This window comes from Emys orbicularis, chromosome 1 (genome assembly GCF_028017835.1).
Source record: "Emys orbicularis isolate rEmyOrb1 chromosome 1, rEmyOrb1.hap1, whole genome shotgun sequence".
Classification (NCBI taxonomy): Eukaryota; Metazoa; Chordata; order Testudines; family Emydidae; genus Emys; species Emys orbicularis.
The window spans coordinates 348,566,866-348,638,954 of NC_088683.1; positions in this window are offsets into that span (position 1 = coordinate 348,566,866).

The following is a 72,089-nucleotide window of genomic DNA, read 5'->3' on the forward strand; positions in this document are numbered from 1 at the left end:
AAACTGGTTGCATGGATTGCTTAGATATAAATCTTTTCTTAACTATGTTCCCAGTGTAGTTTCTCCATTTTTCAGATTAGAACATAAAATGCCCAGAACCCAGACCTGAAGAAGAGCTCTGTGTAGCTCAAAAGCTGGTCTCTTTTTTACCAACAAAAGTTGGTCCAATAAAAGATATTACCTCACCTTCCTTCTCTCTCTCTAATATCCTGGGACCAGCATGGCTACAACAACACTGCAGAATGCAAATAATCATTTAGGTGTTTAAGTGCCCGTTTTGCATGCTTCACCGGTGCTTTGAGCAACCACATGTGGAATTTAGACATTCAGTTAAGGCACCCTTGTATATGAACTTAGCTCTGACACTCCAAATACAATTTACCATGTACACTCTTGGATAATAGGCTTACTTGTGTATAAGCCCACTCTCTGATTTACCAACTAAACAATGCGAAAAATGAGGGACCTTCATATTGCAGATGACCCACATTTCGTGACTCTCCGACTCAGTGTTTAAAAAGGGGACTTTATGAATGTGCATGTATGGGAGCGTGCTCAGGAGGCGGAGCTGCTGAGGGCAGGTTTGGCCTCTGTCACACTCACAGGCTGGCTTAAATTGCATCCCGTTTCAGTAACCCCTAGGGGCCCCTGCATGGGGCACAGCCCTGCTTTGGCCATCACTCCACCCCCTTCTTTCCTTGACCTGGAATGTCCCCTGCACCTGGAGAGACTCTTGCGGAGGCCTTTGCCTGCGATACATGGGATGGAAGATATTCCCCAGGATGGCAGCTTCTTGTCCACACTGGTGCATGGTACTCTGCAACTGAGTACACCAGAGCCAAGGCCGATGGTCATAGCACCATGGCAGTTGCTTCCCTAGCTTGTTCCTGCTAACTTTTGAATATCTCAGTCTGTATGCAAATATGTGTGATGTTGCACTCAATAATGCTTTATAGAAATATGCTTATGAGTGTGAATATAATGTAACTGGAATATGCTTCAAGCAAAAGGTCTCTTGTAAGGTATCATTACAAAGCTTATAATCTACTGAGTGTGTTCATCCTATTTGTATGAACGTATCATTCTTGTATCTGAAACTAGAAATATGAAATATAACTCTGAGGTCCTACTGTAATTATGCAAAGTGTGGGCTTTGGTGGTGGCTTGGAATCTTGATGGCTCCCATTAACTAGGACAATTGGTTGTAAATGGCTCTGTTTACTTGTAAGTCTTCCTGTATACCTGTGTGCTGGCAAGTGGGCAATGAAGTCTTACAGTGACATGTGATCATTTCACCTGAACTGGAATCCATCTTTAACCTGGTGCTTTTCCATTTAGAAGCAGGGTGGGAACCCAGAGAGGGACAAGGGATTCCTGCCTTGTGCAAAAGATATATAAGGGGGTGAAACAGAACAAAGGGGGTTGCAGTCATGAGAAATCCCCTAGCTACCACCTGAGCTGGAACAAGGACTGTACCAGGGGAAAGGATTGGGCCCAGACTAGAAAGGAGGCTAGTCTGTGAAAGAAGCTTATTGGAACATCTCTGAGGGTGAGGTTTCATCTGTAATCAGTTTCTTAGAGTATTAGGCTTAGACTTGCGTGTTTTTGTTTTATTTTGCTTGGTAATTTACTTTGGTCTGTCTGTTATTACTTGGAACCAATTAAATCCTACTTTTTATACTTAATAAAATCACTTTTTGCTTATTAATTAAACCAGAGCAAGTAATTAATACTTGGGGGAGCAAACAGCTGTGCAGATCTCTCTATCAGTGTTATAGAGGGTGAACAATTTATGAGTTTACCCTGTATAAGCTTTATACAGAGTAAAACGGATTGATTTGGGGTTTGGACCCCCATTGGAAACTGGGGGTCTGGGTGCTGGAGACAGGAGCACCTCTTAAGCCATTTTCAGTTAAGCCTACAGCTTTTGGGGGATGTGGTTCAGACCTGGGTCTGTGTTTGCAGCAGGCTAGCGTGTCTGGCTCAACAAGACAGGGTACTGAAGTCCCAAGCTACCAGGGAAAATGGGCTCGGGGTAGTCTCAGCACATCAGGTGGCAGTCCCAAGGGGGTTTCTGTGACCCAACCCATGACAATATATATTCTATGTACTCTTCTTAACATGTTTATAGTCTGCCTTTCCCTCTACATCCTATTGCAGCAGATAGATTTGGCTGTGGTGATTTTGTTGATGGTTCCTGCGATAAAACTTTCCAGGATCAGCAGAATGACATCCTCATATGAGAGCTCTCACCTACAAAAGGTTAATGTCCTGACAAAGGAAGAAATTTTATTTGGGTGAACTTTATGGCCAAGTGTTAAATTTACCTGTTCCTTCAGCCCTTTGCTCACTAGCACTGCGCTACGGTACATCTCAGGTTATTGGGACAGTTCTTAAATTATATCTTCATAATTTTGTTCTTAATTTACTGTAGGACCCCCTAAATGCAGCAGCTATTAAAATCAGTCAATGAAATATTAGCATAAAAAGTGGGTTTAGGTTGGTTCTTATTTTGTCTTATTAATTTAGTAGTATTTTACTACTTATCTTTCTAGAAAAAAATACTGCATTTGTTTGTGCAGATTACATTTTAAAAGAAGGAGAGAGGCCCAGCCAGATCACCTGGAATTCTCCACTTCAGGGCTAATTTCATTGTGGGCAAGAGAACTTTGTAACATTTACAGATTTTTTGAAACATTTCAAGTAGTGTGGAAATATATTTGGGTATAATTTTGTGCAGGTACCCAAGGTATTTATTCCAGAGGCCATGAATCATTGGTTGTGAAGTAAATATTAAGCTGTAAGTTCACTTTGATAGACAGTTCGTGTCAAATGAAATTGACTAGCTTTGCATGTTACCATGATACTTGGAAATGGAAAACTAGTGTACAAAGCGCAGCCATGGACTCTGCATGTGCCTGTTTTTTCCAGTTGAGTTAATGAATATCTGTGACAGCATACCACTGTCTTAGGTCGATTAAAAGTATTCTGAAGCTGTCATTCACATTTCTCTGTTTCCTTGTCTCCGGATAATTCTTTTGTGAACTAGCAGTAAGCTTTTGTGGGGTACTTTTATCTGTAATTTCCTGTGGCCTTTAACTGTTATAAGTAGTACATGGGAATTAAAGTGATAGACACTTTGAAAAATACATTAAGAAGTCCATTTATTCTGTCACTGAAGTCAGTGGAAGTTTTGCCATTCTTTTCAACAGAAGCAGGATCTGGCCCAAAAGCACATATCATAACCTTCCATGTGTAGCCTTTTATTCTATTTAATGTTAATTATACTACAGTGGGTTCAGCTCTGGCAGTTACAGTCTTAAGTTCAACAGAGTTATCTCTGTTTGTTCTGGATCTAGAGCCCATAGGAACACATGAAACCTTAGGCAAGTAACACATACAATCACAAGAACAAGGTCCACTATCTTTTAGTAGTTTTATTAAAGTTACCAACAAAGTTATAAATGTCACAGCATATACAATTCCTAAAGATAAGTACCATGTACCAGTTATAACTACAGACATACTCACATCCTCCTAGATGGTCTTAGAGTCTATTGGCCCTCTCATGGATTGATCATCAATATGGGAGTGGTTCCTGCTGGGGTTTTCCATAGGAAGCTCAACATTCCTGTTCTGAGCACCCTTTTTTATACTATGATTTTGTCTATACCTACATTCTGCTCATGTACATGTACATCTCTTTCTTATTGGTCTGTGTCCCCTAGAAATAGGAGGGTTGTCAACTTTGATTGGATGTACAGTAACTCCTCACTTAACATTGTAGTTTGGTTCCTGAAAAATGCTACTTTAAGTGAAACGATGTTAAGCGAATCCAAGTGGTTTGGAAATGGTTTGAGCATTGGCCTGCTAAACCCAGGATTATGAGTTCAATTCGTGAGGGGGCCATTTAGGGATCTGGGGTAAAGATCTGTGTGGGGATTGGTCCTGCTTTGAGCAGGGGGTTGGACTAGATGACCTCCTGAGGTCCCTTCCAACCCTGATATTCTATGATTCAATTTCCCCATAAGAATTAATGTAAATTGGGGGGGGGGGGGGGGTAGGTTCCAGGGAAATTTTTTTTGCCAGACAAAAGACATTATGTACATATACAGTATAAGTTTTAAATAATTTTAAACAAATGAGTTAATACTGGACTCCCCAGTGATGGTTGTGAAGCTTGATTGAGACAGGGGTGTAGTGGGGTCAGGACGCGGGGGCTTGCCCTGCTCCACCTGCCTGGTGTTCCAGCTGGGGAACAGGGTCGGGGTGTGGGAGTTTGCCCCATTTCACCCACCTGGCGCTCCTGCTGGGGAGTGGGGTCGGGGGCTTGCCACTCCCTGGTTGGAATGCCGTGCGGGTGGAGTGGGGTAAGCCAAACAACCTTATAACGGAACATTGCACGACTTTAAAGGAGTATTTTCTCTAATATATCAGCAACCTAATAACGAAACAATGTTAACTGGAATGACTTTAAGTGAGGAGTTACTGTATTCTTGGAGATTTCATCACATGACATAAACTTTAATTAAAGATTAATCTTTAATTTCTGGGGACTCCAGGCCAATCCCGGCAACGCTACCTAGAAACACAAGGGACCCTGAATTCTACAGGCTGTATAGGTTCTCATTAACATTGATGTACCACCTTTATCTTGTGGTTCCTCTAAATACTGATCAATCTAATCCTTCTATAATCCTACAAATTAACTCTAATTAACATACAATGAATATATATGATATAACATGTTGATTAATCATAACATCACACAATAAATGGATAATAAACTAAAATCATTGTCTACACATGTTAAAATCTGCTGGAAGATGGACAGAGATCAAAGGGAATACTGTGAGGTTCACTTATTATCACTTTAGTATTGGCTGGTTTAGGAAAACTTGCTTAGAAAAATTAGAAACAGGAACTCAAAGATTCATCAAATTTTCCAGCAAACACCATTGCACTTTCTCCCATAAGAGGAACTCCTGTAAAATATCTGCAAGGCTGCTACACTGTCTTCCTTCGAATTCCTCCTTTTAAACTCTCCCCTGCTGTGATGACTACAAAAAAATTGACAATGTTTAGGCAGCTGATGTTCTGTGACCACTACTTATCACATTGATCACAATTGTCTCACTGCTACCTTGTGCTCTCCCCATCTCTTTGTTGTATCTAACTGTCGTCTCTTGTTTTATACTTAGATTAGATGCTGTTTGGGGCAAAGAATGTCTTTTTGTTGTATTTATACAGTGCCTTACACAATGGAGCCCTGGACACTAGGTGCTACTACAATTCATATAATTGTTAATATAATCGTCTGAGCTCCGCATACAGCTCCCTGCTGACAGCCTGACTGTCTCTCCCCCCCCCCCAGCTCTGGGCTCCCTGTCCTCCGCCCCCCTGGATCTTTGCATCCCATCAGGAGCATGGTTGCCTCCCCCCCCCCCCCCCCCCGGCTCTTGGCTCCTCACTTCCTCAGGCTCTCGGCTCCCCACCGGGAGCCCAGCTGCACGGAGGTGCCCAGTTTCACAGAAGCTCCTGGCTCCCCACTGGGAGCACAGCAGTCGCCCGGGCTCCTGGCTCCTCTCTCCCAGCTGGGTTGCCGCCAGGGCCCCTGGCTCCCAGCAGCAACCTGGTTGGGAGCAGGGAGCCAGGGGCCCCAGCAGCAGCCCCTCTGGGAGCAGGAAGCCAGGAGCCCTGGCGGTAGTGCGGCAGGGAGCCAATGGCCGGGGTCGGGTGGGCACAGCCTGGCTCGGTACGGGGAGCCTGGGGACAGCTGGGCTCTAGCTGGAGCCCCCCACCTGCCCCAAGGTGACAGCCTGGCTGTCTTGTCAATTTCATGACCCCAGCATGGAGCCCTGAAATTGACAAGAATGATGGCCAACAGCCCATGTAGGTAAACCTGCGGTGTCTACATGGACAGCATCACCCTAACTACACCTACGCCTCTCGTGGAGGTGGAGTTATGATGTTGGTGTAGTAGGGCACTTGTATCGGTGGGAGTAAGGCTGTAGTGTGTAATCTGACATAATTAGATTGATTAAACTGGTTTACATCAACATAACTCTATAATGTAGACCAAGCCTCAGTACTTCAATTTTTCTTTGCTCATAAAACATTGTTGCAGGACATCTGCTATTAATTATGCAATGACCAAATGTTAAGCTTACGCATATTAAGTTTGAAATGTAAATAGATTTGCAAACAAATAAGATACCGAAGCTACAGCTCCACAATAGATAATTCTTTACCTTTTTAAAGAGGTCACAGACTCAAGACAACCCTATAGTTTTAAAGGTGGACTAATAAAAGTACTTTTTCTGCATAGCTACAGAACAATTTCTGATTTTATTTAGTTATTAAGGCAGACTCAGTATGTTACATGGTTCTAAACCTAGACTTCGAATGAAAAATTCAACAACACACACGGTTAATATTAATAAGTACATTATAAAACAATATCACACATTCAGATTGTATCCATCAGGCTTTACATCATTTCTGTTTTTACAGCACTTCAGTTTTCCTGATCAGGCTCACTTTTCTGATGGACACTGGTAAGCTATTATACCAATGTTCTGAGGAAAGGGCTATCTGAAATGTACAGATCAACAGTAGTAAAGAGCTTGAATGGAATCCTGTTTTGTGGGGTGTTTTAAGTTGTTTTCATCATAGGGCTGACGATAGCAAACATTTCTAAAATACTTTCTTTATAGTATTAAAAACATGAGACTCAGTAGTAGTAGTGAGTTTATGGTGTAGGCTTGTAGATATTCGTTAACTGGTGAGTAGGCAGTATGGGGAAGGGCTTTAATGGCTTTGCTACATTGTAAGTTATGTTTCTTTCCATAGTTTTGCATTCAGGGTGCCTTTGATTATTGTTTTTTCCATCACAATTATGGAAAACAAGTCACAATGCTTGAAATATAAATTGGATCATTTTGCTCATAAGCGCCCACTAGTCTGTTAATAGGTCTGTCTGCCATCATTAGAGGTTGCAGTGTGTATTTTAGTTACCCCATGCTGTCAGACTTACATACTGGTGGTAAGAACTTGGAAGACACTTTGAAACCTGTGACTATAATATGGGTTATAATGTTTGGCAGCGAATGAAAAGTTTGAAAGCTTAATTTCCATTTTGTAGGAGGCTGAAAGGAAGATTTAAATACATGAAAATAATAGCTGTGAAACACTGAGAATATAAAATAATGCAAAACTTTAAAGATGATGATGATTTATTTCTACTGTTTCGTTGTCCCCCCCATTTCTCTCCCTCTTGGTCTGTTTATTCGCCAAATGCCTGTTGTCCAGATGTTAGATTGTGTGCTCATTGGGACAGCGACTGTTTTTTTTTTGGTACCAGTGGGCTTCCTATCCTGGTTTTAAGTCCTTAGGTGCTACCACAATAGAGATAATAAAGTAAGCAATAAACAGGACATCATAAATGACAGCCTATAGAATTTACAATCTAACTGGGACAAATGTGGTACAGTATATTGAAATCTAGTTCGAGTATAAAAAGACAGAGACTCTGCTAGTGAAGCGATCAACGTAGGAGGGCTCAGTGAAGGTAGTAGGTTTCAAGATAAATATTGATGATGCCAGTGTTGATTAATGTACTGAGTATGGCACTGTACTTTAAATAAAGTTATGATCAGAAAACAAATGGGTTTTTTTTATTTTAAATATATAACATTTGTAAAATGGAGCAAGTTAAAAATAGTGAAAATAACTGGTTTATTGTCAGCCTCACAGAAGAAAGGAGTTTTCCAGAGAGACAAAAATAGAGAGGCAATCAGAATAGGGAAATTAGGAATGGCAATATACAAAAACCTGTAGGAGAACACTTCAACCTCCCTGGACACACAATAGCAGATTTAAAGGTAGCCATCCTGCAGCAGAAAAACTCCAGGACCAGACTCCAAAGAGAAACTGCTGAACTTCAGTTCATTTGCAAATTTGACACCATCAGCTCAGGATTAAACAAAGACTGTGAATGGCTAGCCAACTACAAAAGCAGTTTCTCCTCCCTTGGTTTTCACACCTCAACTGCTAGAAGAGGGCCTCATCCTCCCTGATTGAACTGACCTCGTTATCTCCAGACTGATTCAGACCTGCATATTTATACCTGCCTCTGGAAATTTCCACCACATGCGTCTGACGAAGTAGGTATTCACCCACGAAAGCTTATGCTCCAATACGTCTGTTAGTCTATAAGGTGCCACAGGACTCTTTGTTGCTTTTTACAGATCCAGACTAACACGGCTACCCCTCTGATACTTGAGAATAGGGAAAGGAATTCCATGCATAGCAGGGGGAAAAAATGGATGAAAGTGTTCTGGGAGAAACAAACCAACAAGATATTAAATCTGAAATGGGGATTGGGCATTTGGGCAAAAGAACAAAAATGGGTTTGAATTTTTGTGGTTTCAGTAAAATAGCATGTTTTAGCTGCTATGGACTTTTTGCCAAGTTCTGCTCTTGAGTAATGTTGAGCATCAGTTATTGTTCATTCTTTCTCCCATTAGCTCCAAGTGATACTGTACTCGAAAAGTGAAATAAATATTTTAAGAAAAGCAAGGCACAAACTGGAGCCATAATCAAAGGGGCTTTATCCTTTCCATTTTTTTCTTAGGTGAACTTTGATTAACTTTTAAAACAAAACAGAAAAGAGCAAATGAGTTTGTCTACTGGATTTTATTAAGTTTTATTGTTGGATTTATTGCTTGGAATGTTAATTATTATCCCGCTCTTGCTTAAAAAGTTGTTACACCAGGCTATGTCTTTAAGCCTTTGTGTTCATTCATGTGTAATTTAATTTGACAAGAACTCCAGTTGTGCAAAATAGAATGAAGAGCCTGGTCTCAAGTTCTATTTTGCTGGGTATATTTTTTTCTGTGGCAGATTGAGGATTGATTGGATGTGCTTTGATGGAGACATTAAATCTCACCACTCACTGAGTGAGAGTTGAGGTAATTAGCAAAGCGTAGTGCTGGAGGTTACAGGCACTCACCATGGGTATACCTAATTCAGGGTTTATGGAGTGAGAACTTCAGTTATTTCTGCTTTCTTTACTTTGGAGGCATCCTGGTAATCTGTTTATCTTGTTATATATGTTCTGCATAATCTATACAACTGGCTTTTTGGGGTTATTAATTGGGATTCCCGCAGTCACCTTGTAAAACTGAGTTTGTACAGAGAAAGTAAAAGTTCAAGTGCTCATCACTGGGAATGTCGTGTTGCTTTCAAGAGGATCAGGAATGGTCAGAACTTTTAAAATGATGCTGTGATTGCAGTTCTGTGGTGCAAGGGTTAGAGGGAAGACAGGGCAGAAGAATCTCACTCACAGCTTCCACTTTCCCTAGTTACCAAAGTACAGACTATTTCTATACACTACTGCAGAGGAGGCTGTAGGTGCAGTAAGAGGGGACAGGCTGGAGGTGAGGCCTGCAATCTGCAACAGCTGAATGGATAGCTCAGCCACTGCTTCAGCCTACTTACTGGGGCTGCACGATGGGATAAGGATATTCCCATTATTGCTCATGGTGACCTAAAAATAGCTGCTATTGCTCACAGAGCCAGATGAAACAGGCTGCTACTATGACAGGTTTCAGAGTAGCAGCCGTGTTAGTCTGTATCCGCAAAAAGAACAGGAGTACTTGTGGCACCTTAGAGACTAACAAATAGTTCCCAAGGCCTTTGGTTTGGAATGGGGGGGCGTTAAGTGGATGCACCCTAAGCAGTTGGCCCAGTCATTCCATCAGCTGTAGTGTGTTGACTTTGCTCTGTTGAAGGGAGTGGACACCCCATTCCAATTCAGGCTGGTCACGACTCAGAATTTCCATTCTGCAGAGGATTCCAACATTTTGAAATTGCCGTTCATCGCACAACGGAATAAAAAGCTGAAATTTTGTAATTTCCAATGACTCAGAATTTACCAAAATATTTCATTTTGGAAATATTGAAATGACCTTAGAACTTCATTTTGGTGTTCACAATATAGTAATATATATGACTATTCTATTCCGCTATATTTGATTAGGTTATAGATTGACCTAAAAGTTGTAATGATAAAGTCGAAATAAGGCACTGTTGAAACGAAGCACTTCAATATTTTTTTGTCAAAAATGTTGATGAAATGCTGTTCCCACTAAATGTTTTGATGTCAAATCAACATTTTCTGATGGAAAACTGTGGTATTGGAATTTTTTTGTCCAGTTGTAGCAGCTGCACTCTTCTCAACCTTGCTTGAATGTTTCCATGACTTAGATGTTGGTTAACAGAACAGTACTTAAGGAGGTGTTTTTGATTTTACATGGTCTATTTGTGAAGTTACCTTACAGTATGTGGTAATGACTCCCCCCAACTTCCACATACTATAAAGGTAATTGTCAAAATTTACCAGCTAAAAGCAACGATCAGATATCAACATGTATGCGAAGCTGTTTCCGTGAGCTACAGATCTGAGACTAGCGTTGTGTTGAACGTGTGCATCTCTGGTGAGCTTCCTAATAGTCAGATGTTCATGTGCTTACCTGGGCAGTTTGCAGGTGAGGAATGAGCAGTAGAGCTCCTGTTTGCTCTATTCTATAGGATTTTTCCTACATGCCTGAGTAAGTCCTAGCATTGATGAAGAGCATAGGATTGGGTCCCACATGGTGGCCCATCTTGAAAATTAATTTGAGAAGTCAGTGGGTGTATGTTTATATAAACGTAATAACTGAGTGAGGAAAGATGTTTCATACTAGTACAGGTACATCTTTGTGTGACGTGCCAAAGCACTTGTTTATTTAGGGCTAGATTGTGCTAATAGAAATTAACTCAAAGTAAGTGGTGGTGTGGAGTTGTAGTGCTCCAAGGGGAGCACAGAAGCTGCAATCTTCCACACCCCTTTAAAGGGGTGCAGAATATACCCCACTGCTTGGCTGGCCAGATTTATTGGCCAGCATGGGGATGGGGAGCGAGATGAAGCCATTATTGCATCTGCTCTGAGCCCCTTTTTCTAGCCAAGTTGAGGACCATCTCAGCAGCAGAGTCTGTGCTCCCTTCAGTACAAGGCTGCAGTTTGGCCAGCCCTGACACAGGAGTGGAGCGGAAGAGTGTCCTTCCTCCCTCTCCCCATCCCACAGATGAGAAGTCACCTTGGGTACATGTAAACAGGCCATAGCAGTGAGTCCCCCAGCCCGGATCAACAGACTCAGGCTTGCAGGGCTTGCACTAGCACTCTAGAAATAGCTGTATAGACAGCACTTTGAAGTGGCGGCTCTGGCTAGAGCTCAGACTCTCCCTAGGCTTCAGAGCCAAGCTGCACCCTGAGGCACAACTTCAAAGCGCTGTCTACCCAGCTATTTTTAGAGCTCTAGTGTGAGCCTCACTACCCCAAGTCTGTCAACCCAGGTTGGGAGACGCAATGCCGTGGGCTGTGTAGACATTCTCTTAATGGCTAGCCATTACCTAGCCCTCTGACCGAACATTTCATCTTTTAAGAGCTGTAAAGCAGTTACAGGCATTTTTGAGGAGTGAAATAGTAGATTGAGAGGTGATTTGATTACCAGGCCTAAGTACCTTCATGGGGAGAAAATATCAGATACTAATGGGTTCTTTAAACTAATGCAGAATGGCACAGTAAAAACCAAGAGCTGGCCATTAAAGCCGGACATTCAATTTAGAAATATGGCTTCTTTTTTTTTAACAGTGAGGATGATTAACCACTAGAACAAACTACCAAGGGAAATGCTGGATTCTCCATCTCTTGACATTTTCAGATTTAAGATCAAGCCTGGATGCCTTTCTGGAAGCTAGGTTTAGCTTAACACAAGTTATTGGGCTATGGGAAACTGAGTGAAATTCTATGGCCTGTGTTATACAGGAGGTCAGATTAGAATATCATTAGGTCTCTTCTGGCCTTAAACTCATGAATCTATAAAAGAATCTTTTTACATGATCACACCGAGGCACCTTAAATATACTAGCGTAGGAATTGATTTATTTGTGTTTTAACAGAAAATATTGATATTATATATATGGGCTAGCTGGACCTTTGGTCTGACCCACTATGGCCATTCTTATGTTCTTGCTCTCCAAAGAGCCTGTGATGGTCTTCGGAGATGTCAGTATCATTTTACATTTTTAAAAATAAATGCTACTTAAATAGATTTGATTAAAAACAACCAGTAAATAAGAGGGTGATATGAGTCAACAGTGTAACACTGTTGCAAAAAAAGCATACATCATTCTGGGATGTATTAGCAGGAGTATTGTAAGCAAGACACAAGAAGTAATTCTTCCACTCTACTCCACGCTGATTAGGCCTCAACTGGAGTATTGTGTCCAGTTCTGGGCACCACATTTCAGGAAAGATGTGGACAAATTGGAGAAAGTCCAGAGAAGAGCAACAAAAATAATTAAAGGTCTAGAAAACATGACCTATGAGGGAAGATTGAAAAAAATGGGTTTGTTTAGTCTGGAGAAGAGAAGACTGAGAAGGGACATGATAACAGTTTTCAAGTACATAAAAGGTTGTTACAAGGAGGAGGGGGAAAATTGTTCTTCTTAACCTTTGAGGATAGGTCAAGAAGCAATGGGCTTAAAATGCAGCAAGGGAGGTTTAGGTTGGACATTAGGAAAAACTTCCTAACTGTCAGAGTGGTTAAGCACTGGAATAAATTGTCTAGGGAGGTTGTGGAATCTCCATTGTTGGGTATTTTTAAAAGCAGGTTGGACAAACACCTGTCAGGGATGGTCTAGATCGGGGTGGGCAAACTACAGCCCGCGGGCCGGATCCGGCCTGTCAGGGCTTTGGACCCGGCCTGCGGGATTGCCAGCCCCACACCATGTCCCTGCGGCCCCTAGGGGATGGGGAGGGCACAGGCACCGCCCTCTGTAGCTCCCATTGGCTAGGAACGGAGAACCGGGGCCAATGGGAGCTTCGGGGGAGGTATCTGCAGGTGAGGGCAGCACGCGGAGCCCTCTGCCCCCCCCCCCCAGGGGCCGGAAGGACGTGGTGCTGGTGACTTCCAGGAGTGGCGTGGGGCTAGGGCAGGCAGGGAGCCTGCCTCCCACCCAGTGCCACTCAAGGTAAGCGGCGCCGGGCCGGAGCCCGCACCCCGAACCCCTGCCCTGAGCCCCTTCCCGCACCCCCTCCTGCACTCCAACCTCCTGCCCTGAGCCCCCGCCACACCCTGAACCCCTCCTGCACCCCAATCCCCTGCCATGAGCCCCCTCCCGCACTCCGCACCCCCTCCTGTATCCCAATCCCTTGCCCTGAGCCCCTTCCTGCACACCGCATCCCCTCCCACACCCCGCACCCCAACCCCCTGCCCCAGCCCTACATTCATGGCCCTCCATGCAATTTCCCCACCCAGATGTGGCCCTTGGGCCAAAAAGTTTGCCCACCCCTGGTCTAGATAATACTTAGTCCTGCCTTGAGTGCAGGGGACTGGACGAGATGACCTCTCAAGGTCCCTTCCAGTTCTATGATTCTATGATTAGTGAGGATTTGCTAGTTACACTTCCCACATGATTAGCCTATAGAACACTGCATTTCTTAAATGTTAGCCTTGAAATCTGAAAACCTTCTGTTTGGGATGTGGTCCTTCTTCTCAGCTGCTCTGCTCCCTGAGGCTAAGAATGAAATAAAGTTGAAGAAAAGCATGAGTGCATATAAGTCCAAATTCTGCTCTCAGTTGCACTGATGTAAGTATGGTGTAATTCTATAAAAGTCAGTGGAGTTGCCCCAGATTTACAATCATGTATTTCAGAGAGGATTCTGTCCCTGTTCCATAGCATCTAGCTTCTTGCTTGCTCAGATTGGAAATCGATAGAAAAGGGATTGGTATATGGAATTGCACTGAGTTAAATCCTAAAGAGGCCCTGGATAATTATCTGATCTAATGAACAAGGCAAGTATTTGAAAAATAGAAATTTTTCCCAATAATTTTTTTAGAATTTGTTTCATGCTGAACTAATCTTTTATATTTTAAAAGCTTTAAATATAATTATGTTGGTATTTTTGTAATTCTTAGTGTAGATGAATTGAACAGAGCTCAAATAATTCAGGCAGCAGTAGCCCATTGCTAGTTGTAAGTGACATTCTTGGCTTAGAATCTCAAGCAGCTGTATTTTTTTCCTCTTCAGTCTAATGCTGAAGGAACAAAAGAAACTCAATTACATATATCTCTTTGCTCCAGGTTTATATCCTTCTCTAGCATTTCAACGTACAGCCTCTGAGTGTGTTTTTGTAACTGTGTGTACGTAACATGAAGAGCCAAATTATACAGTATGTCTTAAAACTGTGCTCTACGCATTTCCCCAGCTATGGCATCCCTACAGCCCTGTGTATAAAAAGCGTCATCTTGTGTTTGTGTTGAGTGGAAGTAATTAATGCACTGAACTATGAAAGGCTGGGAGCTTATTTAAAATTAATTCTATCAAAATAGCATCTTGCTGCAGTGATGAGACAGACTTTTATATCTCAGGAAAAATCTTCAGTTGTAGGAAAATAACTTTTATTAGCTGTTCTCTTTTATTTAGAAAACAAAATGCTGCATTCTTTCTTTCATGGATTGTTACTCAAAACAGTCTGTCTAGCTTTAAGATTTTATAAATCTTGGTTTAGAAACACTGGGCTTCATCCAGCACCCATTGAAATCGAAAACTCCCACTGACTTCAAAGATGCAGGACCAGACCTATTATGCTTGATAAGGCCCATGTAGGATGAACTTCATACCTATGCAGTGGGCCTGCACAAAACCTAATAGGGCTTTAATAGGACTGAACCGGTGCTTAGACTTAATGCCAGTCCTCTGCACTGGTGAATTTAACCCTTATTTGCAAATGGGAAAATATACATTAGAGGCTAGATGTTCAAAGGAGCTCAGCACACTGGGTGTGGAATTCTATCTGGCCATACATGTCACAGTCGAATCTGCCGGATGATAAACACTTTTGAGAATCTTGTCCTAATTGTGGGAGCACTTGAAAAGTCTGGCTGTAGGGGAGAAATGCAAGTGATGAGCAATTCCCATTGAAGTCTATGGGAATTGCTCCTATCATACAATGGGAGGATCGGACCCAGGGACCGGAAATCCTTTCAGGTTCATGGCAACCATGCATTATATTAGGGGGAATGTTACAGCTGCAGTCCATCTCTGTCTCTTCCAACATGTCAGTTGGAGGAACAGAGTGAGATGGTTTATAAGAAAAGCAAAATCTGTCTGGCTTTTTACTATATTTGCAAAAATGGGCAAAACATTTTACTTCATTATTCAGCTCTTCCGACAGCAAAGCCTGCCAGAGATACTTCAAAGATCCACGTCTTTATTGTGTTTTCCTTTGTGCCTGTTTCATTATTTCTTTGCCAACCCATATCTACCAAAGATACTGTATATATTCTGTTATTTACCCCTTCATATAACACAAGAACCACAGGTCACCCAATGAAATGAATAGGCCGTAGGTTTCAAATGAACACAGGTAAGTACTTCATCACAAAACGCACAGTCAACCTGTGGAACTTGTTGCCAGGGGATGTTGTGAAGGCCAAAAGTATAAAAGCAATACATAAGTTCATGGAAGATGATTCCATCAATGGCTATTAGCTAAGATGGTCAGGGACGCAACCCCATGCTCTGAGTGTCCCTAAACCTCTGACTGCCAGAAGCTGGGACTAGATGACCGGAGGTGGATCACTCAATAATTGCCTCGTTCTGTTCATTACCTCTGATGTACCTGGCACTGGCCATTGTCGGAAGACTGGATACTGGGCTAGATAGACCAGTGGTCTGACTCAGTATGGCCGTTCTTATGTTATTATCCATCACAGGTTTAGAAAGGCTGGATGAGAGGTTCTGTTAGTCATTATTTATTATTATTATTTTATTTATTACTACTGTACTGTGCTACCATGGAAGTGAATGGCACTTTTTCAAACTTGCTCAATTCCACCGCTAAGATGGGGAGTAGAGACAGAAGTAATCAAGATTTATTTTCTATTCAAAAAAAGTGTGTCCCCTACTGGGAAGTATTAAGGATCTGATCCTGCTCAGTGCTGAGTAGCACCACCTTTGAGTCTGAGGCCTGGTCTACACTAACCCCCAAATTCGAACTAAGGTATGCAACTTCAGCTACGTGAATAACGTAGCTGAAGTCGACATACCTTAGTTCAAACTTACTGCGGTTCAGACGCGGTCCACACGCGGCAGGCAGGCTCCCCGTCGACTCCGCGGTACTCCTCTCGCCGAGCTGGAGTACCGCAGTTGACGGCGAGCGCTTCCGGGATCGATATATCGCGTCCAGACCAGACGCGATAAATCGAACCCGGAAGTTCGATTGCCAGCTGTCGAACTACCGCGGTAGTGTAGACCTGGCCTGAGAGTCACTGACTTCAAAGAGAAGTGAGGACATGAAGCATACTGTGAGATTGAGCCTTAAAATAGCTGACCATATTTATTTATTTATTCAAATATCTAGCAAGCAACTATAGGCCCATCCAGTGCCTATTAAAAACCACAAAAACAAATAAAGGGCTGCCCATAAATATAGGACCACACTTTTAAACCTTTTTTCCCCTTTATTCATTTAATTAAGAGAACTTTGGGCCTGATCTGTTTCCTTTGCACACCCAAGACTTCCACTGATGTCAGAGGCGGATTTGGATGAACAAGGATTTCCATGCTAGGCACTCTCACAAAGGTAGAAATGGGCACATTCACCACCCACCCTCAAATATTTACCGAAATGAGACCCACCTGACCTCTTACTACTGTGAGCTATTTTCAATATAGACCTGTTCTCTCTGAGCTTGTCTTCACTGCAACTTGAGTGTTGCCCCTGTCTCGATTCCTCTCCACGCACACACATCCTTGAGTATAGTGATGCTTTCAACCCACGTTGGCTGCTCCGTCAGGGCATGGTGTAGGCTGAAGCTTGAGTGAGTATTACAGACAAACACAGAGATGTCATCAACTTGAGAGTGCCTCCACCCAGTGCCAGGGGCTCTGCATTTCTCCCCTGATTGGAGAGCTACCCTCTCTTTGCCTCTCTTCCCTCCACCCTGGGGGAGGCAGTAGGGAGGAAAGAATGAAGCTTTATTCACCGTGCTCTGCCTCTAGCTCCTGCTGCTGGCTGAGCATCCACCCCACAAATGTTAGGCAACCTCAGTAGGGAGAGCAAGGAGCAACGTTAAGTGCTAATTTGCATGCCATTCCCTCTTCCCCCTCTCCCTGTGCTCCCCTTCCTCATTCTCCTCCCCATTCCAGGCGCCCTGGGTGCACCCCCCATTCTTACCGTGGGGTAGAGAAGTAAAATGTTGACACTGTGAATAAAAGGCTATTGGGATTAATGAGCAGAGCTGAGATGGGGGGGGAGTATTGTGCTGGGAGGTGTTAATAGCTGCCATTAACCGGTTCTTTGATCTAGAGACAATTACGGAAGTGTTTGAACCTGCTGGCTCCGCTAACCAGATGCTGGGTGCTCCACGTGTCCCCCATTTCCTCCTTTCAGTTTTCTGATTTTTACCAGAATCAATAGGGTCCTGCCAGGGCCGGATTTACATCTTATGCGCGCCTAGGCACAGCATCTTCAGCACCCCCCGCCTAGAGCTGACCTTTGTGTTTTTCGGAAAAAATTAAACAAAAAGAAATATAAACACAGCCTTCCTGGGAAGGCACGAGACCCTCCGCCATGCATGGTGCTCCCAGCCTGAGCCAGGATGCAGCCCACTTGCCCCAGGCAAGGTGCAAGGGGGGGACTGTACCTCTTCCCACGGCGAACGGTCCCCGGGTGTCTTCTGTCCCTTCTGAAGCCCGGCGCAGCAGCCGAACTCCGGCTCTGCGCCGGGCTGCATCCAAGTGAAAGTGGCGCTGACCATCCCCACTCCCTCTTCCTCCCCAGCATGGGACCAAGGCAGTGGGGCAGCTGAGATTGGGAAGGGGCTGAGACACTCCCAGCACCTTCAGCAGCCACCCTGCCTGGCCGCAGCTCACAGCGTCCCTAGGTAGGTTGACCCAGACGCTCACCCTGCTCCAGCCCCACACACTGGGCGGCCACCAACCCGCTCCAGGAGCCCGGCTGCCTGCAGGGGAGCTGTATGTATTAACTTTTTAACTTCTAACCTACTTTTCACTTTTAGGCGCCCCTAGAACGCTGGCGCCCCAGGCACGTGCCTCATTGGAAATCCTAAACCACTGATGCCCAGAACAGTCCCTGAAATTTCAGAATGGATTGGATGCAGGCTTGCAGCCTTCAGAAGGTATCATGTTACATCCAAACAGAGAGATGCCATCAAGTTGAGTGTAGAGGATCTTGCCAAAAATATTGTGGGCCAGAGTCAGCCCAACTTTATCCCATCTTGTGCTGGTGCGGGGCTACACCAGCAGGAGGGGACAACAGCAATAGAAAGTGTCTGCAACCTTCCCTCTCTATAGAGACTCAGCACAGGCTGCCAAGTGGGGCAGCAGTAGCCAGGGAGTGTGGGGACAGTGATTCAGCTATCTCCCACCCCTCAGGTACCAGCCAGAAAATGATGAAACACCCCAAGGGAGGCTGGTGGATGGCAAGAGCATATGGCCTCTCTTGGGGTGAATCCCCAGTGGCATGCAGCAGGATTAGCTAGCACAGGGAAGTGTAATTTACAGCTGCTTGCAAGCAGCTTGAGTCAATCTGGCCCACTATCTAGAAAATGAATTATAGCATGGCAAGTCATCTAGTGATGAGCCAGAAGACTGTTAGCATTTTAAGAGAACTAAAACCTCCTCTGACTATGCTGAGCCATCCCTTCTCTTATGCATTATTTAGAAAAAGCTTTAACTTGCCTTTTAAATTTGTTTCTGCTTTATCCTTTCCCCCAGCTTCACATGTATTTTTTTTAACTTATCAGGTGATCCAGTTTCAGCTCACAATTTAGTCTTTTGTTTTGCACAGTGATTTGGGATATGCATGCCATGAGCACAGCAGATCAAACCTTTCACCTCCTATTTTTGTGTATTTTTCAACAACTGGCATTTTTAGAGCAGTGTCATAATATATCAAGATATTCTTTTTAAAAAAAACCTAGGGATAAAGCCTAGCTTCCTGAATTGCTCTAAAATATGAATGTAATACAGCTGCAGAAGAGTTATTTCAAAAATAACCACCTGCAGATTAATGTTGCTTATTTTAAAATGGAAAATAAATTGGCGATTTGGGCTTATTCACAGTGGTAAAACTATTTCTGAAGGTGTCTGTATTCTGTATGTAAGGTAGATAAGTCGGCTGTGTTCCACAGTAAAATGGCAGTTCCAAATGGGGTAAATTAGACTATCTAGCTATTGCATGGTCATATAAACCAGCCACTATCTTTACTTGATTAAATCCTCATTAAATTGTAGATTCAAATATGGCTTTCTGTGCTCTAGGGCTTTGTGTACTGAGTCCAGAAGCACACCAACGTTTAAATTGGTGGCTGAGGAATCGCAGGTGAAGGTCAGTCACATCTGCTGAACCCATTCCCGATTCCATCTCAAAGGTGGGGTTCAGCTGTGCCATCATCTTCTTCCCTTATTTAGTTTAGTGGTATTTCTTTACCAACTTATTGGTATTAAACCAATTGTGTATTATTTGTTTTTCAGAAGCACCGGATACTACCAGCACCCCTAACCAAAAATCTGGGGTGTGCATTCTTACTATTTCACTGAAAAAATTATTAGACATTCACATCACTGCCTCTGGAAATGCAGCAATTAGCAGAATTCCTTTTTCATGTTAATTCAACATGTAATCAGTTTGCAAGAGTTTGCACCTTGCGGGAAACCATAAATGAGTAAGACTAAGATTTTGTCATGGTTATTTTAAGTAAAAGTCACGGGCAGGTCATGGGCAATAAACAAAAATTCACGGAAGCCGTGACCTGTCTGTGACTTTTGCTGCTACAGCTCCATGGTTTCTCCTGCCACTGTGGTGGCTGGGAGCTGTGGGGGTTGTTCCCCCTGCCCCCTGAGGCTGTCGCCTGTCCCTAGACCCCTGCAGGAGGGCTCCCTGAGGAGACTGTTGTGGTCACTGGAACCCTGCCGGGGCCCTGCTGGCTGCCAGCTCCAGTCCCACAGCCCCAGGGGCTGAAGCAGAAAATGTCATGGAGGACTCTGGAAGTCACAGATTCCCTGACTTCTGTGACCTCTGTGACATAAACGTAGCCTTACTAATGAGGGGGAAAAAACACAACATGGGCCAGATTCAGAGAGTTCTTCAGGAAACTTACTTAGGTTCTGTACCAGTTTTAGCATATCATTTATGAATGAATAGATCGTAGTTTTATTATTTACAAGAAGCATGCTCAAAACAACTATGAGTAAAGGAAGCCTGGGGGGAAAGTATTCCCCACTCTAGAAGAGCACACAGGGAGAATGCACCACTTGTTATATTTAACATGAGACCAGACAAGTCCTTGTTCCCCATAGTGTACTACACAATCTGGCACTACCAGGTGGATGGGATAGATCGCTCAATATACATTTCCCATCTCTGAATTCTGTGATTTCGTTGAAATCAATGAAAAGATGTTAAAGTTACACTTTGTTCAAAGGAGGATATATTTAAGGGCCAGATGCTCAAGCTGATTGGGAGCTATACAAAATTAATCAATGTACTGGGTACTTTCCATACAGATGAGGGCAGGAGGCCCACACTTACTGAAGAAAGAACAGGAGTACTTGTTAGTCTCTAAGGTGCTACAAGTACTCCTGTTCTTTTTGCTGATACAGACTAACACGGCTGCTACTCTGAAACTTACTGAGGAGTTAACGATATAAGAGCACACATGGCAGAGGGTAGGACAATATGCAAGTACTGTGGTCATGGTGCTACTTGACTGCATCTTGGCCAAATAAATATTTAAATATATATGACAATATTAGCTAGATTTCCCATAGGCTGCAGAGCAGAAGTGGGCTTTCAGAGAGGACTGAAACAAAGCAAGGATATAGATTGTGGATGAGCTCAGGAAGAGTGTTGCATGCTACAATGCAGTTTCGAAGAAAGAAGCTGACAAATGACTGTTCAAAACTGGCATCAAATGCAAAGCTAAGAGGTGAAATGAGATGGGCAGATAAGCAGGAACAGAAATATGTAGGGCTTTGAAGGCGGTGACAAGAGGCTTTAATGTAATGTGATAGCAGTAGAAGGTCTCAAGAGGTGTGTGTGATGTGATCAGAACAATAGGCAAACTGGAACAAATTGTTGAATTAAACAGTCACCAGTATCAGATGGTATTCACCTGAGAGCTCTGAAGAAACTCAAATACGCAACTGCAGAACGACTAACTGTGATATGTAACCAATCACTGAAATCAGCAAACATGTGGACAAGAGTGATCCACTGGATCTAGGGTACTTGTACTTTCAGAAAGCCTTTGACAAGGCCCCTCACCAAAGGCTTGTAAGCAAAGTAGGCAGTCATGGGAAGAGGGAAGGTCATGGCAGTGGGAAGGTCCTCTAATGGATCAGTAACTGGTAAAGACAGGAAACAAAGGATAGGAAGAAATAGTCAATTTTTACAGGGGAGGGAGGTAAATAGTGGGTCCCCTAACGATCTGTACTAGGACTAATATTGTTCAACATAATAATAAATGATCTGGAAAAGGGAGTAAACAGGGAGATGGTGAAGTTTGCAGATAATATAAAACTACTCAAGATAGTGTGACAGACCCAGACCAGTGGGGTATAGGAGTCTGGTGGAGGGCAAATATACTGGTCACTGGATGCGTAGTTTTCTGTTCCCTGAGTGACCAGAGCAGGGGCTGCACTAGAATAATCAGGAACCTGCTAGAACCAGTTAAGGCAGGCAGGCTAATTAGGACACCTGGAGCCAATTAAGAAGCTGCTAGAATCAATTAAGGCAGGCTAATCAGGGCACCTGGGTTTTAAAAAAGGAGCTCACTTCAGTTTGTGGTGTGAGGGTGAGGAGCTGGGAGCAAGAGGTGCAAGGAGCTGAGAGGGTGAGGGTGTGCTGCTGGAGGACTGAGGAGCACAAGTGTTATCAGACACCAGGAGGAAAGTCCTGTGGTGAGAATAAGGAAGGTGTTTGGAGGAGGCCATGGGGAAGTAGCCCAGGGAGTTGTAGCTGTCATGCAGCTGTTACAGGAGGCACTATAGACAGCTGCAGTCCACAGGGCCCTGGGCTGGAACCTGGAGTAGAGGGTGGGCCCGGGTTCCCCCCCAAACCTCCCAATTGACCTGGACTGTGGGTTCTTCCAGAGGGGAAGGTCTCTGGGCTGTTCCCCAACCCACATGGTGAATCTCTGAGGCAAGAAAATCCGCCAATAAGCGCAGGACCCACCAAGATAGAGGAGGAACTTTGTCACAATAGTTAAATCCAAAGCTGACTGTGAAGAGTTGCAAAAGGATCTCACAAAACTGGGTGACAGGGCAACAAAATGGCTGATGAAATTCAATGTTGATAAGTGCAGTCATACACATTGGAAAACATAAACCCAACTATACATACAAAATATCAGTTTCTAAATTAGCTGTTTCCACTCAAGAAAGAGAACTTGGAGTCATGGTGGATAGTTCTCTGAAAACATCTGCTTGATGTGCAGTTGCAGTAAAAAAGGTAGGTATGTTAGAAACCATTATTATCCCATGATTATGGGATAGATAAGGCAGAAAATGTCATAATGCCACTATATTACTTCAAGGTATGCCCACACCTTGAGTACTGCATGCAGTTCTGGTGACCTCATCTGAAAAATATTTATATATTAGAATTGGAAAAGATGGAGAGAAGGGCAATGAAAATGATTAGGGGGATGGAACAGCTTCCCATATGAGGAGAGATTAAAAAGACTGGGACTGTTCAGTTTGTAAAAGAGATGACAAAGGGGGGATATGATAGAGGTCTAAAAAATCTTGAATGATGTAGAGAAAGTGACTAGGGAAGTGTTATTTACCCCTTTACATAACACAGGAACCAGCAATCACCCAATGAAATTAGTAGGCAGCAGGTTTAAAACAAACAGAAGGAAGTACTTTGTCATACAACACGCAGTCAACCTGTGGAACTTGTTGGTAGGGGATGTTGTGAAGGGCAGAAGTATAACTGGGTTCAGAAATAATTGCCCTGTTTTGTTCATTCCCTTTGAAGCATCTGGCACTGGCCACTGTCAAAAGACAGTATACTGGGCTAAATGGACCATTGGTCTGACCCAGTATGGCCATTCTTATGTTCTTCCAAGAAAGGTGTCATTAGTAGCTGTATTTTGCCTGATTGGAAAGGGACATTGTGATAATCTGGGAGGCCAGAGAAGAGGATAATGCCGTAGTCAAGCCCCGAATAGAGATTTAGTGGTATATGTAGAAGGAGATGAAAAACAGATTTTTGGGTCTGGCCTGGGTATGTGGGACAATGAAGAGGAAAGAGTTGGGGAGGAGGGCTTCAGATTATGGGATTTGAAGTCAGTGTGGAGTTACTATTTAAAATGATGGCATGATGTGGCACAAAGCTTTTACTCAAACTTATTTTTACTGAGCCTTTGTTATGAATAGGGCAGCGTAATTCTGATACTGGCATAGGGGGCTGACTCCTGATTGTTTTACGCTCAGCTTCTGAGATCCAACTAATCCCTGGTGTAGCTCCATAATAAAATAATAATAATTGATACTTTGCATTTATATAGTGCCTTTCACTAGAGCCTCTGAAGGCCCTTTATAAAGGTGAGTATTTGTATCCCTACCTTACAGTTGGGGAAACTAAGGCACGGCAGGTGACTTGTTTATGGTCCCACAGTGAGCCAGTTGTAGTGCCAGGAATTCTCACCTCTAACCCAAACAATCTCTATATATACTGTAGTTGTCAATGGAGCTAAACTTGGGATAAATTTGGCTTCCAGTGTTTTGGGGGGAAATATTTTCTATGGTATAGAAACCACACATTTTCCCCCCAGTTTCATGTGGATTCTGAATAAATAAGCATTTGTTTTAAATTCTGATTAGGAACAGGAAAGAGGTAGAGCTAGAGGCATTCCAGGTGGATTCTAGTAGATGAGAAAGCTGAGATATGGGTTTGATTAAATTGTCTGAGTTGGTTCTCCCACCCCCCATGCTTAAGACATGGAGAGAATAGTGCTATTTATGTTTCCTTGTAACCATCAAAATACAGTTTACATTCGTAGGATTTAGAAATAAAAAGGCAATAATTTTGCCTTTAATGTGCTAAGAGAGTTCTTCCATAGGAGCTTTAAAATACTACTAATTCTGCCTTGCTGCAAAAGAAAGAAAAGAAAGGCCCCCTGTGTTTTTAAGATGCTAATGAGGCAAGGGCATAATAATTAATTTACCAGATATTCATATTCCTACTACAAAAAAAGTCCCAGTCATTGATTTATGAGGTTACCAATCTGTCCAGTTCAGGCAGATTATTAATCACAAACACATTTAAAAAAAAATTCTTACTTTTAAAATAAATTTGAATTCCATGTATAGAACAAAACATAGGTTAATTGAATAAATACCTTATCTAGCAGGGATTTGGTTACCAAAGTATCATCTTCTCATCTTGTTTCAGTGTTTCTAAATCTCTGTACATGTTATCGGATTTCCAAGTAGGCCTTTAATGTTACTACAGAACTACAGTATTTTTATTATTTAATTCTAGCTGCTATTCTCTTCAGCAAAAAAGAAAATGCAGTTTCAAGTCCACACCACTGAGGACTATTGAAGACAAAACACATTTTTTTATGATAGCCTCTCTTTTAAAAATAAATAAATACAAGTTATGAAACCTCACTTCCTTCCCAATTTCTGGCTCCTTTTCCATCAGGACAGTTAATTTATTATTTGTGTTATGGTGGTGCCTAGAAGGCCCCAACCAATAACAGTGCCCTGTTTTGCTACCCACTGTACAAACATACACAGTAAGAAATGGTTTGTATCCCGAAGAGCTGACAATCTAAGTAGAAAAGACATACCAACGGTGGGAGAAAAGGACGCAACATATGAGCAGAGTGATCAGTGTGATGGGTAATGAACTCATGTTAGTTCAGTGTTCGTCTGTGTGTTGTTTTGTGATGGTTTTTTAAGTGTATTGGGGGAGCCACAGTGGGTTGGGGGGAAATGTAAGATGGGGTGAATTAATAGAAATGAGGGATTGAGAAAGACAAAGGAAAGGGAAGGTGGTGAGAAGCATAGAGAGCTAGAAGTGAAGGGACTGTTAGGGCTGGGACAGGAAGAGATCAGAGCTAACACCCAGTCAGCAAATGGATACATGTATTTACAACACTACTATGTGTTGACCTTCTGGTTCTTTGATGTGGACAGAGAGGTAAAATGAGGACAGAAATATGCATAAGCAGCAGGCTCTAACTTTTATTAAACTTTAACACCGGGAGAGGTGCTATCCGCCCATCGCCCATACTCTCTTATATCAAGGCATTTATTTGGTTCCAATGTGGGGTTACAGGGCTCCTTGCCATATAACCTGTAACTAGTCCCAGGGTTTCAGGGCTCCTTACCATATAACCCACAGTGCGGGGTAGACTCTCCTCAGCTTACACCCCTACCTCTCTTCCCCCCACTCCCCCAGGACTCAGCTCTCTCTGAGTCCTAGCACCCTCCCCCCTGCAAGGGGGACAGAACATGCAGCAGGGTAGGGGACCTCGGCCCACAAGGTTTCACCCCATCCCATGAGCCCAAGGCCCATCACCAAAATCCCAAGTCTTTTACCTCTGGGAACTGTTCATTTTATTCTCTTAACTGCACTGGAAACTGGCCCCAGGGGCCTCAACTACTAGCTTGCTTGCTTCCTCCTCACACACACCCCCCCAACCATGTTGCCTGGTATCACAATTACTGTCCAGTGCATTCCCTAACACTGTGTAGTCATATGTCCGCACCTCCACCTGACAAATGTACACCAGCATCCCTGAAAACTTCTGGCCGATTGTAATGAATGTCCCTAAACCCTCTGTGTCCAGGAATATCTTGGTGACTTCTCTATACACTTTCTAGCCTTATCTACATGGGCTGGGTCTGTGGCTCCCTGCCAGACCTGGCTTGTGAGTACTTCTGACCATACTAACCTCATCTCTGGCCATGATTGCCATGGTGAGACCTGTCCGCAGGATTAGTTCCGGCTTTGCAGCTGTGGGAGGGAGGCCATTTCCTGCCTTAAGGGCAAGCGACGTATGGGGTGGGGAGTGGAGAGGAGTGAGCGGAGGGGGCCTTGGGGTGGAGCATGGACGGGGCCACAGGGGAGGGACGGAGTGTGGGCAGGGCCTTGGGGAAGAGGGGTGGACCGGGGGTGGGGCCATGGTCCAGACACCAGTGGCTCCCTTACTTCTAGGGAGCTTCTGGCACTCCTGTAGCCTCCCCAAATGAAAAACGCACGCGCCACTTATGGCTGGAATGGCCCCCATGCCAAGTTAAATTCTGGGCGCTGGGGAATGCTGGCCATCAGCACCCTTCTCTCCCAGCTGGCCAATGGGTGCCAGAGACTCAGAGGGGAGGAGTTACCTATTATCCTTGGCGAGTGTCTCTCTCTCTTGCCACTGAGATTGTCCCCTTTTCACTGCCAGCCCCATCAAGTCTCCCACCCGTTGATGCAGACTGGTGGCGTTTCTGAATAACCCCTTATTTACAGTCACACAGGGAATTAGCGGTCACATGCCTGTCTCTCTTGCTTCAAGATAGGATAACCACCTGAATTGGCATGGGTTTTTTTTGGGATTCTAGCAATGAGTGCCACTGATGAACTGTATAATATTTTAGCTGTTGCCAGTGGCCTTGAGAACCTTTCCAAATTATGAACTACAATGTTTTAAGAAAATGGTTAACAGTCAAAAACTACAAATGCTTGACAGCATTTAAGACTATGAGGATTTGCATGATAGGTTTTTTTCTGCTTAGTTTGCACTCTAGAGCAGGCTAATTCTACTCTTATGGTTGTGAAGGGGTCGTTGGTGTTGCTCAATGCCAGAACAAGGAAGTGGGTGTTGATTCTCTTGCTTATCACTTTCTAGTCACTCTTCAGCCACCATTAGGCAAAATGACATTTAGCCTGTATATTTTGTCTATCCTGTTTGGCGAGGCAGTGGTGTCACACTCTCAGGAAAGAGAGAAAGCATGTTAAAAGAATGGTTCTGTTTGATGTCCCTGCTATGACGTTAATTAGTTAATGTTTATACAACACTTTGAAGATATAAAGTAATATGTAAATGCTAAGACTTATTAATATTTATGTATTATGATGTACCATGATGTAAGTGTTACTAGGATGGGGGATACCTTAACTAACTGCCCTCCTTTATTCTTCTCAGATGTAGAACAGAGTTAAGAAAAATATTGCAGTCAGGCTCAGACTTGTTTAACAATAAGATAAGCACACTCATCTCCAAGTACTTTTCCCTTTGAATTTGAGCAGAGGATTGAACAATGTTTTTTTCCCTCTCTTCTCCTCTTCCTCCTCTTGGAGAAAGCTTAGACAGGTATTATAATAATAGGAAAGGGTGGAGAAGACAGTCTTTCTGACCGCTTATGTAATTTCACTGGTGCTCAGATACCCCAGTGATTAGAACCATCTAGATAGGCAAGTAGATATTCACAACTAATAGATTAGATTAGAAACTTTAAACTACACAAAGGATAACTGAGTTTGTTTTGTAATTCCCCCCTCATCCCCCATTCCTACTAAGATCCATCTCTGAAATGGAAGAAGTGATTCTTAGGATTGTGTATCTCACCATATGGAACTCTTCAAGGAAAACTGGGATTCTTACAGAAAGAGAACTTTGCATCGAGGATTCCATGGGCAACTCTATAAAACACATGGCTATTATTATCATATAGGTTTTCATCTGTAGGTTCCACAGACTAGGGAAGGAGGCCCCTTTTTAGGGAGTGTGGGGAAGGAGTCCAGATAGAGGATGTTCTCTTATCTCTCATGAAGTCATCCTTTTTAACAAGAGGCAGTTTACTGTAATATATTTCTAGCCGCCAGAGACTCCCAACTGCTAACTCCTCATAATCAATTTCCTACTGTAATCTCTTAGGTGAGGAGCCAGAAAGGATTTTAAAGCAGATTGTGGAAGCCTAGAAATCCAGTTATTCTTGTGGGAAAATGAGAATTTTTTTTTCTTTTTGTCAACTCCTTTCTATTCCAGCCTGTCCTACCTTCAGCTTAGCCTACTGCAGTAGATGTGCTCCCAGCCCCCACAAAGCATGGAACTAACAAAACATATGCTTACCTTTACCCTTCAGTTGTTTCATAAATGGTGTGGTTAGGTGCCTAAAGCAAGATCCCCGTAGAAACATTTCTGTATTTTAAGTTATCTCCTTTGGAATGTTAGTTGTTCCCTTCTGTATTATTCATAAATATGGCAGTCATCCCGATGGGTTTCATCTAAGGGGAATATTTTTATTCCTTTTTCAAGAGCATTACCTGTAGCTTGGCTGTAGTAAAAGTGCTCCTGATGCAACCTGAAGCAGGAGCATAATTAGCCATCTTCAGCAAGGGACTAGACAGCTAATAAATTTCATTCAAGAGCTACCTATTTACTTATGTTGCTTAACTATTATAGTAAAATTATGGGTGTATTTAAATTGTTTAACCAGCTTTGGAACAGGGGCCAAATTGTGCTCTCATGCCACGTGAAACAGGAGTAACTCTTTTCAAGTCAATGATGTTACACTAATGTAATTGACAGAAGAATTAGGTGCCCCAGAGGAGACTTTTAGATCAGAGCACCTAGTTTTGAAAACCTGCTCAGAGAGAGGCATTTAACTCAGTCATTCTGGAAGGGAGAGGATGTGGAAAGATAAAAGGAAAGAACAGCAAAGGAAAAGCAAAGGCATCAGTGGAGGGAGAGAACAGATAAGGAGAAAGAAGGAGACAACACAAATCAGGAAGGAAGGAAATTGTTCTGGCTTGAGGTAAAAAAAATTCTAACGAGAAATGAAGAAACTTGGGGATAGAGAGAATAAAAAGGGAAGTAAAACAGATAGTGAAGAGAAGAATGAAAAGCAAGTAAAACTGGAGAAGAAAAAGAAGACAGCTGTTTGTTGGTAATTGAAGTGTATTCTGTTCCTCTACTTTATACACTATTTCATTCTAGCACTCTGGAAAATATCCCATTAATTTTAGAAAATATTGTCTGCACTGTTGGGCCATGTAATTAAATTAACAGGCAGGTCTTTTAAAAATCAGTATGAATCAGCAGGAGGTAAAAATTTTTCCTGAATTTCACGGAAACAGTCTTACGAGCCAACACTGGATTCCCAGAGTGGCAGTGTAACTGTCTGGCATTATTCTGGCTGTCAACAGGAGACTCATTTTGAAAGCATCTAAGTCCAGTTCCCAAAGTATGTATGGCAAGAAATGTTTCTCACCATTTCAACTGTCAGAATTCTATGCTGAACAAAATGGATTCAGTGTTCTCTTAAAGACCACTCTTTCAGACCTTCATTGGTTCCTCTTTCTCTCTCATCTTTTAATTACCATAGTGATTTTTCCTGATTGCCATTTATTTCCTGTGAATAAACTGAGATTTATATTTAAGTACTTCAGAGCTGCTCAGATACTACGGTGATGGAGTCCATATAAATGCCTACCTCTGTTTTATGCTCTTCTGTTGACATTATTTATTCATGAGAGAGTACTTCTCAGAACAGCTTTAAGTTTGATTTCAAAGGATAAGAGTTTCATGTGAATGTCTAGCCTGTGTCCAAAACCTCACAATAAATCAGAATATTTTCTACAGTCTTTGAATGTTCATACAGTCAGCATGATTTATTTATTTGGAACTGCAGACTTGCAGCTTTCTGAAAGAGTTTTCATTTTGTTTGGGTTCCATAAAATGAACAAGATTGCTTTTAAGGGTTCAGTTGATAGATGCATAAAAACATGTCCGGGAGAGATTGACACGGCTTAAAAAACAGATCCACTGTAGTTTGCTAGAGTCTTCTCATAGACATAGTCTTGCTTCATTATGCACATTGAGAACTCACCAGTGCTAAATGGGGTTACACACGTGAAATGAGGAGAGTACAACCCAATGAGTCTCACTGATAAATGTTATGCAGAAGGAAGAGGCGTCCACAGGGGACTGGGTTGATTTGGGGGTTGGAGGGCAGAATTAATTGCTGGGCAGAGAACGGGCAGATGTGGGTGTGAGAGCTCCTGTAGCCGGGGCCAGAATCATTATACCCAATACATTTGGGAGAGTGAGCAACATCTCTCTCTCTCTCACACACACACACACACACACACACACTACTCTCTTTGCTTTTGATCTCTGTAAAACCCACTGGCAAAGTGTGTGTCTCCATTACCTTCTAGTAGCTGGTCCACATAGATGATAATAGCTTTCTATTGCTACCAATTACTCTGTTATGTGGCAAAGGACTGTCCTGTGGATTTAAAAGTCCCAACCCTGCTGATGACCCATGGTGGGGGGTCAAAATGGTTCTATATGATGGAATTTTTTTTCAGTGTTAAAAGTTTTTTAAAGGGCTCATGTGGATAAAAAAATATGATTCTGTAATGAAAGACTGTATTTCTTAGGAAGGAAAAATCAAATTCATAACTACAAAATGCAGAACAACTGGCTAGGTGGTAGTATAGTGGAAAAGGATCTGGGGGTTATAATGGAACACAAATTGAATATGAGTCAATGATGTGATGCAGTTGGGAAAAAGGCTAATGTAATTCTCGAGTGTATTAACAAGAGTGTTGTATTTAGATGTGGGAGGTAATTGTCCTTGTCTGCTTGGCACTGGTGAGGCCTCAGCTGGAGTACTATGTCCAGTTTTGGGTACCATATTATAAGAAATATGTGAGCAAATTGGAGAGAGTCCATAGGAGAGCAACAAGTGATATGAGATTTAGAAAAGATGACCTGTGAGGAAAATTTGAAAGAATTGGGCATGTTTAGTCTAGAGACGATAAGGCGGTGGGGGGATGGGACGACATAATAATCATCTTCAGATATGTAAAAGGTTGTTCTAAAGAGGATGGTGATCAATTATTCTCTGTGTCCACCAAGGGTAGCATAAGAAGTAATCAGTTTAGTTTGCAGCAAGGGAGAGTCAGGTTAGATATTAGAAAAAAACTTTCTACTATAAGGGTAGTTAAGCACTGGCACAGGTTACCTAAGGACGTTGCTGAATACCCATCATTGGAGGTTTTTAAGAACAGCTTAGACAAATGCCTGCCAGGGATGGTCTAGGTATACTTAATCCAGCCTCAACATGGGCAGATGGACTAGATGACCTCTTGAGGTTCCTTCCAACACCACATCTCTATGACTCTGTGATAATCTCAGTATTGGGACCTTTTCTTCTGGAATGGTAGGTGAATTACGCCAAAAGAAAAAAAGACCTGTGTTAGAACGGTCAGTCTAGTTAATGCTAAAGTCCTATATCAATGTGTGGTTCTGTGCTTTGTATGTTCACACCTGGGGAGTTCAGTTTTATTAACTTCCAGTGATGGGCCTAAACCAGAATCTTAGTTCCAGATTCCCCACCTGGAACCTTAGGAAAACTCATATTCATGGTAAAGCTCCCATTAGACTTTAGTGGGGCAGGATCAGGCTCTAATTCTCCAGGATTCCAAACCTGTGTAGTGAACCTTCAGCTCTGCCTTCATGTGTTGCTATTACATCAATCTAATGTGAAATATAGGACAAAAGCCCGGTCAAAAAAGGGAAGAGAGCGCAAAGAGATGTCCTCATCTTTACATGGATTAATCCTCAAGTCCAAGCAGAGTGATGTTCTTCTTGACTATTTAATAGGCGGATGTTTCAATTTTTCCAGGAGAGGCAAAAGCCTTACTTTATATTGCATAAATGATCAAGATCCAGCATTGCAAAAGAAATTCACAACTGTCTATGGTAAAAAGGAAATGGTGTATGAGGCTTAATAGCTAGTCTCCTTACAGGAGAATACATCTTTTTTAATGTGTCTATTAGAATTTTGATTTTTGTTTAATGAATGAAAATAAGGAGTACTTTTGATTTTTTTTTTAATGAAGGAAAAGCTAAAATACTGAAAGAAACTTTGAACATTGTACAAGTAAATTTCTCAGCATATTGGCTTAAAATACAAAATATAAATGTTCTCTAAGCTGATTTCCTTAAAGGTTTAAGAAGAAAATTCTTCCACTTTCATCAGCACAGCATTTGGAAATTTTACATGGTGAAAAGCTTTTCATGCCAGGCATAAATATAAAAATGTTCTCAGAAATGCATTTATAGAGGCTACTATAGTTGCTGACTGTATACAGTCTATCATATGTTCCCAAACTCCCCTAGGAGCCAGTTTTGATGCTCAAACAATGCTGTAACAGGTCCATATTTTGTGACACAATCAATATGCAATACCACTGCAACAGCCCACATGCCTTCATGTGGAAGGGGGATAATTTGGCTGTGCTCTTCCGAGTAATAAGAGCAGCAGAAGGCTCCCACCCTCTTCAGCAGTAAAATGAGCTGGCACACATGACTCCACCTCCTCCTCCTCCTAAAGGATAAAAACACTTTGTAGAGATAAATTGTGGAGCTACTTTGGAAGCAGACTCAGGCTAAATTCTCTGCTCATGTAAACTCCTCCCAAGTCAGTGGAGCTGCACCAATTTACACCAGTAGAGAATATGTTCCCGCTTCCTATGTTCCATAATTCTTAATTATTGGGATCTCTGTCCTTGCCCATGGCCATAAACATAGCAGGAGATAATCTGATTGAGTTGATCTAGAGTCAGATCATTCTTGTCCGTTATTCGTGTAGAATGCCTTATTTGCTCTTCCATGGATATAGAAGAGGGGAAAGTTTCCCCCCTTAGAATAGGTGTTGTCTTGCATCACTGCAGAGCCTAGAGATCTCAGCAAGTGTCATGGGCTGCGAAACTAAAAAGAAGTTTATCTTGCTCAAGCCCTTAATTTTGAAACATCAGGAGTGAAATCCTGGCTCTACTGCAGTCAAGGGGAGTTTTGCCATTAACTGCAGTGGGGTCAGGATTTCACCCCAGAAATTTAATGTTTTCATTTTTAAAATAGTTAATGATGATGATTGCACTAAGCTTTATTTGCGGGGTACCCATATCTGAAGGACTCTAGGTACTTATCAAAGCATAAGTCCATGGTGACTTTGAAAAACAAGGAGGCTATTATGAACTGGATCCTGAAATGAAGGAGTCACTGGAGGTGTTTGGGGTGGGACTGATGTGGCCATGCTTCTTTGTATGTGTTGGAAGGTGGAGAGTGCAGTTCTGTACGCGCTGAGATCTGGAGGCTGGAGAGAAGAGATGATGGCACGAATGAGGATTTCTGTGGGGGTAGCACAGAGGCAGCAGCACATGCGGGAAGTGTTGGCATAATGTTAACATGGTGTACACATATGGGAGGAGAAGAAAGAGGAGGAAAGCTCAGCCTCAAAACCAACACCAGCATACAGACAAAAGAGGCAAATGGGAGATCTACGTCACATGGGGAGACTTGGCCAAGTTACACTCACCCCCCCGAGACAGAAATCCCAGTGAACTCAGATCTTACATTACACCAAGATTTTATTTTATATCCATTTCTAATATAGTACTACACTACTATGGGGTACTCCACTATTAGGTACCACCATTCAGGTGAAGTGTTCACCAGAGCCCCTTGTTCTGCCCATGTTTGGTGGCTGTTGCAATGGGAGTCAAAGATCCTGTCTGTTATTTCCATCTGTGGTCATAGATTGTAAATGCCCCAGGCAGGGAGAGTCTTTTTATTATGTGTTTCTACCCACTTAGCACAATGGCCCTGGTCTATGACTGGGGCCCTGTCAACAGGCGGGTCCCGCACCCATTAGTTAGAGTCCATGGCAGCAGCCCCACTTAGTGTTTAGCCCATGGCGGCAGCTGTGCCTAGCAGTTAGAGCCCATGCTGGTAGGAGTAGGGGTAGGAGAACCTGGTCCACCTCTTCACTGGGTTTTGACCAAGGGTCCTCTTGAGTACTGTAGGGATGGTGTTTGCCACATGTGATCAGGCTAACACCCTCTCCTGGGTCTCTTCCTATCACCCTATCCCTCCTGAAAGTGTGTTGAAGCTTGTAGGCATCCCTTGCAGTCCAGCCCAGGGGTCTCTGTGGGGAGAGAGTCCCTGTTTTGCACTGCGGTGCCCCCTCCTGTTGTAGTCCCTCTGTAGCAGTGAGCACAGGTCCATTCCCCTCTACTAGCCCCCTGGCTGAGCTGCAATGCCTCGTTTTAAGCCCCTCCTCCAACTGGAGCATGTCCAGCAGGCCCGCTGGGGTGGGGCTTCCAGGGCCCAGAGCTGTTCTTGTACCACTATCTCCATTAATGTAGGGTTTATTCATCCTGTCACAGGCCCTTAGGTGTTATCATAAGGAAAACAATAAATAATAATCTCACAGTTTTTGGAAAGAAGTAAAAAATAAATTTTTCATCCTGGCCAACATTCCTACCCTAATTAACACAACTTCTAGAGTCCAACGTTGGGTGGGAACTATTGAACACTTTGTAACTGCTAAGAGTGTCTCGTTAATATGTAGGATATGTTGGGCTACTTTGAGTGTGACAGGTGCCATAAAAATCAAATTCTTGTAGTCGTAATACTAGAATGTATTGAGACAACGTGTGAAATCTGTGTCACAATATTCAAGGGCCACGTACAGTGTCTGTAGTGGCTTTGTAAATCTGTTTATATGAAAAGATAGATGAATAAACCGTCAACATTGGAGCCATATGCTAATGTTAGGATTGTCATCTGCTGAAGCCCAGCTTCTGTTCTGCATGTGTTTAATGTTACACACTATGAGTACTCTCAATGAAACTACTCGCAGTGTGTGAAGTTAAGATGTGTGTAAAGTTTTTGCAGAATCAGGGCCTAAGTTGATGCCACTAACATCTATCAGTCTAACTGAATGCCATTATCATAAGAGCTAGTTATTAGGGTGTAAAATCACCTGAGATTTCACAAGCAGTTAGCATGAGTTACCTCTGTGATTAATATAGGCACTCTATTTTGGGCACTCTAACACGTTTAAAGAGGAATGGAGCATGTGATATTCATGGTATTTTTAGTAGATATAACCATCTTTGATAAACCTAGCTGTCCAGAAGTATCATCATTACTAAACATAATACAGTTGAAAATAATTTGTCTGACAGTGGGGGGGGGGGGGGGGGGAAGCTTTTAAGAGATTACATAGATATACTATTAGGTATTTCACCAGGTCTGTAGAGTAAATATATATAGTGCTCAGATTCATAGGGAGTTTGACTGATACAGGAATTATGAAGGCTTTCTTCATGACTGGGACAAACATGATTTTATTTAATAAAAGCTTTCATCTGGCCAGGCCCACTGAGATACTTTGTTCATGTGAGTTTTCTGTCAGTTGTATTGCAAGGTCAAACACTATATGACAAAAAGAGTCAAGAGCAATTGCATGCTAAGCTTAAATACTCCAGTGTGGCCCATTTGGAAAGTGAAAATCTCTTAGGATGTCTAGGGCCAAATAGTAACTTTGTCCAGCTACCTGAGGTGTCTCACTCCCACTAATTATGGATTCTACTCATTAAAAGAAATTGGAGAGGGGATGGTATGGGGCAAGGAGGATTACTGTTTCATAAAAGACATAAAATAGTTCCAGGCAGTTAATTTTGAACTGATGCATTGGAGCATTGTTAAAAAAGAATCTGATGTAATTGTAGCCAGGTATGTCCTCTGCTGATCAATTGTCCTAGATGGGAGCTGCTTTCAAGAAGAAAGGGAAATTTACAGGGAAGAAGAGGAAGCTAGTACATATAATAAAAATTTACTGCAGTTGCATGTGGTACTGAAATGCCAAGGATTCTAGAGGCCTTTGTTCCCCCTCCCAAATCTTAAATGGATAAAATTACATTGTGAAAAAGATCAGGCAATTTAATTAGTTAATGTTTCTAACGCATTTTGAAGATGAAAAGAGTTATGTAAGTGCCATGTATTATTAATTGATATTAATATTAGTTCAGAAATTAAAGTGTTGAAACTAGTTCCACTGCTCATGTGCATAAATGAGACTTTATTATTATTGTTATATTGTATTAATTAATTTACTTTGCCAAATTTTCATGAAAAAAATCAGATGAATTTCCTGGAAGTTTCAGCATTGCCAGTTGGAAGTGAAACTCTTGTAAAATGGGTGCACTTCCATGATAATTATGAGCATTTATAGGATGGTCATCATCATGGTATCTAGATATACTTTGTGTGGCATAAGTAACATTTCCATATAATGTAGTAAAGAACATCAATGATAGAAGTAAAGGGGTATAATTGCTGTAGTCACCAGTCTAGTCCCTTGCAACAGGGGCAAACTACAGTCTGTGTTGGCCACTTCCCTCAGGGCAAGTGGGAGCAGCCCTAGCACCTAATCTGCCCTTCCTCCAGGGCCTCAGTCTGGCAGCGATCAGCCAGAAGCTCCTTCTACTCTGCTACCCTGCCCAGCACTGCTCTAGTCATGGTGCTCCTAGACAGCCAGTCCTTCTCCCTAGCAGGCCAGGGAAAGATACTCTCTACTCTGTTGAGCAGCCCTTTATATATTGTCCCTGCTGGCCCTGATTGGCTGCTGCAACAAGTCACCTCCCGATTGGCTCGCTTAGTGATCCCTGCTCTAATTGGAGGGTTCTTCACAGGCTCCCTCTGGCCTGCTTTAACCCTTCCTCTTCCTGGTGTGGGGCAACTACCCCACTACATGCACCCAGCTTATAGTAGGTTCATCTAGGCTATATTTCCCTGGTTTGTTTATGAGAAGGTCATATGAGACAATATCAAAATCCTCACTAAAGTCGAAATATATCATATCTACTGCTTCCCCCTATCCACAAGGCTTGTTATCCCATCAAAGAATGATATTACATTGGTTTGACATGATTTGTACTTGACAAATCCATGTTGACTGTTACTAATCACATCATTATCTTCTAGATGCTTACAAATTGCTTGTTTGATTATTTGCTCCATTATCTTTCTGGGTACCATAGTTAAGTTGACTGGTCTATAATTTCCTGGGTTGTCCTTGTTTCCCTATTTAGAGATAGTTGTGCTTTCTAGTCCTCTGGGATCTCTCCCATCCTCCACACATTTTCAAATATAATCTCTAATGGCTCAGAGATCTCTTCAGCCAGTTCCTTAATTATTCTAGGGTGTATTCCATCAGGCTCTGCCAACTGGAAGACATCTAATTTGTCTAAGTAATTCTTAACTTGTTCTTTCCCTATTTTAGCCTCAGACACTACCCTATTTACACTGATGTTCACTATGTCAGTCGTCCAATCTTTCTGGTGAAAACTGAAACAAAAAGACCATTTAACACTTCAGTCATTGCTGCATTGTCTTTCCCTTTTCATTGAGTAATGGGCTTACTCTCTGTCCTGCGACTTCCTCTAATGTATTCTAATATATTTGCAAAACGTTTTCTTGTTACTCTTTGTGTCCGTAGGTAGTTTAATCTTGTTTTGTGCCTTGTCCTTTCTAATTTTGTCCCCATTTGCTTGTGTTGTAGTAAAAGCTGATGGCAAATTGTGTAAAGCCACAATGAGTGACTACTCCACATCTACCATGAGAAAGCAAGTGGAAATTGGACACCCTCAATCTCATCAAGATAATGTGCTAAAGATTATCTGGGAGCACTATGCTTTTAAAAATGATAGTCCAAACCCAAATGTACACATTATCGCAGAAATTTGTTTTAAAAATCTATTTTTTACATTAAAGAAAATGGGTGAAATCCTGGCCCCATTGAAATCAATGGGATTCTTTTGTCATTGACTCCAAGGGAGCCAGGATTTCACCCAGTATATAGTATTTTATTTTTAGTGTGCTGAATACTGTAGGCCAGATTGTGATCTCTTACACTGCTGGAGAACTGTAGTAACTCCACTGAAGTCAAAACAGTTACTCATGACTGAGAATAGAGTTTGGCCCAGTTTTCCTGGGGTTTTTCTATTTTGTTGGCTACTATATGAAATGGGTATGCTGTGACTTCTCTCGGTCAAAGAGAGAGTTAGCAGCAAGACTTAAATAAAGTATTAAGGGAACGGGAACATTTCCCTCTCAGATCAGTATGGCTGTAGTCAAGGTTTGTATTCTGCTCTCTGCATGCACACATTCCCCAGTCTTGTCCTGCATGTAGGGAGAGTAGGATATTAAACTCGAGTACTATGGTATAGATCTCAGACAAGAATTTTGACCACAGGGGTAATAAACTATTCACAGATCATCTTGTAACCAAATAAGTTACCAAATGTATTGAGGATTTGTTGGAGGTGAGGGAGACAGGGTTATTAAAGCTGGTCAGCTAGAGTAAAGTGTCATTAGGGTATAGCAGTAATTTGCAGTTTAGAGACTTTTAATTCTAGATGTTCCTTGATATTGTCGGGTCCTCGTTCCATTTTACTCTAGAGAATACTGAAGGGGAGAGAGAGCAACTTTGAGGATAAGAGTGCAGACATTTATTGCTACTAGAAGTTGACTGTGCAGTGCTTGAGATTTAACAAGATACCATTTTAACCTGCTAGAGGCTGATTATTAGAGCTGGTCAAAAAAATTTTGATGAAACAATTTTCCAATGGAAAATAAAGTTCAGTCTAAATGAAAATATTTCACGAAAATGTGTCTATTTTGATAGAAAAAAAGGGGTATAACTGCAATAGCTAGTACCAGTGGCTGTAGTCTGATTGCAGAACTGGTGGGGAAATTTTGAAAAATGTCCCTTTCTTGAATTGGATACAGCAGGAAAGCAGGAGACCAATGTTAAAAAAAGTTTAGGTCTCCATTGAATAAGGAATCTCAATGAATTTCAACACAGTGTTTCTTTTGCATTCTTCTGTTGGGGATGTAGAGTCAGAGGGATGTAATTTGCCTCCTAGCAGAAACAACATTCACCCAAAGTTGTCAATCCATGAGGATTCTATTCTATTGTACATAGGTTCTTAGACTCACTGTAGTATTCGAGTACCTTCCAGCAGTGCATTAAGTAACATGACTAACATCTGTCATATGGATACATTCTTTCTTGCATCCTTCCCCAGAATTGTGTGTAGTGTAGTGTTTTGTTTGGGTAGACTTTTTTTATGTACACATTGCTGTTTGTTTATATTAGAGGAAACAAGTCAAAGAAGTTCACCTTGCTCTTGCAACAGAAGGTAGTGAGGTTTCCGATGGTCCTTCGTTTGTGGAAATGTTCTTTCCAGAGTATGAGACTAGCCCCTGAGAAAGCTCTGTCTCCTGCACAGATGAGTTTCACCTTGTGTAGAAAGTTCCAGTGGGCCTGAGGAACAGAGTTGTTGACCACAGTCCTCATCCTGGAGTTTTAGTAGGTGTTTTAGACAGCTTGGGCCCAGGACACTGAGGGTACATCTGCACCTGAATAACTTCAAGACCCATGGCATTGTTGTGGCTGGCCTGGGTCAGCTGACTCAGGCTTGTGGGGCTCAGGCTGTGGGGGCTAAAATTGCTGTGCAAACCCACGTAGCAGAGGACGTGTGCCAAAATGCTGCATTGCTGTAGTCTAGACAAGAGGTGACAAAAGCATGTAAAACTGAGGCCAGATCATTGTCTGCCAGAATGGGCAACTGCCATTAGAACTCCCCTCCGGAGCCTCACCCTCTACAGCACAGAGGGAGAAGCAGGGTAAGGCACTGCACAGTCTTGTGCTGCTTTGGTCCATAGTTTAGTGTGTCTGGATGAGAATCTGGTGATGACCCACTAGCCCCCTTGTTTCACCCATTCCCATCCACCCACTCCAAATCTTCAAAGCCTGAATCCCACAGAGTCAGTATGTTGAGTAGGTGGCACTCCCATGTTCTGTGCCCCCGAGCTGGTATCCATGGTAACAGGCCACCCTACACTCATGGAGGAGGTGACAGGAGCCTTAGTCTGTCACAGAGTTTAAGCTCTGTAATTCCCATTGTTTTTAATGGGAATTATGCTGCTAAAAAAATCCCTTTAGCAACAATGTAAAAATTAAGACTCAAATTCTGTTCTTTCATGCTTGTAGTGAGTGCATTGTTCTCTCTCTCTACTAGGAATTCCATGCACACAAGTACAGCAGAATATTGGAGCAGACAGATGCGATATAGATCAAAAAGCATACTCTTGCCTTCAATTTTTACAGAACGTAAGGGGTAAAGAACCAAATTCTGCACTGACAGGTGACTATGCATGCCCAGAGACAGAAATGGCCCCTTAAATGCTTTCTGTCGACCCTCCAGCACACCATTCTACATTCATGGATGGAATAAGAAACACTGCTGCCATTTCTGCCATTCTGTCTTGTTCTTTTACAGCAGAAACCTTTCGGTTGTGGGACTTGTAAATTCTGCCTTCTTTAACTACTTGACGTTATTTCCCCTTTGCGCCTTTTCTCATAGACTAAGATTTGATTTCCCTCCCTCTCCTCTGTAGACTTTCCCTCCTAACTTCACACCCATAGTGTCTCACCCACCTTTCTCTAGGGTTGCCAACCCTCCAGGATTGGCCTGGAGTCTCCTGGAATTGGCATCGATCTCCCCATGACTATTGAAAGCAATCCGGGAGATTTTAATAGGATATTTTAAGAAAGTGACATTACGTCATGTTGGGGGGGGAGGGGGGGGGAGGGAAATCTCCCGGAATAGCTTCAGTCAGAGTTGGCAACCCTACTTTCTTCACTGAGAAAAAAGCTAACACAAATAGGAAAAACATTCAGATGTATAGGCTACAATGCTAAATTTCTATTCAGCATTTTATTTATTGGTAATACTGAGAACGAGATAAGTACCTGAGTACTTGTCCTAAGAATATTCACTGGACTAAAAACCAAATTCACGTAGGCTGTTTACACTTCCCTTTTGTTTTTTGGTATCAGGGATCTTTGGGGAAACCAGCACCTGAATAAGACTATTAACTGGATTTGTAATAGGCAGCTAAGTCTAAGAATTATGCTCATCAAATCAGTAAACAGAAACTATACTATGTGAGCTATGTGTTCACAGCTAACTAACACTTCTCGAATATCAAAGATTAGCAATAAACTGCTCATAACTCTCTGTAGACCAAGAATTATTAATGCTATGTATATTTTGGGGGGAAAAATCGTAGTAAATAGATTAGAGAAGAGCATCAGCTGCTAGTGGACACTTTGATAACAACAAAAAAGACTAATTAATCAAATGAGTTATTTGCTATGAATTCACCTTTCAGCTCTAGTAACACCTTATGATCTGCTTCCACCAGTCAAGGTCTGTCTCTTATCATAGGGAACTCTAGTGATACCATGGGTGACAGATTGGAAGTGCACAAACTATGGGAGTTTTGCCATTGACTTCAATGGATTCAGGATTTCATCCTATATTTTAGTTTTTACCTCTAAGTCCAACTGCCATGTGGGATACAGGCGATAGTGGTAGGAAGCTAGAATCTTTTAAATAATTGCAATATTTGCCATATCTGGCTAGGTCTGCAGTTAATTTCTGTCCTATTACACAAATGATAGTAGCAAATTTTCCCACTGTAGCTACAAATGGTTTCTAAAAGATAAGACGTAGGTGAAACCTATATAAATTATCTTAATTGTTGCACATTGTACAGGGAAAATGTTCAAAACAACTTACTCATAACGTTTGATTATACACAATGGGCTGGATTCTCCAATCTGCTAAGGCTTTTTTTGTGCTGCTTTTGCTGTGTAAAGTGGCCTAGAGCTTCCTGGAGATTCTCCAGGGAAGAATTCTCCTTGGTGTAGGGGAAATCTCGGCTAAACTAGAACCTCCCCTCCCCCCAACCCCGCCTGCTGATGGGGGCCTGTCAGGAGTCAGAGGAGGTGTGCAGCCAGCAGCACCATCATCATAATGTAGAGCAGGAGGCAGTTAGAGCAGAAGGAAGGTCTAGTGGTCAGGGCCCACAGCCTGGGATGCCGGCGATCTGCGTTCAAATCCCTGGCCTACAACTGACCTTGTGTGTGTGACCCTTGTCTAGTCACTTAGTCTGTCTGGCTGTCTCATCTGTAAAATGAGATAATAGCACTGCTCCGCCTCATGTTGTGAGGAGAAATACAGGTAATGGGGGCCAAATAGGTACCTCAGCGAGGACCCTTCTTGCTCTATTTACACTGGGACTGGGTGGCTCTGGATCAGGGAGCTCTGACCTGCTCTCTCCAGCCACCGCACACAACTATGCCTGAATCCAGCTTGTGTGTTGTGGAGAATCAGGGCCAATATATTTTAGTGTAGGTGTCAGAGTGAAGACTAATTTTTGACATTGCGCTGGAATGGAAGTGGATGTATCAACAGGGGGAGAAATTGTGCACGGTGGCTGGCAAACTGGTCCAAACTAACTCCAACCAAAGCCAGTATATCAGGCGGTAAGATACCTGTTCCATACAGCTAGATGTTGCCTTCAGTTGAGAGTGTCAGAATTGTAAGAAACTGTTGGCATATCAAGCATAATTGGAAACAAGCAGCTGGCTCCCCTTGAATCTGGTAATATGAACTTGAGGAGACAGAAAGAGAGAAGAGAATATGTTGGGAGCTTGAGAAAACCAAACCACTGAGATCTTTAATTTGCTGCATGGTTTGACTCCGAGATGCAGGAACTGTTTTATTTGTTTGCATCCTGGCTGATGAAAACCTTAATTTTATCCTGGACTCCATCAAAAGAGAGGCTCAATATTGTTAGGGCTAAAAGTGATCTTTTGGATTCCTTTTGTTTCCCAAGTTGGTATAAAAACACTAGTAGGCTCATAGCCGTTTTTTAAAAAGAGCATTCAGTTTGTTCACCCATGCCAAGACTTTTCTGATTCCACAGGATATTTAAGCACACTTCTAACTTAAAGCATGTGAGTAGTGCCTTTATATTTTTACGTATTCATTGGTTTACATAGCATCTTTCCATTAAATATCTGATTTGTTGCTAGACTCATCAGCTGTGGCCTCAATGAGCTGTCAGTATTCCATGCATCATAGAGAGCATACTTGCAATAAACACTCTGAGCAGGATTCTTGGTGTGCTCTGGTGAGCAGCTCTGGCCAGGGGAATTCCCTCTGAGTGATGTGGAGCTGGTGTAGTGGCTCTACAACATTCCATCCCCAGGCCCCACAGAGGGCATGGCTGGTGAAAGGGGCTATGACCGGAGTGACTGTTTGCTCTGGCTGTTTGCAGCCACCAGAACGGTCTGTTTGGCCAACCATGGGTAACCAGTTGTAAATTAGAGCAGCCCTCAAGCTGCTGTTATGCTGGAGGTCAACCCAGCCCCTGGACAGCCTCATATTCAGGGAGTCACAAAGGTGGTGTAAAGTCATCTTTGCTCTTCCCTCCAGACTTGCACTGGGCACAAATTGGCCAGACCCAAGAATCGAGGTGTCTGACTCTGGTGGGCCACCAGGGGAGTGAATTGCAAAGACCTTCAACTGTGAACACCTTGGAGCAGTGGTTCTTAACCTGGGGTGCACGCACCCCGCGGAGGTGTGAGATGCCCTTTCTGGGGCTGCGAGACATGCCAGATTTTGTTAGAAGGTAAATCATCAAAAACACAAATTAAGCACAGGCACATAAGTACAACTACTTTGTTTCATCAAACCTATGTATTTATCAGGGCCGCCCGGGGGGGACGGGACGGGACGACAAGTGGGGCAATTTGCCCCGGGCCCCACAGGGGCCCCCACGAGAATGTCGGAGGCTCCCCCCCCACCTCTGCCTTCCCCCATCTCCCAGCGCCTCAGCGCGCTGTGTCCAGGAGTGGCCCTGGACAGAGCTAAAGCGGTGTGGCTCCAGCGGGGCCTGAGCTCCTCCCGCTCAGAGCCGTGTGGTAAGGGGGCGGGGCTGCGAGCGGCGGGCGCTCAGGTCCCGCTGGAGCCACGCCGCTGCAGCACTGTCCAGGGCTGCTCCTGGACGTGGCGCGCTGAGGCTCCAGGAGACGGGGGAGGCAGGGGTAAGCGGCATGGTAAGGGGGCCGGGGGTGGGGAGGTTGGATAAGGGGCAGGGAGTCCCAGGGACCGTCAGGGGACAGGGAGGGGGCAGAGGTTCGGGGGGGCAGTCAGGGGATGGGGAACGGGGGGTTGGATCGTGGGCGTTCCGGGGGTCTGTCAGGACTTGGCGGGGGGGTGGATAGGGGTCAGGGGACAGGGAGCAGGGGGGATGGGGTCCCGGGGTGGTGGTTGGGGAGGTCTCGGGGGTGTGTGTCAGGGGACAAGGAGCAGGATGGGTCGGGGATTCTGAGGGGGACAGTCGGGGGGCAGGAAGTGGGTGGGGGTTGGATAGGGGGCAGGGCCAGGCTGTTTGGGGAGGCACAGCCTTCCCGACCCTAAAGCTCATTCAGCAGTTTGAGGCTTGCAGACAGCTATTTAACACAATGAGCCAAGCTGTTATCTTTTCCCTTAGGGCTACCATCCCTTTCACTTCTCAAATGCCAAATATAGTCTACATTTAATTTCAGTACCATAGGGAGATTCATGTCAGGGGAGGGTAGCTTCATTTAAAATTAGCCACTTTAGATTAACAGTGATAGAGCCAAGAGAGCCATGGGGGAGGGATCACATGAGAAAAGCAATATCCTACACCACCTACCTCCTTCCCAACCCTACCAAGGGAGACGCCCCTCCCCTGCATTCCCCGAGGCTCCAGAGGGGTTAATTCAGTGGTTCTCAAACTTTTGTACTGGTGACCCCTTTCACATAGCAAACCTCTGAGTGTGACACCCCCCCTTATAAATTAAAAACACATTTTTATATATTTAACACTATTATAAATGCTGGAGGCAAAGCAGGGTTTGAAGTGGAGGCTTACAGCTCGCGACCCCCAGTAATAACCTCATGACCCCCTGAGGGGTCCCGACCCCCTGGGCTAATTTAATTTTAGCACCCTGTGTCCATTCACATGCATGTGCTATTTTGAGCATTTCCGTTTTCACAACGTAGGCTCATCCCAGATTCTGGAACAAGCTCAAATGCTCAGTTCGTGGAGTATGTACATAAGCTATACTCAGCGCTGTATTATTGCCTAGGCCGACAAATTTGCAGGGGCGGAAGCTCCCCTCCGCGCCCTGCTCCAGCTCACCTCCGCCTCCTCTGCAAGCGCGCCGCCGCGTCCTGTTTCTCTCCCCTCCCAGCGCTTGCGCCGCGAAACAGCTGTTTCGCGGGGCAGGGAGGGAGGGGGAACGCCGCGCGCTGGGGGAAGAGGCGGGGCCGGGGATTTGGGGAAGGGATCCAATAGGGGAAGGGAGGGGGCGAAGTTGGGGTGGTGACTTTGGGGAGGGGGTTGGAATGGGGGCGGGAAAAGGGCGGAGTCGGGGCGGGGCCAGCGCAGCAATTATTTCCCAGCCTAGGGGCGGCAAAATTATTAATCTGCCACTGGCTATACTAAGGACAAACCCACAGTAACCGTCTCCAGTTTGTGAGGGACCCCATGGAGCCAGTCTCTAGGAAACAGATACATTCATGAAGGTTAAGTCCATTAATGGCTATTAGCCAGGATGGGTAAGGAATCGGAAGAGACTGTCTAGGAAGGAGTATGGCAGAAAGGGATCTAGGGGTTATAGTGGACCATAAGCTAAATATGAGTCAACAGTGTGATGCTGTTGCAAAAAAAGCAAACGTGATTCTGGGATGCATTAACAGGTGTGTTGTGAGCAAGACACAAGAAGTCATTCTTCCGTTCTACTCTGCGCTGGTTAGGCCTCAGCTGGAGTATTGTCCAGTTCTGGGCACTGCATTTCAAGAAAGATGTGGAGAAATTGGAGAGGGTCCAGAGAAGAGAGCAACAAGAATGATTAAAGGTCTTGAGAACATGACCTATGAAGGAAGGCTGAAAGAATTGGGTTTGTTTAGTTTGGAAAAGAGAAGACTGAGAGGGGACATGATAGCAGTTTTCAGGTATCTAAAAGGGTGCCATAAGGAGGAGGGAGAAAACGTGTTCATCTTAGCCTCTGAGGATAGAACAAGAAGCAATGGGCTTAAACTGCAGCAAGGGAGGTTTAGGTTGGACATTAGGAAAGAGTCTATGAATCTATATGAGTCAAGGAAGCCAGCGGAGTATCAGAAACCTGGAGAAGTCTCCGACTGGATGGGCTCAGGTGTTTGGTCACAAGCTGAGGTGGTTCAAAAGTTTTTTGTATTTTTTTTCTAAGCAGAATTTTTTTATTGTTTCTTTAAACAATCAAACACAGCAAGCAGCAAATATTTGGCCACACACTTCTGAAACCCCAAACCATGTTCAGGTTTTGGCAGACTAATTTCAGCTTTTCAATTAAAAAAAACACAACAAATTTTGAAGGAAAGCAGAATTGTCCGTGATTTTTTTTCTGCTTTTTAAAAACCCCTAGTTTTTGATCCAAAAAATTTTGATGGAAAATATTTGTCCAACCCTTTTAATGAGCTTTAGTGCCTTTTAGCACTAGCTGATGCTGAGAACCAGTGATACCTTGTAAAGGTAACTTGAAAAGAAGTTTTCTCAAAACTGGGTTTGTGCCGAGATGCGGAAGGTTTTTAAATGTTTATTTTTCCCAAGGCCACCCGGGAGGGGGGCAAGTGGGGCAATTTGCCCCTGGCCCTGCAGGGGCCCCCACGAGAATATAGTATTCTGTAGTATTGCAACTTTTTTTATGGAAGGGGCCCCCAAAATTGCTTTGCCCCAGGCCCCCTGAATCCTCTGGGCGGCCCTGAGTATTTATTAACATTATACAGTACATTTTTAAAACGATTACTGTAATATACAAACAAAAAATATATCTAGGTTTAAAGAACTGACCTACTTCAATGATTTTTGATAAGGGTCGTGAGAACATATTTTGATTTTTGATAAGGGGTGCGAGAACATATTTTGAGAACCAAAGGGGTGCAGGCTGCAGTAAAGGTTAAGAACCACTGCCTTAGAGAAACAAAATGCATAATGCTATCAATATGGAACATGAGGAAAGGGGTGATCTCTTGGGTGACTAAGTCCTAAATCAGAAGCAGTGTGATCTAGTCCTTAGGAACTGGGAGTTAGGAGTCCTGAATTCTAGCTTTGTTTCCTTGGGCAAATCACTTAACTGCCCTGTGCCTCAGTTTCGCCATCTGTAAAATGTGGATAATGATACTGTCCCACCTTTGTGATCTGCTTTGAGATTGGCCGAAGAGAAGTGGTGTATAAGTGGCAAATATTTCTATTATATAGAGGGCTTTAAAAATTACCAATGACACTTCAGTTTGCACTCAGAATAAAAGTGGTGCAAATTAAGGCATGGAACCGAAAAGAGCAGTTCATGAAATAGGTAAAATGTGCTCTGCTTAACTTTCACCCATTGCCATAGTATTTTGCCCTGCCATTTTATCTAAGTATTGGGAAGTAAGCTGCTGTGTTCTGCACTCACTGAAATTTTCAGAAGTTTGTTAATTAGAGAGCATTACGGTAATCTTATCTAAAATGCACTTTAGCTGACATGAACAAGAGTAATATTGTTAAACAATTGAAAAATTGCTGTGTATACATTAATTTCAGACAGTATGCACATTATTTTAAAAACCTCCCAGTTCCGGAAAAGAAGATTACATGGAAGATTATTCAGCACAGAGATGAATGATGTTTCCTTTCTGCTTTTGACATGTACAAAAAAAATTAGACATTAGAAAAATATAAAGTCAACTGACATTTGAATGATATGCTGTGAAATCTCATTTGGGAGAGTTCCCCAAGTGGATAATACCTGGCTACAGACTAATTTCCAGGCTGTGGGTGTGATAATTGGGATATTGCCCTACCAAAGGGGACAGAGCATTTCTGGTGCTGGGAAGATAGAAAAGGCTGAGACTGCTAGAAATTCCCAGTTTGCCGTCCCCTTTTGAGGAGTGTTGCTTTCACCTACCTGCAGTTGGCGGAGTTCAAGTGACAACTATTTCAGTCTTTTACAAATCCATGACTGGTCTATTGCTGTTTGCCCTTCCAAGAGTTTATGATAGGCTGAAAGCTGTCAGATGATAAGATTTTAATTTTAGTGCTTAACATCCTGTGACGGGGCAGCCCTGCCCCGCACTAGCCCCAGCGGTGTCAGACCAGTAGCTCTGACGGAGGAAGTCCCGCCCCATTCGTACTGGGCATGCTCCAAAAGCTCAGGGAGTATAAAAGGAGGGAACTCAGCTCAGTCTGGGCTGGTGGCCGCAGGGGAAGGACCTAACTGGGAAGCTCCTGCAGAGGACCAGCCAACACTCTTGAAGCTGCTGGGAACAGAGGCTTCAACGGGCTGGCACGAACCCCTACTGCAGGAGAAGCCAGGGGAGGCGATGGACCCGGAGACCAGCGGAGAACCCTGGGACTCGTGGGAGACCCCAACTCCCAAGCTGGTAGGAAGCGACCGGGGCGGGGTGATGGACTGGTACCTTGCCCCCAGTAAGCCTCAGTGTGTTTTGGTAGGACCCCCCAGCTGAGCCAGTAGTAAGGTCCTACGGCCCTGCAACGAGGGCTACTTCTATGGACTCTGGCCCCTAGGCCGTGCTGCCCTGCAACCAGGGGCAATTCAGTGGACTCTGGCCACTAGGCCGTGCCGCCCTGTAACAAGGGGCGTAAACCCTCACACATCCCTTTATTCAAGTCCATTCACAAGTGCCTATTAAAATTCTTGTCTTTCAAGGCTGCATTCCTCATGGCTATCAGTTCTTTTTGGAGAATCACTGAGTTCTAAGCTTTGGCAGTTGATCAGAAGATTCTCTAGTTTCAGACTTTGCTATATACAGATTGATTTCCCTGCCAGTCTTTCCCCCTCACCTGCCTTATCTATCTGTCTTAGTTATTTACTTTCAAGGTTAGGCTATTTCAGATTACAGACAGACTATCAAGAGGTGACTCAGCTTCTGCATTGTGGGTATGAAGGAGTTCCTTAAAGCGTCCATCCTTTTTGTTGCTGTTAGAGATAAATGCAAAGGTAATGAACAGCATTTGTAGGTAGTTTGTGTACAAATGGACTGTAAGGCTTATTAACCTTCACTGTGTACATGAGAGTCTTGATTCTTTGGAGCCATACAACAAGAACTGTGGCTTCACGTACAGCCTGTATTTGTCCAGTTCTCTTGAAGGAGATTTACTGAGCTGCTTTCTTCAGACTATCCAAAAACATTATTTGGGTTTGCAGTCTATACACATAGTAGCTGAGTAATGGAGCTGCCTATGGTTGATACCATATAAATAAATATGAAACAATAATTCCATAACTTAGTTTCCACCAGTTGGTCTCTGTGGTGGCATCTGAGTGCCTCATAATCCTTAATGTAGTCACCATCAAAACACCCCTGTGAGGAAGTGCTGTTATCTCCATTTTACTTGTGGGCACTGAGGCACACAGTAGATTAATTGCTCCAGGTCTCACAGGAAGCCCGTGGCAGAGCAGGGAATTGAATGCTGGTCTGCCAAGTCTCAAGCTTGTTCCCTACCCACTGGACCATCCTTCCTCTTCCATATGTCACTCAGGTAAGTGGCAACCAATCCCGGGCAAGGATTTTTCATACCCAAGTCCCCCTCTTCTTCCTGCAGACAAGGAATCTTCCTCCAGTTGTTTCCGTATGTCTCACTGCAGCAGTTGTACCAGCCAACATCTTTTTGAGGTGCTGTCATCTTCTCCAAGCCTCTCACAGCTGGAGTCCTCTTGGAATATCTAGTAAATCTCTTTGAGATCTACTGATGAAAAGCACTGGGTAAAAAGCTAGGTGGTATTATTATTATTCGAGAAGATGACACCCAAAGACCTCTTTAGAAAACTGAGGGCACAACATTCCCCATATATCCTCTCTCCTTCTGCCCTCCATCTTGGGTCCATTCTGTGTGGAGTGTTCCCCCTCCCCCCCGCCTTAGCTAAACTGGGCAGAATGAGATCAGAAGCAGTGGAGGATTAGGTGCTTGCACCATGCTTTGGCAGGCCCCCACTATTATTGGAAATTAGAGGAGCCTACCCCTGGAGGATCAAGACATCTGGGAAAACCCATTAAATTTAAGGTGAGCCCTAAGACACGATTCAGATGGAGGTGGGACATTCAATATCTTCTTGCCGTCTCAGCTGGGGATGCCCTCTCTGGATCAAACTGAGTGTTTATGTCCTCTTTGCTTTGCTTGTTGGGGGAAATTCTTTCACCTCTCCTCCAGGGAACATCCAAAGTAGGACCCCTTCTTTCTTTGGGGTCCTTGGCTGTTCATTCCATCATTTCCAGGGATCTCTTCTCTGCCTCCTGACACAGAGATCCACCTTCTCACTCTTCTTTTTGGACAGGGTCTCTTCAGAGGAAGAAGAATGTGAACCAGTCTCGGATCCTGCACTTTCTTTCCTCCTTGAAATTCTCAGGAGAGACTCTCCAGAGGAATGGGCTTATCTTAGTCTCCCATCTCACTCACTTTAGGGCACAAATCTCTAGGAAACTAAGCCATTTTTCCCCAAGGGAGGGCTCATTAAATCAATTGCTTGTTGTGGATCCCTCCATCATTTAATGGTCAAAGTGGGCCCTATGCTTTTGACACCTAAAAGATATGCTGTAGTTCAAACAGGAATGGCCTGTGTTATTCGGGGGGGGGGGGGGGGGGGTGTCAGACTAGATGATCACAGTGGTCCCTTCTGGCCGTAGAATATATGAATCTCTGAATAATCTTGCACACAGCCCTGAGAGAGTTCTCGCAGAAGGAAACCTCTCTATCTACCCCAGCCTCACATTTGATCAGACACAAAACTCATGAGTGCAGGGGAACTGGACTAGATGACTTCTTGAGGTCCCTTCCAGTCCTATGATTTTATGATTCATACACCTCATTTTTTGAACATCTTCTGTTACTTTTCTGTTTCCTGTTTATGTGGTTCCTATTCTTTTGATATCATCACTATAATGTGATGCCTGTTCTGTTCATTCTCACTAAAGCACCTGGCATTGGCTCCTGTTGGTAGACAGGATACTGAGCTAGATGGACTATTGGTCTGACCCAGTACGGCTGTTCTTAAGTTCTCACTAAACCATCTTTTGTTTTACATTATCCTGGAGGAGCATTGCCTATTGCTAAAGGGAAAAGTAGCATAACATTATCTGTCCCATAGATGTTACATAAAATTCTAATAAACTACAAGGGGGAAAATTGTTTAAGCCTTTTTTTATTTTTTGAAAGAGAAGAGGTCGACTGGTGAAGACCTAGGACCTTTGGCTTATCTTGATGTGAAAACATTTAATAATTGCTTTAAGAACTTTTGCATACTTGGCAATAAAAAAGTTGTCATGTTTCCTGAAACAAACCACAGAAATGCATGTCAGATATTGAGGCTTGATGAACTGTAGTATATCCTAATTATAAAAGAAATATTTAGGCCCCAGTCCTGCAAAGAGTTAAGCACATGCTTAACTATGCACTTAGTAGCTAGCCCCATTTTGGGATTACTCACAGAACATAAAGTTAAGCATGTGCTTAAGTCTTTGGACTGAAGCCTTGTACTCCAAATTAAATCACTTATTCAGCATTGTAATAAAGCAAATGTGTTTGGCTAAGGTGCAAATGTGTTTGGCTGAGCCACCTTTTGCCATGCTGGCTGAGAATTTGTGTAACCCCCACCCTCCTATGGAATTTAGCATTGCTGTCATCTTGGTAATGTACCAGAATCATTAGAAGATTGAATTCCTATGATCTCTCTGGATCTTCACTACAACATAACCTATGAACAGTCTCCAGATCTGTGTAAAGAACTTCTAAGATCTATTTTTTATATCAACGTTTCTTGCATTATGGGTTTTTCAGTTCTTTATCAATCAACCTTTGGAAAGAATTATGGTGGCAGCTCTGCAGCACCCCATACTCAGAGTAAGTTATAAAGACTGTTGCCCAGAATAATTATTTGTATGTCTGATTTTTGTTGCCCTTCTCTGGACATTTGTTATTCCTTCTATGTCCTTTTTGAGATTGTCTGTTTAGTTTGGGTCAGAGTATTCAAGTGAAGCATTATTCTGTAATACAGTATGTTTGTATTCTTTATCTCTCACATATGTGTTGAGACAGAGTATAACGGAGTTGAGACAGGTTGGATTGTGACTTACAATAGGAACTGCTATTGACTTTTAGGTGGTGTTCACTGGAAATAGTTATTATAATTGTACCCAATTTCCATATGGGTAACCAGAGTCACAGAGAAATTGTGAGTTGCTTTAGATCACAGAGCAAGGGAAAAGGCTGTGTCTCAGTAAAAGAATCCAGTAGTCTTGGCTCCCAGTCCCCACCTGGAGCTGCTACCAATGATAGTCCTACTATTATGGGAATAAATTTCTAATTCACACCGAAAAGCTGTGTTAAAATGATTTAAAGGGTTTTCCTCATTGCAACAAAAACCTGGAAATGAAAAGTAAAATGTAAAACTCTTCATTACCAATCTCTCTTTGTCTCAAGTGTTTCATGGTTCTCATAATAAGGGATAATTGTACATACCTGAACTGTATACTGCAGTGTGTAGGCACAACATGTAGCTTACAAGAGCTTCAATCTTTGCTCTGACTTTAAAATAAAGCACTGACTTTTTTGTTTTGTGACTAAATATTCAGATATGAACGTGGGTGTTAGAGGTTCCCGATAATAGGAATATGTTGCCATAGACACATCTTTTAAGTATGCCAGCAGAATATTATTGCATAATGTTGAACCTCAGTAAAGTTGTATTTCACCAAGGCCTGAGATTATCTGGTTGCGAAAAATTAATTACAAATTTGGCTTTCAGTGAGTAAGAGGTCCTATGATGTTGATTTTAAAATATTTGGAACATTATATGAATGATTTAGTGCTGAGTGCTATCAGAAAGTAGAGAATTTTTTTTATTTATGGGTCAGAGTCCTCAAAGGGATAATGAGCAATTTAAAAAAAATCTTAATTTTAGCAAATGGCTAAAATTTCTAATCATTACTTATCTACTTTTGAATTTTAGCACTTTAGTCATAATTGCAGAATTTCTATATCCAGAAAAAGTTGGCACCAAATTCCTCTATTTATTTATAGAGAAGCACAGAGCAAGAAGTAGACAATAACATAAATCAAGATTTATGTAGTCATGGCTTTACAAAAGTTAGTAATAACTAATCAATTGCAGGCATATCCAGCATGTTTCACTGCTGTGATTTGTCATTTGGTTTGGCAGAAGACTCATGTATATATTTTTCAGGGCTGATGCCCAATTCTTTAGTGGTCACTGATTAAATTGGTAATTAATTGGAAACCAATAATAGAAAGAGATGGAAATGGTAGGGTTCTAGTAGCAGAATCAGACACAAGAGAATCAAGATTATCAACTTCAATATCTGGTTAAGAACCCCAGTGTACACAACAATGACACTCTCACTGAGTGCACAGGAAAGCTTTAACCACTCTTATTAGCACAATTACTAAAGGCACAAAATCTTCAAACCACATAAAAAGATAGCAAAAATACAGAGTTAAAGTAGTAGCTTGTATCCTTCCTCATATATACTCTCACCCTTTCTTGAGGATCTCATGGAAAGAGACAATGATGAGCCCGATGGTCCAGAACACTCTTTACACAGTGATCTGGCCTATTATAGAGCCCAGGGACTGTCATGAATATTCATACAAATCCCCAACCTCCCTTGCCCATATTTAACTAAGGGTGTCCTTATCGTGTAGGTTGGTGTATTAATGAATTTAGCTTATTACCATATACCTCAATATGTTGCCAAGGCAAGTTCGTATTAATCTGCCAACATATTCGCCTAGACTATCCCAGCCTAGTATCTGTTCAATGTTCCTGTAGTTACCTGATATCATTTTGTACATTCCCCCCTCCCCCCAAACACACTATTCCCAGTTCCCCAAAACGAGTGATCGTTGGGCCACTTATTTGTGCTGAAGTTCATAGACCTCAAAGCCTTATGCTAACTGCTTAAGTGAATGCCTTATAGGCTACAGGCCTGTAGGTTCCTTGCGTTACTGCTAAGTAAAGTAAAATGCTAAAGATAGCTCTATGCCCTACAAAGCAGAAGGGACCATTATGATTATCTATTCTGAACTCCTGCAAAACAGAAGCCACAGAATTTCATCCAGTGATTTCTACGTCTAGCCCAATAACTTCTGGTTGAACGAGACAGTATCCTTTAGAAAGTCATGCACCCTTGATTTAAGGATTATTGACCTATGGTGGCAACCTAGTGATTACAACTCTAAAAGGCTACCCGTGCCATGCAATTTTCTTTATGGATAAGAAAAAGTAGTTGCATTTATTGGACAAAGGATCACAGCCTGGGTCCTGATCCTACAATGGGTAGTGTGCTGGCAGACCCACATAGCCCCATTGAAACCAGCAGGGAGTGGTCTACCTATGCATTAAGTATTGCGGGATCGAGCCTAATTCTGTTTGGACAGAGTTTTTTTTCAGGAGCATTGTATAGAACAGTATTTATTAACAAGTACACTTTGGAACCATAATTTAGGAAAACGTGTGTGCATGCATATCCAGACAGTCTCTATTAACCATTTAATTAAATACTCTGCTACATCATGTGTTTTTGTGGAAGGCCAAGGGTCAAAAGTAGGAAGATGAACTCCTCTGCTGTCTTGGTTAGGAGGAAAATATTTTCCCCCGAGGGGTGTGTGTATTTATTTATTTATTTATTTATTTTCACTTATTTTGGTCTCTTATGACTCAGAATCAAAATGATCAGGGTTCAGAATTACCAGCTGTATTCTCTCTCTTCCAGAGCAGAGAGAGGCTAATGCAAATTTACTCCTCTGTTTTCTAGACATTGATTCATCTCTCACAACAGATCCTCCAAACCTCCCTCTTTCTGAAAGGAAAGAAACCTTTTTATAGTCCCAATGGGCATGGCTTGCTGAGTCACTAACAAATTATTCTCAGTATCCTTTCCCCAATTGTTTTAGCTAAACATAAGTGGGAAGATCTCCTGCCCTCCAACTCTTCAGTTGTTCCTCTACCAGAGACCCACACAATCAGATCAGGATCAAACTCTCTGGGAGGAGAAGCTGGTTTTCTGGGCAGCCACCAGTAGCCTGTATATTAAACTTATGTATAGAAATCAGGGATGTGATGAATCTCTTAGTTGGATTAGATTTGTACAGGAATCCACGTTCAGTACAATTAGTTGGAATTGTTCAGATAGCATTCTGAAAAAATACAGTTATCTGATAATTATGTGATGCACTGATGAAATAACATGTCCAATGAGCCTGCTCCTTTGATTGGACAACCATCATTCACAAGCAGCTAGTAAGGCATATTTTGACATGTGGATTCCAGTTTGAATCTGTTTGGGAAGCGATGAGTGATAAAGCAAAAAAATCATAGAAATGTAGGACTGGAAAATACCTTGATAGGTCCTCTAGTTCAGTCCCTGCACAGAGGCAGGACTAAGTTTTTTCTAAACTACCCTTGACAGGTGTTTTGTCTAACCTTTTATTAAAAATCTCCAATGACAAATTCCACAATCTCCCTAGGTAAATTCTGCCAGTGCTTAAGTACCCTGACAGTTGGGAAGTTTTTCCTAACGTCCAACCTAAATCCTGCTTGCTGCAATTTAAGCCCATTGCTTCTTCTCCTGTCCTCAGTGGATAAGGAGAATAATTGATCACCCTCTTCTTTATTACAATCTTTTATGTATTTGAAAATGCTTATCATGTCCTCAGTCTTCCCTTCTCCTTCTCCAAACTAAACAAACCCAATTTTTTCAACCATTCCTCATAGGTCACGTTGTCTAGACCTTTAATTATTTTGTTGCTCTTCTCTGGACATTCTTCAACTTGTCCACATCTTTCCCGGAGTGTGGTGCCCAGAACTGGACACTGTACTCTAGCTGAGGCCTTATCAGTGCTGAGTAGAGTGGATAAATTACTTCTCGTATCTCAGTTACAATACTACTGCTAATATCTCAAAATGATGTTCACTTTTTTTTTGCAACAGTTTTACATTGTTGACTCATATTTAGTTTGTGATCGACTACAACCCCCAGATCCCTTTCTGAAGTACTCCTTCATAGGCAGTCATTTCCCATTTTTTACGTGTGCAATTGATTATTCCTTCCTAAGTGGAGTACTTTGCATTCATCCTTAGTGACTGTCATCCTATTTATTTAGATCACTTTTCCAATTTGTCACAATCATTTTGAATTCTAATTGTGTCCTCCAAAGCGCTTCCAACCCCTCCCAGCCTGGTATCATCCACAAACTTTATAAGTGTACTCTATGCCATTATCCAAATCATTTATGAAGATATTGAATAGAGCTGGACCAAGGACAGATCTCTGTGGGACCCCACTCAATATGCCCTTCCAGCTTGATTGTGAACCATAGATAACTGGTTAGAAAACCATGCTCAGGGTAGTTGTGCACTGTAGTGGTGCAGACCCACCACCTCTGGCATCCTGCTGGCCATTCTGAAGTTAGCTCAAGTCCTTCCGCAGGGCGCCCTCCTCCGGTGCTGTCTCGCTCGGCATTACTCCAGCTTTGCTGTCTCCATCACTCTGTGACCCGCATCGCTCCCCAGACTGTGGCATCCTCTCCGCTGTCTCCCCCACCTTTCAGGGAAACTGGCAGTTTATAGTCCTGCCACTCGCCTCGGTGGCTTGCTGCACTCACCAGTCTAGCCCCTTGCTCCAGGGGCAAACTGCTGTCTGTGTTGGTCACTTCCCTCAGGGCAAGTGGGAGCAGCCCTAGCACCTTATCTGCCCTTCCTCCAGGGCCTCAGTCTGGCAGCGATCAGCCAGAAACTCCTCCTGCTCTGCTACCCTGCCCATCACTGCTCTAGTCATGGTGCTCCTAGGCAGCCAGTCCTTCTCCCTGGCAGGCTAGGAAGAGACTCTCTCTGCTCTATTGAGTAGCCCTTTATATATGGCCCCTTCTGGCCCTGATTGGCTGCTGCAACAAGCCACCTCCCGATTGGCTTGCTTAGTGAGCCCTCCTCTAATTGCTTTAACCCTTCCTCTTCCTGGTGTGGGGCAACTGCCCCACTAGATGCACGCAGCTCATAGTAGGTTCATCTAGGCTATATTTCCCTGGTTTGTTTATGAGATTGTCATATGAGACAATATCAAAATCCTCACTAAAGCCGAAATATATCCTATCTTCTACTTCCCCCTAACCACAAGGCTTGTTACCCTGTCAAAGAAAGATATTAGGTTGGTTTGACATGATTTGTACTTGACAAATCCATGTTGACTGTTACTAATCACATCATTATCTTCTAGACGCTTACAAATTGCTTGTTTGATTATTTGCTCCATTATCTTTCTGGGTACCAAAGTTAAGCTGACTGGTCTGTAATTTCCTGGGTTATCCTTGTTTCCCTTTTTAGAGATAGTTGCACGTTCTAGTCCTCTGGGATCTCTCCCATTCTCCACGAGTTTTCAAAGATAATCGCTAATGGCTCAGAAATCTCTTCAGCCAGTTCCTTAATTATTCTAGGGTGTATTCTATCAGGTTCTGCCAACTGGAAGACATCTAATTTGTCTAAGTAATTCTTAACTTGTTCTTTCCCTATGTTAGCCTCAGACCTTACCCTATTTACACTGATGTTCACTATGTCAGTCGTCCAACCACTGCTAACCTTTCTGGTGAAAACTGAAACAAAAAGGCATTTAACACTTCAGCCATTGCTGCATTTTCTGTTATTTTCTTTCCCTTTTCATTGAATAATGGGCTTCCTCTCTGTTCTTGGGCTTCCTCTAGTGTATTCGAATATATTTTCAAAATGTTTTCTTGTTACTCTTTGTGTCCGTAGGTAGTTTAAACTTGTTTTGTGCCTTGTCCTTTCTAATTTTGTCCCTATATGCTTGTGTTGTAGTAAAAACTGATGGTAAATTGTCACAATGACCGACTACTCCACGTCTACCATGAGAAAGCAAGTGGAAATCAGACACCCTCAGTCTCATCAAGATAATGTGCTACAGATTATCTGGGAGCACTATGCTTTTAAAAACGGTAGTCCAAACCCAAATGTACACATTATTGAAGAAATTTGTTTTACATTTAAAAAAATGGGTGAAATCCTGGCCCAATTGAAGTCAATGGAATTCTTTTGTCATTGACTCCAGGGGAGCCAGGATTTCACGCAATATATAGTATTTTATTTTTAGTGTGCTGAATACTGTAGGCCAGATTGTGATCTCTTACACTGCTGGAGAACTGTAGTAACTCCACTGAAGTCAAAACAGTTACTCATGTTGTGACTGAGAATAGAGTTTGGCCCAGTTTTCCTGGGGTTTTTCTATTTTGTTGGCTACTATATGAAATGGGTATGCTGTGACTTCTCTCAGTCAAAGAGTGTTAGCAGCAAGACTTAAATAAAGTATTAAGGGAACGGGAACATTTCCCTCTCAGATCAGTATGGCTGTAGTCAAGGTTTGTATTCTGCTCTCTGCATGCACACGTTCCCCAGTCTTGTCCTGCATGTAGGGAGAGTAGGATACTAAACTCGAGTACTATGGTATAGATCTCAGACAAGAATTTTGACCACAGGGGTAATAAACTATTCACAGATCATCTTGTAACCAAATAAGTTACCAAATGTATTGAGGATTTGTTGGAGGTGAGGGAGACAGGGTTATTAAAGCTGGTCAGCTAGAGTAAAGTGTCATTAGGGTATAGCAGTAATTTGCAGTTTAGAGACTTTTAATTCCAGATGCTCCTTGATATTGTCGGGTCCTCGTTCCATTTTACTCTAGAGAATACTGAAGGGGAGAGAGAGCAACTTTGAGGATAAGAGTGCAGGCATTTATTGCTACTAGAAATTTACTGTGCAGTGCTTGATATTTAAAAATATACCATTTTAACCTGCTGCTAGAGGCTGATTATTAGAGCTAGTCAAAAAATTTTTGCTGGAACAATTTTCAAATGGAAAATGAAGTTCAGTCTAAATCGAAATGTTTCATGGAAATGTGTCAATTTCAACAAAATTTTAGATTTGAAAATGTCAAAATGAATTATTTCATCTTTCTTGTTTCTTTTCTATAATGTTGATAAAGTAAAAATGTTTCATGTTGACTTTGTTTTTGAATAATGTCATTTAAACCATGACCCTTGGTAAATTGTTCCAGTGATTAATTACACTCACTGTTAAACATTTATGCCTTATTTCAAGTCTGGATTTGTCTAGCTTCAGCTTCCAGCCATTGGATCATGTTCTACCTTTCTCTGCTAGATTGAAGAGTCTATTATTAAAAATTTGTTCCCCATGTAGGTACATATAGACTGTAATCAAGTCATTCCTTAATCTTCTCTTTGTTAAGCTAAATACATTAAGCTCCTCACGTTTATCACTATAAATCCACATTCTTGCCTATATTGAGAATTTAAAAAAAATTAAAACATTAAACAAAAAATTAGCTAAGTTTAAAATTTTAAGGCTAGAAGGGACCATTAGACCTTCTAATTTGATCTCCTGTATATCACAGGCCATTAAATTTCCTTCAGTTACCCTTGTATTGAGCCCAATAACTTTTGTTTTTCTAAAGCGTATCTTCCAGAAAGGTATCCTGTCTTGATTTGAGGACTTCAAGAGATGGAAAAATCTACCACTTCCCTTTGTAGTTTGTTCCAGTTGTTAATCATCCAAAAGTTTAAATGTTGTGCAGACTTGATTTAGTTTTTCAAATACTGATAAAATTTAGAAGACTGTAGTTTCAGAATAATTTGTTACATGTCTTGTTACCTAGATTTGTGGTTGGTATTCACTGACATTTAAGGCTGATAATTGGTGTCCAATGAATCCAAAGCAATGTGACATCCAAAATAGAAACTGGGGCAAAGTATTTCTTGGTTTATGGATGTTCATCCATTGCACTCTCCACAGCCTGTACAACCTGTTGCAGCTTTTCTCCTTAGGGGGAAATATCAGGTACACTTTTAAAAAACATGACCCTGTGTGTACGTGAAAGCATAGTGCACACATTAGAATAGATGTTACACAACTTTATCTCATGTTTTTCACTTTGACATCAACTCCTTTTTTAATTGTTTCCTCCCCTAAAATTATTGTAGAAGGAGTAAAATACTAGCTCTTTGACATATACAGTGTTTTATCAAGTACAATACAAAATAAAACAGGTTCTTTATGCAGCTTTAGGATAACAATGGTTTGATTTTTTTTTTTAAATGTATTTATTGGAGGAAAAATACAGTCATTCTTAAAATAGAATTGTTGTAATTAAAAAATCAATGCAGTAGAACACTGGAGGTCTACTCCTCTTTCATTCACACTGTTACCATGGAAATATGGATGTTATGCTTAAATGCACTAGTTTAGCTATAGTTCATAAACTAAAAGAGTAAAATGTTAATTCACAACTGTTGTATCAATGGCAAATCATAAAAAAATATATACAAAGTGTCTCCAGTATTTTGAAACAACCACGGAAAATCCAAATTTTATTTTTGACTAAATAATCATAGGTTTCTAACCATGTAGGTTTTCTGATGTCTCTATCTCTTTCATTGGCTTGACTCTCAGAAGGCCTGAACTCCTTAAGGGCCAAACTCTACTACTTAGCAGACATGCATATTAAAGTGGGTGCACAATATAAAGATCAGACTGTCTTGTTATAATGAGTTATGAAAATAAATCTTGTAAATTCCTCTGTGTTCAAGAAAGCAACAACCCTCTGCACACCATGCTGGATGGAGGAGCGTGTAACTTTTGGGAGTTGTGCTGATGGAGTTTATAACGGCCCATGCAGCTTCAAATGTTTTAGTGCTCTCTGAGGATGTTTGGCCTTTGAATCTTTACCATGGATTTCCTTATGGTTATGGCCAGGAGTGGCGCCAGGGTTTTTGCCACCCTAGGTGGCAGCGCTCCTCCTCTGAGCATTCGGCGGCGGGGGTCCTTCCACTCCGCATCTTCGGGGCACTTGGGCGGCGGGTCCCGGAGCAAGTGAAGGACCCACCGCCGAATTTCCGCCGAAGACCCGGAGCAGAAGGAGGACAGCAAAATGCCGCCCCCCCCCAAATCCTGCTGCCCTAGGGTCGCCTAGTGGAAGCGCCAGCCCTGGTTATGGCCCCATATTGTAGTACAGGCTGGAAATCACTTAGGAAAGTTGATAGCATTACCAACAATGTTAGTGTTTTGCTAAATTCACCTAATTTGTGTAATTGACCTGCACAATGAACTTTCATTGTTAAGAACAGGAACTTCAAAAGCAAGAGTGTTATGTGGCATTGAAATTATTTGTGAATCTGGGGATACATCCCTTTTAGAAGGCTATTGTCAGATCATAAATTCAGTGGGGAGACTGCTATTGTCCCTTAGGCACTGAATACAATATGGACATGTGACGGCTGCCGTAATAGGGATTAAATGGATGACCTCCAAAGCAAGAAACAGGAGTTACCATCGTGTGAACTGAACAGCCAGGCTTTGTAAATACATGCTGACAAGTGGATTGTAGATAGAGCTGGCCAAAAATTTTCAACCAAAACTTTTTCTCGATGAAACTAGATTTTGCAATGCCAAAACATTTAATCAATTTGGGTTGATTTTGGCAGATTGTTTTGGTTAAGAAGAAGAAAATTAAATTTAAAAAAACTCTTGAAAAAAATCAATGTTTTGTTTCAAAATTTTTGAAATGAGATTTTTCATTTTTTGTTTAATTTTATTTTTTAAAACAATCAGTGTTTTAAAATGGTCAAAATCAAAACTGAACCTAAACCATTTTTTTGAGTTCTTGATTTACTGAACATTTTGAAAAAAATTGTTTTCAATTTTACCAAAAACTAATTTTCGTATTATAATTTTGAATTGCCAGCAAACCAAAAAATCCAAGATTTGCTCAGCTCTAGTTGCTAGGAAACAGTGAGGGCCAAATGGGGCCATAAATTAGTTATAGAAGCCTTCTTCAGGTGCCTTCTGAAGCCCCCTTCATTCTGGATCTCTGTTCCTTCTTTTTCACAGTTACGTTTTATAGCCTGCTGACATAGAGAAGCCCATTTCTGTGAAGTGAGTTGAAGAGAGACATTGCTCAGGACCAGGACCACTATTTAAGACCAGGACATTGTTTATTTAAAACTTGGTTTTTGCTGCCATTTGCTTTCCTTAGATCTACCTATAAATGGATTTATGGCATTGTTTTGAAATTCTAACCACAAAGGCTTGGTTCATAAAAATACATATATTTTATACAGAGAAACTGTTTCCAAGTATCAGAGGGGTAGCCATGTTAGTCTGGATCTGTAAAAAGCGACAAAAGTCCTGTGGCACCTTATAGACTAACAGACTTATTGGAGCATAAGCTCCCACTTCGTCAGACACATGTTTCCGAGTAGATTATGTTTTTCTCAAATATCCCATCAAACCCTTTCCTTTATACAACCACAGAGGACAGGAAACCAGTAAAATGGTGATCTAATCAAGAATGGGGTATTAAGTACTTGACAACCAGACAATTGTGTATTTATCAGATTCCAGAGGGGAAAAAAAGAACCAAAGCACTATTAGGGAAGGCTGTTGCTTAAGTTAAACCTGCCCAGGGAAAAGTCTTCGTTATTTACTGGCCTGAAATGCAAGAAGATATTTGCCATAGCAACCTTTACATAATAATGGCAGGGTGTCCGGAATGCCTTTATATTACTGAAGAGGGGTAACCTGTGAATAATTTATTCCGCCTCTCTCACTCACTCTCTCTGGAAATTTCAAGATCCACTCAGTTCAAAACACTATTTTAGCACCTCTGCTTGTCAGTTTCCCTTGCCTCACTATGGATTTATAACAGAGAATCTAAATGCCCTGTCCTGCAAATACTTACTGTCACTACCACAACTAGTTCCAAGTGCTCAATAACAAATTTGTATAGTTTCAGGCCCCAGCCTAGTAGTTCCTGCAGCAAGCTATGTTTTTCCATAAAAGCCCGGTGAATCCATGCTATGCTAGACCTGAAATCTGTAGCAAAGCACTGTGTTTTCTGCAACTCCTGCCCACTGACACGAACATGTTCAGCATGTTGAAGTTTCTGGCAAAACAGGGTAAAAATTGAAAATATATACTGTATGAATTATATAAACTTCTTTAGGTTTTAGTCTTAATTTTGAATTAATTGTATGCTTTTACCAGTTCAGTCACCGCAAGCATGTGATCTTGCACTATCATATCTCTAAAATACTAACACACAGCTTGTTTCCCTGCTGGGTTACTCCAGTTTTACATGGGTAGGCTTCCATTGAAATCAATGGTGTTGCACTGGTGTAAAACTGGAGTCAGGCAGGGGAGTTGTTACAGTACTATAAAGTAGGTGTGTTGCAGTAGAGTTGATACACTAGTGTGAAACAGGAGTTACATAGGTGAAGCCGTGCTCTGAAAGTAGAATTGATCCAAGGAATGGAAACCACTACCTTTATGAGAAGAGACTCAAAGAGCTTGTCTTGTTTAGCCTAACCAAAAGAAGGCTGAGGGGAGATATGATTGATCTCTATAAATACATCAGAGGGATAAATACCAGGGAGGGAAAGGAGTTATTAAGTTAAGCGCCAATATGGACACAAGAACAAATGGATACAAATTGGCCATCAACAAATTGCGGCTGGAAATTAGGCAAAGATTTCTAACTATCAGGAACTTCTGGAACAGCCTTCAAAGGGGATAAGTGGGGGCCAAAAACCTAAGTGGCTTCAAGTCTGAGCTTGATAATTTTATGGAGGGGATGGTATGATGAGAAGGCCTACAATGGCATGTGGCCCATTGGTGACTGCCAGGGGGGAGGGATAGCTCAGTAGGGGGGAGGGATAGCTCAGTGGTTTGAGCATTGGCCTGCTAAACCCAGGGTTGTGAGCTCAATCCTTGAGGGGGGCCACTTAGGGATCTGGGGTAAAATCAGTACTTGGTCCTGCTAGTGAAGGCAGGGGGCTGGACTCGATGACCTTTCAAGGTCCCTTCCAGTTCTAGGAGATAGGATATCTTCATTAATAAAAAAAAAAAAAAATAATAAAAATCCCCTATGGCTGGAGACAGGACACTAGATGGGACAGCTCTGAGTTACCACAGAAAATTCTTTCCCAGATATCTGCTCAGGGTCTAACTGATCGCCATATTTGGGGTCAGGAAGGAATTTTCCTCTGGGTCAGATGGGCAGAGACCCTGGGGCGTTTTCACCTTCCTCTGCAGCATGGGGCACGGGTCACTTTCAGGTTTAAACTAGAATTCTCTGTAACTTGAAGTCTTTAGACCATGAATTGAGGACTTCAGTAACTCAGCCAGAGGTTAGGGGTCTGTTTCAGGAGTGGGTGGTTCTGTGGCCTGCAATGTGCAGAAGGTTGGACAAGATGATCATGATGGTCCCTTCTGACCTTAAAGACAATGAGTCTAAAAGACAGAAACATCAAAAAAGTACGTGGGGAAGGATGATCGGCACATGCACACATACAATGATTGTAGTTGTCACTGCTGATACTCATAGGTAAGGCTACGATTTAGTCACAGGTATTTTTAGTAAAAGTCATGGACGGGTCACGGGCAATAAACAAAAATTCACCGCCTGTGACCTGTCCATGACTTACACTAAAAATACCTGTGTTTAAATCTTGGGGTGGGGGGGCATTGGGGGTGTGTGGGTGGCTGCTGTGGGGGTGTCCCAGGGGGCCGCTGCTGTGGGGGGCACCCAGGGCCAACAGCACCAGGGGCCACAGACCATGGCTGCTTTGGCTGGGAACCGTAGCCCAGGACCGCGGACTGTGGCTGCTCCGTCCGGCTGCCTAGGGACCGCAGCCCAGGGCCGCGGACTGTGGCTGCTCTGGCCGGCCAGGGACTACTGCCTGGGGCCATGGATGCTCCATCTGTCCGTCCAGGGACCGCTTCCTGGAGCTGCAGCTGCTCCAGACAGCTGCCCGGGGATCACAGCCCGGGACTGCGGACCACGGCTGCTCTGGCTGGCCGCCTGGGGACCGCTGCGTTCGGGCTGGAACAGTGGCTGGTGTGGCTGTCTCTGGGGCTGCTCGAGCAGTGGCCCCAGAGCCAGCTGGTTGGGCGGCCCTGGGGTCAGCCACACTGGTCCCTGCAGAAGTTACTGAGGTCGTGGAAAGTCACGGAATCCGTGACTTCTGCGACCTCTGTGACAGACACAGAGACCTACTAATAAGAATTGTGTGGCTAAATATCCTGGTTGACCTTGAAAAATCTCCACCATTATGTCTAACTCTCTTCTTACATCATATCAGAGAGCATCTCCTTGCCCATGCTCTGCTCCCTTTGGGGAAGGAAGCTATTACTTGTTTTCTCCTGTTGTTGACGAGAAGGGTGAGGACATCTCTTCTCAGTTTCCTTCCTTCTTTCTTTCTCTCATCTGGATTACTGTGTGGCTTTTTCTTGGACCTGGTAGCTCCCAAACTGCTTGCGTCTATTTGATGGTGTTCCCAAATCTTGGGTGAAATTCACCCCATTCCAGAGAATTCTTTTGAAGGATCTTCATGATGCTTAAACCAGAGATTGGTACTTAAGTGGTGTGGAGGGCATTGCAGGGGCCCCCTATAGTAGGTTTCACCCTTTTTCTCTTGTTGGGATATGCTGCTACCATTGCCATGTTCCTCCTATACTATTATTATACACTGCTTTACTATGCAATTCAGTCTGCCTGATCCTAATGTAAGCGGGGGAATGGTCCCGCTATTGTGGGGAACTTTCCTGGCTTCTGCACTACCCCGGTGAAGTGGGCTAGCGAAAGGATCTGAGTCCTCGCTCCCACTTCCTTTACCCAGAGGCCTCCCTGCCCTTGAGGACTCCCCTTCCACTCTCCTGTCTGGCAGAGTCCTCGTAACCCCGACAAGGCTGGGCCCAGGATTCCTGGGGGGGCTCGACCCCCAACCCTGCTGTGGTCACCCAGAACAGGGGCTAGGGTGTCCCCACTCCGGGGTACTCTCTCTGCACTGGGCACCTCCCTCACCCACTGATCATTTCATACAATTTAAAGCAAATACAAGTTGTTTAATTAACAATTAATTTTAAAAAAGAATAAGGAAAAATGGGAAAGGTCAAAGGAAAACACGTCACCCCGCTCTGTGGCAGGGAACATCACAAACAGTGTCTCTGGAACGTCAGGGCAGTTCAGTCTGTTCCTTGTAGGTCCCAGGCTCCTTCTCAGGCCCTGGCTGTGCTGCAGAGACGCTATGGGTTGGACATTTGCTCTGGCGGTGGCCACACGCTCTCAGGCTCTAGGTGGCAGGACCCTTTTTTCCAGCATCGCCCCTGCCCGGTCGGGGTTATGATCCACCTCCAAGTCTGGCCTGCAGAGCCTCTTGGCTGAGGCGTCTCCCTGTGCTGGGCCCACTGCCCAGGGTCCCCCTCCTCTCCCCGGCTGCTCACCGCACCCAGCGGTGCTGCTCCAGCCCCAGCTCCAGCTCCACTCGGCCTCAGCACGGCTGCTGCTGCTGCTCTGCCTCCATCTCCCTGGGCTGCTTGTCTGGCCCCTCTGGCTCTGGTTGCTACAGCTCTGCTCCCAGGACAGGTCTGCTCTGCAGGCTGCTTCTGTGACCCTGCTCCCAGCTCTGACCTGCTTCCCGGCTGCTTCTCTGGCCTCTCTGGCTCTGGTTGCTGCAGCTCTCCTCCCAGGGCAGCTCTGCTCTCTCTGGGCTGTGCTCTGGCTTTGGGGCTGCAGCTCTGCTTCCAGCAGCTTAGCTCGGGCCCCTGCTCTCTCCTTAGCTCGGCCCCACTCTGTCTGACCCAGGCAATTCCAGTTCACACAGAGGACAGGACCCCCCAGCCTCCTGATTCTCTGATTAGCCTGCCCGCCCTGTCAATCAAGCTGATCTGGAGCATTGGCCTCTCCCCATTGTTCCTGGGGACAGTCAGTCTCAGGCTCCTGATTTCCCATCGACCCTTCCCCTTTTAGTGCTGGGAGCTAGCCAACCAAAACACCCCCACTGAATGTTAGTAAGGGGGCAACAGTCCCCTTACACTAAGAAGAACAGGCATATCACCTATTACAGCAGTGTTGTCTCCTAATCATCTAATGGAAGCGGAGCATGCTCAGAACCTCACAGGATCGAGCACTCACTCATAGGGCATTTTGCTTCTTCCGCCTGAGCCCGCACAGAGCAAGTACAGTGTCAGAGTGCCTCCTTTTTCCTTTCTGAGAGGTGTCTGATCATAAAGTAATGGCAACATTCCACAGCCAAAGGTAATTCCGCCGTAGCCTCAGGATATGCAGGGCCCTGCATGTTGTCTCTGTTTTAAAAGGGGTCTATATCTATCGGATACAGATACTTCTGTGGCTTTTTGGACTTCTAGCTTCCAGTGGGGCTCTTTACTGTGGTCTTGTGTTTAAAGAAGCCCTGAAGGCTTCAGTGAATTTTGGCAGCTCTGATAGCACCTCTGCATGTAGAGATTTTCCCCTGTTGTGGACTTCCTATTATCAGCTTTGTGCCAAGGGCAGGCATTATAACCACCATTAGATGCTCAAGACCGGGGCCTAGGCATTATAAAATACATTCATTTCTTGAAGAGAGCAGTACCTAAAAAATTAGATTATTGGACTAAGAAATGTACATGCCACAATGCAAAAATGCTCCAGGGATCAGTTTGTGTAGCTTACATGATCCAGCCCTCGTCAAATTAACCTCCTGATGGTTTGCTTGGAGGTTTTGATTCTCTAGCTACCACTCAAATGCCTCAGTCTTTATGTACCAGCTGGCTATCACAGGAACAGGAGTGCTCTGTATGAAGGTCAGGGTCTTGCCATTTCCTGGAAGACTTCTTTTTCCCCAAACAGCTGAAGGCAATGTGAGTTTTTTTCTTTTTGTAAAGACTTGGGGATGGGACTTTGTATTATTTGCCATCAGGGCCGGCTCTAGGTTTTTTGCTGCCCCAAGCAAAAAATTTTTTGGCTGCCCCCCCACCCCAGCCCTGGGCTCTCCCCCTCCATCCCCCCAACTGCACCCTCCTGCTGCCCCAGCCCTGGGTCACTGGTAACTCGCTCCCAGGGCGGGTCATTCAGCAGGAATTTTGGATGTGCACAGAACACAGACAGGATTGTTCCACTTTACTGCAGTTCTGTAACCATATGGGAACCAATTTTCAGCTTGTGTGACTGGAGGATATCTGGATGCATATTGTAAGACTGTCCTACATAAATGAGGAAAAGTTGAGGTGCCTTTATTATTCTTTTGTTCCATTCTTTGTTTCTATGGGGAATGCACTATCACGGTCTTCCTTTTAAACAAATAAAACTAAAACTTAAAAAAAAAAAAAAAAGGCAATGGCTGTTGAAAATAGCAATTCCAGTCCTAATAACCACTGGGAAGCATTTCTTGCTCAATTTATTCTACTTTTACTACAGCAAGTTACAGTGGATCAGTATATTTGATTTGTGGGAAATGAAGTAACAGCTGCCCAAATTGAGCTTGAGCACTCCTGAATTTTGAGGGTGTTCAAATCTGGAAGGCAGGTGCTAGATTCCCTTTCTGAATATTAGCTATATCTGGAGAGGAAAAGTCAATTTCTGCTTCCATGGCTCAGAAGTGGAAATCCTCCTAAGTGCCTGGTACTGTATCTAAAGCTGCCCAGGTCCAGAGCCTCCTCTCCCTTACTTTTAATTTTAAATTCTAGTGGGATCCACATACCTCCCTTGCTAGGCTTCAGATAGAGAGGTGCACCGTCCATTTAGTCCCCCCAATTCCTTCTTTGGGGGAGAGCCCAAGGCTGGGGCGGCAGGAGGTGCGGGTGGGGGGGGAGAGCCCAGGGCTGGGGCGGCAGGAGATGCGGGGGGGGGGGGAGGGGGAGAGCCCAGGGCTGGGGCGGCAGGAGATGCGGGGGGGGGGGGGAGGGGAAGAGCTGGGGCAGCAGGAGGTGCGAGTGGGGGGAGAGCCCAGGGCTGGGGGAGCAGGGGAGTGCAGGTGGGGGCCAGAGCTGGGGGTGTGGGCGGGGGAGAGCCCAGGGCTGGGGTGGCAGGAGGTGCGGATGGGGGCCAGAGCTGGGGCAGCTGGGAATGCAGGGGGTGGGGGGAGGAGGAAGAGCCCAGGGCTGGGGCGGCAGGAGGGTGCAGGTGGGGGCCAGAGCTGGGACGGCCGGGAATGCGGGGGGGGGGGGAGAGCCCAGAGCAGGGGGTGTGGGCAGGGGGGAGCCCAGGGCGGGGGGGGGGCAGCAAAAAACCTAGAGCTGGCTCTGTTCCTACCATTCACAGCAAGCGGCAGATTTCAGTTTCATACTCCTTTCCTACACCCTTTCCTGTTGCTAGTGGCCAAGGGAATGCTGGGAAATGTAGTTCTTTCCCTGCTCCAGGGCTGGCTCTATAGGCAGGGAGCTAACCAAGGAACTACAGCTCCCAGGGCCCCCTGCTGGTTCTCAGCTCCCATGCTGGATTCTTGCGCCCCTTGCAAATCTGCCGCCCCAAGCAACTGCTTGCTTTGCTGGTGCCTAGAGCCGGCCCTGTTTGCCATTGCCCTAAGTATCTCTTATGCAGGTGATCACTTAGGAGTCATACAAGATACATTTTTATGTCTACACTGTTCTGTTTTCTTTTTGTAAGATTGCTATTTTCCTGTTTGTTTTTAATTTTGAAATGTTAACTTTTTAAGACCATGCAGTATAAGGGTGATTCAGAGACTTTCCCGAATGAAGTCTTCAGTAATCCATTTGGTAGAAAGGAGGCATCTGTCCTGGCCTAAACTTGATTTTCATATGCATCTACATTGGGGTGGCCAATATGCAGCTCTTCGGAAGTTAATATGTGGCTCCTTGTATAGGCACTGACTCTGGGGCTAGAGCTACAGGTGTCAACTTTCCAATGTGCCGGGGGGTGCTCACTGCTCAACCCCTGGCTCTACCACAGGCCCTGCCCCCATTCCACCCCTTCCCGCCCCCTCCCCTGAGCCTGCTGTGTCCTCTCTCTTCCCCCTTCTCTCCTCTTCTTCCCTCCTCCCCCCCAAGCCTCCTGCACGCCATGAAACAGCTGATTGGGAGGTGCAGGGAGGGAGGGGGAGGCACTGATCAGTGGGGCTGCCGGTGGGCGGGAGGTGCTGGGAGCAGCGGGTGGGGGGGACTGATGGGGGGCTGCTGACATATTACTGTGGCTCTTTGGCAATGTACATTGGTAAATTCTGGCTCCTTCTCAGGCTCAGGTTGGCCACCCCTAATATACATGCTTGCCTGATCCTTGCCTAGGAGCAGCTTCAGGTCTGTACATCTATTCATCTTTGCTTTTTTGAGTCAGATTTCTCTGGTGGATCACAATTTCCCAAGATCTGTGATATTTATTTATTTTTTTCAACGAATTAGATGCTTCATTTTAATTGTTAATGTACCGTACTGAGAAATAAAACTGCGATTTCTTTCCCTCTTTATTCACTTGAAAAGTGAAGGAGAAAACATCAATTAAATCTCCAATATTTTTTGCTGAGCAACATGTTACTATGTTGTGGCTCATTTATTGGGAATTGCTGCAGCAGAGGTCTGTGAGCTACTGTAACTTTGAGATGTGATAGCGATATTGAGCAGGGCAGCTAGACTCCTGTTTAATTACTAGTAAAAGTTGTAGAATAAGAGTTTTGTTCCGGAAGTCATTGCTTATGCTTGTGGTTGTGATTAGTAATTACCTATATTTGTATGACCGACATAAATGGGAATCAAATTAAGTAGCTGTTTTAGTATACAGTATAGAGTAACATATAGCTTTAAACACCATTGCCTTTTTCATTCCTAATAAAAGGCACAAATAATGACAGACTAAAAATAGCTGTTCACGCGGAATTGATGACACTTTCCTAGTGCCAGTCATTATGGAGAAGCTGAAAAACCTGCTGTCTTTCCCCTTCCCCTAATTGTTCTTCTTTAAATGCATGTCTTTCTGTTTAAGCTTCTTCACCTCATTGCCCACAAAAAAAATACTCCCTGACTTTGGCAGGGTTTCAGCATCTCTGCAGATTTCTGGAGGGTTTATGTGCTACTAAGGAGCATTATTTTTAAAAATCCTAAAAGTCACTGAAGATTTTTCTATTAAGTTATGCGTATCCTACACAAATTGCTCTGTGCTGATAGGGAAGGTGGTAGTGAAGCCTTTACCGCTCTTAACCTCCCCCAGTTATCTGCTGCAGTGGGGAGGGGGAGGGCGGGGGGAGGGAAGTCTTTTCCGGTTTTATTTTTGAAGACAGCTTCTTAATCCAGTGTGAATGTTAGTGGTTTCCAGTGCTGGAAATGAAGAGTTGGATCCTTGCTTTGGACTTCATGTCCTTTCAGACCAGTAAACAATCAGTTAATTGGTAGCATCCTGTGGCTGACAGGAGTGAGAGGAGTGATTTCATCTTATTTTTGTGCTTGTGAATTAAGGTTTAGCCTTCTGGCTAGGTTCTGGGTTTCAGCTTTCTGGAAGATAACTGAACATTCAGAGTTAGTAGTTGCAAAATGTGAGGTACAATCTTCACTGGGATTCTCTGCTTTCATTTTAATTTTTCTCTGTCTGTAATCCCAGCCAGACAAGAAAGCATAGCTTTTAAAGCCGATGGTCCGTGTTCTTAGCTAGGAGCACAAGGAGATTCATGATTTTTATAACTAGTTCATTGCATTTTTATTAAATGAGGGTGAAGGAGTAGGTGGGACTTTTTAGCCATTTAAAAATAGATTAGCACAGTGGACTGAACTTGCATTTGAGGAAACATTAATAAACCAGCCAGCCATTGTCCCTAATCAGAGACTGTATTTGTAAGTAGAACGTGTTGAATCTGTAATAGTTGATGACGTTGTCTTTGTTAAAAGGGATGCTGCATCTTTAACAAGACTAGACAGAAACATTGCAGAGTCTACAGTAAATCTCAGAACAGAAAGAGTCCTTTCTTCATTTCCCACATGTAAAATTTATTCCATTGGTAAAATATTAAAAAACAAAAAAACAAAAAACCTCAAAGCCATACGGAAATATTAGTAACTGGTTAAATTTTAATTCCTCACCTTTCCCCTCTGGGTGAGTCTTTGCCCCCTCCCCCGTTTTATATTCTCCCCAAATTTAAAATGCTGGAAGGAAAAGCAACTGAGGTCTAAGTTTCAGATGCAGAATTGTCTGCTAATTGAAATTACTGGGCATAATGCTATATATAGCCGATGAAGAGATATATAGCTTTCACTCAGTGCCTTCAAGACATGTCTTTTTGTAGTCAGAAAAACAGAGATCAATGCATTTTCAAACTGACAGAGAGAACGGATGCTCCTTAGTAGCACAT